This window comes from Homo sapiens, chromosome 8 (genome assembly GCF_000001405.40).
Source record: "Homo sapiens chromosome 8, GRCh38.p14 Primary Assembly".
In the NCBI taxonomy this organism is placed as follows: domain Eukaryota; kingdom Metazoa; phylum Chordata; class Mammalia; order Primates; family Hominidae; genus Homo; species Homo sapiens.
The window spans coordinates 121668185-121740273 of NC_000008.11; the positions used below are offsets into that span (position 1 = coordinate 121668185).

The 72089-nt window shown below is 38.3% G+C and overlaps 1 long non-coding RNA gene across 5 annotated transcripts; it reads right to left on the minus strand.

The window, feature by feature from the left end:
• Positions 1–763: 763 nt before the first annotated feature.
• On the minus strand, positions 764–29373 carry LINC02855 (long intergenic non-protein coding RNA 2855). Of its 5 annotated transcripts, none has more exons than NR_183454.1 (5): positions 29322–29373; positions 27810–27955; positions 16301–16419; positions 12093–12257; positions 764–1047 (listed from the first exon to the last, which is right to left on the minus strand). It is a non-coding gene; the product is annotated as a long intergenic non-protein coding RNA 2855 (long non-coding RNA). The 5 variants fall into 5 exon arrangements; NR_183453.1 differs by lacking the exon at positions 764–1047 and adding an exon at positions 3589–3759; NR_183455.1 differs by lacking the exon at positions 27810–27955 and having other exon boundaries at positions 764–1030; positions 29327–29373.
• Between the last annotated feature and the right edge of the window lie 42716 nt (positions 29374–72089).

The window sequence follows — 72089 nt, forward strand, 5'->3', positions numbered from 1 at the left end:
GACATTAAAAATCAGAAGGAGGTCCATATGCATTTAAAAAAATTAAAATATAATACCAATGTGCATGGAGTTTTGTTTTGCTTTGTTTTGAGACAGAATCTTGCTCTGTCACCTGGGCTGGAGTGCAGTGGTGCAATATCAGCTCACTGCAACCTCTGCCTCCTGAGTTCAAGGGATCCGTGCCTCAGTCTCCTGAGTAGATGGGATTACACCTGCACATCACCACACCCTGCTAATTTTTGTATTTTTCCTAGAGACGGGGTTTCACCATGTTGGCCAGCCTGGTCTTGAACTGCCCGCCTTGGCCTCCCAAAGTGCTGGGATTACAGGCATGAGCCACTTCACCCAGCCCACATAGATATTTTAATTGTGCAAATATTTTTTAGAAATGTAATGGGAGGGCCGGGCGTGGTGGTTCACGCCTATAATCCCAGCACTTTGGGGGCCCGAGGTGGGTGGATCACCAGGTCAGGAGTTTAAGACCACGAACCTAGCCAACATGGTGAAACCCCATCTCTACTACAAATACAAAAATTAGCTGGGCGTGGTGGTGGGTGCCTGTAATCCCAGCTACTCGGGAGGCTGAGGCAGGGGAGTTGCGTGAACCCAGGAGACGGAGGTTGCAGGGAGCCGAGATTGCGCCACTGCACTCCAGCCTGAGTGACAGAGTGAGACTCCGTCTCAGAAAAAGAAAAAAAAAAATGTAATGGGAGGCTCTTTTCTCTAAGATTTTTTTAAATCATTAAACATTTTCTTTTAAGTATTACTTTTACAAAAGATTTATATTAGAAGGTTTTTTTTTAAAAAAGTTCTTTAAAAACTTTTAAGTGCACAAAAACTAAAGCACATGTGAACAACACGGACTTATTTCCATTCTGCTTGCTTTCAAATCCAAACTTAGGGAAAAGGCTAAGCTCTCCCAGAAGATGCTTTCAGAAGTAAAGGCATCTGTAAAATTAGGGCAGTTCATGCATATTCCAGGCAGCTTGTTGATTACACCAAAACTTGTGTTCAGTTCATCAGCTCACTCCTAAAAAAGAATAGAGACTTTACAAAACCGAGAATAAGGTGAGGAGTCTTAGTACTGATTTGCCTGTCTCTACAATACTGCTTTTAAATCCGTTTATAATCACTCTTAAGTCAGCCCCACCCCATTCAATCCTATTTATTGTTTTAACTACAAATTTCTAGAAACGAAACTGACAATACACTTCCAGTAAGATGTAATGAGACTAAATTGTCAAATTAACAAGGCAGTGAGACACAGCAAAGGCAAATGATTTCACAAGCTGCTGTCAATTCCAGCTAAATCAATCCAGTGTATCCAATGGAATGGAACAGAGGCCTGCTGTGTTCTCTACTCTGGGAGATAAACAATGAAGATGACTTGGTTGACAGGAAGTCTCTAATCTAATACAGATAAGCCATAGAAGCCAGCCAAGTAGTTATATTCAGTGCTGCCAGGGAGGTGTGAGCAGGTTGTCACGGAATAGTGGAAGTTGGGGAGACGTATTTAGAAGGGAGAGAAGGGGACTGTGGGAGGCAGGTGGCTGGAGAATCCAGAAGACATGATGATGATCTGTGTATTCAGTTTGAATCTTGAAAGGAGGATAGGATTTCTAAAAGTTGAAAAGGAAGTGGCATTCAAAATGAAATAAAGTGCCTGTACAAAGGCATTGTTATCAAAACAGGAAAGTGTGGTTTGGCTGGGGTGCCCTTTTGTGAAGGGTCAGAGGAGGGAGCTGTCCATCTAAACCTCTTTGTAAAAGCCTTGAGCTAGCTCATCTAATCCTTGATCTAGAGGGTAAATAATATCAAATTACCTGTGCATTTTCTGCCAATTATATGTGATACTTTAAGAGTTATGTAGTTATAATGACTATAAATATGTAAAATTTTTACATATGCAACCTGCTAAGCATTTTACATTTTATCTTATTAAAAAACAAAATTTTGGCTGGGCATGGTGGCTCATGCCTTTAATCCCAGCACTTTGGGAGGCCAAAGTGGGAGGATCACTTGAGCCCAGGAGTTCGAGACCAGCCTGGGCAACACAACGAGACCTATGTCTTCAAAAAATTTAAAAATTAGCCAGGTATGGTGGCATGTGCCTGTAGCCCCAGGTGATTTTGAGGCTGAGGTTGGAGGATTAGTTGAGCCTGGGAGCTAGTGGCTGCAGTGAGCAGTGATCATGCCACTACACTCCAGCCTGGGTGACAGAGCAAGACCCCGTCTCAAAAAAAAAAAAAAAAAAAAGAGAGAGAAAGAAAGAAAGCAAAAAAAAAAAAAAAAAAACTACACACACAAAATTTCAGCAAATTGAATTTAAAGATCTAATTGGCCTTTGTTAGCTATTTATGCACTGGGCAGCGTTTCTTCTAAAGATTTAGATAAGGAACTCCTACGGACATGGCAGAATGGTTGGTTTTTATCAGATAGCTTGAGCAGGAATAAGGAAATGCATAATACAAGAAGCAGATTGGCTGACATCAGGTTATTTCTGGTTATTTTCCTTATTAGTGTTAAAGCAGAGGGGATTTCCTCATTCATGCTGGCTAAAACTGGCCTGTGTGGGAATTTGGCTATGATCTGTCTCCTGATTTCTCAGAAGATCAGATAAACAATGTGGTTTTGGTCTGATGATGTGGAATCTTAGCGTAAGTGGCTCCATTTTGATTTTGTCCGTTCTGTTGGGGCTCAGCCCAAAACAATGACCTCCCATAAATTTCAGTTCACAATCCTCAACACAGCAGGGAGGAAGGTTCCACCGTTAACTCTATTTTCCAGATAAGGAAATCGAGATGAAAAAGGTTAAGTAACCTGTCTGAGGTCCAAAGGTAGCAAGAAGATTTCAGATTCTAAAGTCACATGCCTAACTCTTCATATGTACTGAATGTGTATTACATGTCTGGCTTTTTGCTCAACAGTGGAATTATGTAAATGACTAAGACTGACAGTCTGTCCTCTCTGGGACCTTTTCTTGTGTACCCAATGATGTACCAGTTTAGTTCAGGTAGTGTAATAAAGAGAAATAAAGCCAGTAACAAAAAGCCAGTAATAAAAGGAATCTTAATGTTCGTTAATCGCAACTGATTAAGTAGTTAAAAAGGAGAGGGGGAGAAACCTGCCTGGAAAGAGAGCAGAGAAAAGAGAGGTAAAAATATCTGTGTGTCTATGATAGGATGAGCTAACCAGACTAATGGTAATGTAGTGTTTATGATAGGACATCCTGGAGAATAAAGAATAATTGTATGTATTAAATACCTGATACACTGAAAGCTACATGTTATAACGTGTATTAGTTTTTATAATTCTCATGACAAGCTTATGAAGTGGGTATATAATGGTCCTATTTTATAAATATGAAGAACATGAGGTGGGTATATAATGATTCCATTTTATAAATAAGAAAAATATAAGGTTTGATTGGTAACTTGTGACCATATATAAAACAGTAAAATCTGTCATGATCATGTCTCTTCCCTCCCTTTAACTAGTAACCTTAGTTAAAACTTTCTGCTGCAGATTAGCAATAAGTATTTGAAACCACAGCAACCCCAGAAACATTTAGAACACAATAAATGTATGTGGGATGCAAGTGTATCCAAGAACACAGTGTAATTCGGGACAAGAAGGTTTGAGCAGCACTTCGTTGGAGGATTCAAGAGCTTAAGTGAAGGCTTGAATAAGAGCTCCCAGGTAGACAAGCTAGGCTTTCTTCAAAAACGGAAAAAACAGTTTCTCTGTAAAGTTGGCAATCTGTAGAGAAAGGATTCAGCGAGTTACCCTCTCAACTTCAATTTTGCAATTTGTCTTTCTGGTACTTAACAACAACAGCAACAATAATTACTATTTGTTGAGCACGAACAGGGCAAAATGCTATGTTGACTTCTTTTCATACCTCACCTGGAATCCTTTCAATTCAGGTGAGAATCATCTTCTGTTTTGTAGATGAAAAAGCTGTGGCTCAGAGACTTTATGTGGCTTGCCCAATTTGCTAAGGGTTAATAGAGCCAAGATTAAACTCATATTTTTTTTTTCCATTAGACCATCTTATAGTCATCTGATTCTTATTTCATCTTACCATGAGAAACCAATGGACCACACTGAGCTGATGTGATTCCAGTCAAAAGCAGATAAATTGTGCGTCAGTTGACATGCAGCCTTGTTTATGCTAAAAGTGGCGAGAAATAGCTGGGTTTCCTGAGGTACTGAAATTGGTGTTGGATCTCTATCCTTCTCCATTAGTGATTTGTATTGGGACTAGATTTTAAACATTTCTCTGTGTTTTGATTTAATCATCTGTAACACAAGGATGTTGGATTAGAAATCTAAAATCCATCACAGCTCTGTGATGGTTTGACTCTTAGCTTCTATCTTCTGTTTCCTACAGGACTAAACACCTCAATAGCCTAGGTGTTATGGATTTTAGGTTCTGGGCTGGTGATTTTTGGAGACCTACCAAAAGAAAAGAGCATCTTCTGTTCTTAAGGGCAGCTTGTCTCTTTCCTCCCTCAAGATGTTGTGCTTAAAGTGTTTCTCATGCTGAAGAGATGAATGAGCAACTCCTAGTTATCTTTAGGTTACCTGACTTTGTGAGCTTATCAGTTTGTCCTGTTTGATAGTTCCACTGTCCTAAACAGTAAGTTGGACTTTGTGGCTTTGTAGCTTCCTCACAAATCATCACATTTGAAAACCGGAAATATAATAGAAAAAATTATCTCTTATTCCCAAGAGATAAGAAAAAGCTCCAAGAAGCTCGTTTGTTGAAAAGCACTTAAGAACACGTTTTAGGGATCCTCAGAAATCTACATTCCAGCCTGACTCCACATCTACCAAGCAGAATCTGAAGGAGTTCAGTCTGCTTTCTCTCCTCCACACTCAACTGATAATGCAAAAATGTCGGAGTTGAAGCAGCTGTGGCATGCCTCTATCAAGCTGTCTCGGAATTGGAAAGTGGGAAGAGGCATTTCAGAGAGTCAAGATATAATCTAGGGTTCAAACTGAACCAGGTCTCTAGCCAGATCCAGGCTTGGTCAGTGTCTGAACATGGCAGCCAAGTTTCCATCAGCTTTGCTATAATTAACATCTGTATAGAGAATCATTTCTTAGTCATAGAAAATGAAACAAAATAGGAAGTTAACTAGCTGTTAGAGCTTGGATTTCATTTCTGGATAAATCAGTAGTCATCTCACAAAGATATTCTTTTTGTGCATAATCTCAAACCAGCTAAAAGAAATGGGATGAAATAAGAGAAGGTCTGTTAGCAGCTGCTCTTAAATTTCCCCCTGTTGTCAGGACTTGTCTTAGTTTGGGTTTTGAACTCTTTTAAGTGGTGGTTGCCATTTTCAACTTTAGATAACCCCATAAATCTGGAAATAGTTAATGTGATTCATCTGGGAATCTGTTATTGTAATGACCTGTGTCCAAATGTCGGTTTTATAGTCATACCTATTCCAAGAGCTGTGTTCTGTGAAAGGATGGCAAGTCATGGTTTCTGCAAACCTGAGTCACTATTTCTACCTACATAAAGCCTATGATTTAACCTGAGTTTGAATTTGGCTTTTCTTTAAGGCTCCAGGCTGAGTTAGGACTGCTGGGGTGGAGATTAGGGTTACAGTGCGGGAGGAAGGACTTTAGCTCATTGAGATGAGTAAAAAGTGGATCAGCCATTAGTAAGAAGACATTTTAATTGTTACAAGGTTACAAATGTTTCAAAGAGTTATTTTTGTAAGCTCCCTTTGTGATATGAAACCTGAGGCATTTTTTTTCCCTGAAGATAAAAGACAGTAAGAGTTTTAGCAATGCTGACACACCTTCTCCTCTTCCTCTTCAAAAACTTCATCGCCTTCATCTCAGTTCATCAAAAATAAATTGAGGCTCTGTTTTGTAAAAAGCTCCCCTCTGAGAGGTTATAGATATGAAGAGGACAGAGTGCCTGCTCTCAGGGCTCACGGTCTTGTGGGGAAGACAGACATGTATACTGTAATTCTCAATCAGGGTGAACTAGGACGAGTGCAGAAGTCATTTCCTCTTGGAATCCTTCTCTGGCTTCCCCAATGTGAGTTTTTGACCCCATAATACTGTGCTTGTGGCCAAGGATGCCTGTTGCCAATGGGTATCCATTCTTCCCTTCTTTTTAGAACCAGAACTTCAATTTTATTTGGGGTAACTTTGTACATACTACAATAATATATTTCCCAGTATCCTTTGCAACTACATGTGGCCATGTGACTAATTTTTGGCCAATAAAATGTGAGTGTAAGTACTGTATGGGAGCCACCAAAGGGACCTGACTCAGCGAGGAGGACTTCCCCTTTTGTGTTCCTCCTTGTGATGGCCTATCCTGTGAGATGTGTTGGCTAGGTATCCACGAGCTACTATAGCTTGGTCTATGAGATGACCTTGAGCATGGAAGCCATGTATTGAGGATATCAGAGCAGAAAAACAGGAATGTCATCATCTGTAACACCGAATGTTGGATTAGAAATCTGAAGTCCGTCATAGCTCTGTGATGCTTTGACTCTTAGCTTCTATCTTCCATTTCCTATGGGACTAAACACCTCAACAGCCTGTGTTATAGATTCCTGAGAACTTAGTGGAGATGCCCTATCAGACCAGAACTATTCTACTGGCAATAATTTTTACATGAGAGAGAAATGTATTTATATATTTTATAAGTTATGTTGGGTTTTCTTTTAAGTGCAGCTGTGAACCCCAAATATCTGACAGGTCTCAATCAGTTTAGGAAGTTTATTTTGCCAGGGTTAAGGATGGGCCCATGACAGAGCTTCAGGTGGTCCTGATGACATGTGCCCAACATGGTTGGGGCACAGCTTGGTTTTATACATTTTAGGGAGATATGAGACATCGATCAGTATGGGTAAAATGTACATTGGTTCTGTCTGGAAAGGCAAGACAACTCGAAGCGGGGAGAGGGCTTCCAGGTCACAGGTAAATGAGTGACAAATAGTTGCATTCTTTTGAGTTTCTGATTAGCTTTTCTAAAGGAAGCAATCAGATATGCATTTATCTCAGTGAGCCTAGGGATGACTTTGAGTTCTGTCTGTCCTCTGTCTCCTTGTGGGCAAATTGTGAGACAGGTACGTGGCTATCTTTTTTAGGCACACAATGGGAGGCAGGTTTGCCTTAAGCAAGTCCCAGCTTGACTTTTCCCCTTCATTTAGTGATTTTGAGATCCTGAGATTTATTTTCCATTCACATGGCCAAACCTAATCATAACTCATACGTCTGCCATAAAACTTAACACACTGTATTTGCTTATTTGGTTTTCTAATTCTCCATATAGAGGGACTTTATTTTTACATTTATTTATTTATTTTCAGACAAACTCTCACTCTTTCGCCCAGGCTGCAGGGCAGTGGCATGATCTTGGCTCACTGTAACCTCCACCTCCTGGTTTCAAACAATTCTCATGCCTCAGTCTCCCCAGTAGCTGCACCACCATGCCCAGCTAATTTTTTTGTATTTTTAGTAGACACAGGGTTTTACCATGTTGCCCAGGCTGGTCTCAAACCCCTGAGCTGAGGCAATTCACCTGCCTGGGCCTCCCAAAGTGCTAAGATTACAGGTATGAACCACCACGCCCAGCTGGGACTTCAATCTCATTAAAAGAATAGGCCTTATTTTTTTAGTCCTCTTTGTGAAGATTTATGTATTAAATTAGCATGTACAGGAGTTCACTCTGAACATGTAGTGGGTGAACAGGGCCAGGAAAGATAATCTTCAAAATTGGGAGGACCGTGTTATGTCCAAAACATTATCTGAACGGGGACTTGAAGGGTATACTGGATCGTAGGAATTCACAGGCAGAAGGCTAAGGACTCCTAAAAGGAAGAAACTGCACCAACAGTGGCTCAGAGGCAGGGTCAAGGAATCAGTTGAAATTTGAGGAATAAAGAATGATAAGAACTTGCTTTAAGAGAGTATGCCAATTATTTATTAATTTGCTCTTAGCTTGATTCCCTTTATTCTGTACTCTGCTATGTATTTTAGGGAAGTTTGGATCCTGTAAGCTGTATTTTCAAAGTGCTCTTTCTGGGAAGCACCGGAAAAAGATTGAAAGTCAGAAGGAGGAAATAAGAAACTCTCTTCTTTATTCTGGTTTCTGGCTACAACTCTTACAGTAGTGGCGGTGGCAAAGCAAACAGTGGTGAAAGAATAGGTGCAAGCAACAGAGGTGAAGGTGGCCCTGCAGAGGCAGTGCCACCATGGTGGTGACTCCAGTGGCAGCAGCAGCCAGGGAGAGAAAGATCCTGGGTCCCCACTCGGGAAGCTCAGAAAAAACAAGAGCAGGCTCAGCAGCGCAGAGCCCTTTGCCTCTGGGTTATGCACTTGTTCTGCAGCCAGGGTAGTAGCACTTTCACCAAAAGTCTTTAACTCATGAGTGCCCTAACCTTTTTTGCTTTTCTTTCTTTTTTTGAGAGAGGGTCTTACTCTGTCACCCAGGCTACAGTGCAATCGTGCAAACATGGCTCTCCGCAGCCTCCACCTCCTGGGCTCAAGCAAATCTCCCACCTCGGGCTCTGGAATAGCTGGGACTACAGGTGTGTGCCACCATTCCCAGCTCATTTTTATTTCATTTTATTTTATTTATTTATTTATTTATTTATTTATTTATTTATTTTTAGTAGAACTAGAGTCTCCCTATGTTGCACAGTCTGGTCTCAAATTCCCAGGCTCAAGCCATCCTTCTGCCTTGGCCTCCCAGAGTGCTGGAATTACAGGAGTAAATGAGTAAATGAGTAAACCACTGTACCTAACCATTTCTTCACTTTTAAAAATGGAGTTTATGATGATTGAGACCCTTAATTTTAACTTAATAAACTTTATCATTCTTTTACCCTTCAATAAAAGTCTTTTGATAATTTTTTGTGAAATAATTTTCTACACCAAGATGGTAAAGATAGTCTTCCATATTTCCTTCTAAAAGTTTTACAGGATTGCCTTTTATATTTGGCAATAAGTTATGAACATTGACTAAATTGATTTCAGTTAAATTGAAAATTGATTTTTTGATTGGATGAGATAGGGATTCAATGTCATTTTCAGTCATATGAGTTTAAACTTGCTCCAGCATACTTACTAAAAAGCCTTTTCTTTCCAGTGGTTCCATAATTTCATCTCTGTCATATATTTAGTATCCATACATGTATGAGTTTACTTTTGAACTATCTGTTCTACTTGATATTGTTTATTTACAATTATCTGTGCTAATACCACACAATCTTAAATATCATAGTTTTATAATAAGTCTTGTGTATTAGTTAGAGTTTTCCAGAGAAATAGAAGCAACTGTGTGTGTGTGTGTGTGTGTGTGTGTGTGTGTGTGTGTAAATATCTATCTATCAAGAGATTTTAAGAAATTGTGAGGGCTGGCAAGTTTAAAATATGCAGGGCAGGCTGGCAGGCTAGAGATTCAAGATCCTGGGAAGAGCTGATGTGGTAGTCTCAAGTAGAAAGGCAGTCTGAAGGCAGAATTTCTTCTTCCTTAGGAGTCCTCAGTCCTTTTAACTTAAGGCCTTCAACTGATTAGATGAGGTTTACAAACATTATGGAGAATAATCTGCTTTATTGAAAGTCTACAAATGTAAATGTTAATAATATCTAAGAAAATACCTTCACAACAATATCGAGACTAGTGTTTCTTTGACCGATCATCTGGGCACCGTAGCCAAGCCAAGCTGATATAAAATAAACCATCACAATCAATATGTGGTAGAAAATTCTCCTCACATTTTTCTTTTTCTTTGAGAATCTTGGCTACCCTTAACCTTTTACATTTTCATAAATAATTTAAAATCAACTTGCCAATCCAGGAAGATACCTTAGAAATATTTTGAAAGAGATTGTCCTGAATCTGTAGTTCAATTCAGATTTATTGAAAAGCAGATGTGGGATACGAGAGGACAAGATGAGTCAATTAGGACTTTAAGGTATTTATCCTGAGCAAGAGAAAGGATGGTTAGGACAGGTTTAGGAAAGAAGACCTAGAGTTTGCTTCTGAACATACTGAGTGGGACATATAAATTTGGAAGTTGTTAGCAAAAAATGGCAGTGAAAGTCATGAAATTGGATGGGATCTTCCAGAAATGGATGCAGAAAGAACAGAAGTAGTGATAGGATTAAGCCTTCAGCATTCAGTGTTTAGAGATCTGCAAGATAAGGAGGACCTAAAAAAAGAAAACCAAGTACAGTTACTGAGTTAGGAAAACCAAGAAAGTGTGGTTTCCTAAAAAGCTGTGCTAGAAAAATATTTCAAAGAGGGGAGAGTGACCATTGATCCAAAGCCTACTGATAAATCAAATAGGCTAAATACATCATCATTGATTAGGTTTAAGGCAGTGCAGATCATTGGATATTTTGGTAACGTGGTGGGGGCTGTATCATCTGACTAGAGTGAATTTTAGAAAAAGTGGATTGAAGGGAATTATAGATTACATTTTCTATAAATTTTATACTATAAAATCACAACAAAGTGGTGCTTCAGGAGACTGCAGTATCCTGGAAGATGGTGGTTTTTGTTATTTGTTTAGATGAGAAAAATATTTCTAGACAGAAACAATAACTGATAATTCATGAGAGAGGGAAGAATTGATAAAGCATGTCTCTAGGTAGTCTAGCTTTTAATATTTTCCCTATGTATTTTACTCTCATAAAGGAATTTTTATAGCAATAGCTTTCTATGTAATTTATTCTCTGCAGTTACACTGTAAACTCTTTGTAGGCAGGAATGAGGATTGAACTTTATGCTTGGTGGTCAGTAATAGGAGTTTGTAGTTGATTGATTAATTGATTAGTATCATATAGTGCTAATGATTATGGGATGCCTAATGAATTAATGGCTCCCAAGGGCTTTGTAAAGCTGAAGCTAGGAGTGGGGCTAATTATTCTTAAACACGAATGGATGGCTTTTTTTTTTTTTTTCGAGACAGGGTCTCATTCTGTCACCTAGACTGGAGTGCAATGGCATGATCTCAGCTCACTGCAACCTCCACCTCCCAGGCTCAAGCAGTTCTCCTGCTTCAGCTTCCCAAATAGCTGGGACTACAGGTGAGCATCACTACCACCCGGCTAATCTTTGTATTTTTAATAGAGACAGGGTTTCACCATGTTGGCCAGGCTGGTCTTGAACTCCTGACCTCAAATGCTCCACTCACTTCAGCCTCTCAAAGTGCTTGGAGTACAGGCATGAGCCACGGAGCCTGGCCCAAAGGGATAGCTCTCTAATGATGGGATTTTAGAAACCTGTAGCAAGGGATTAGGAGAATGGGACAGGAATTCATCCTAGTCTTTACCACACGTTCTGACTAAAATAACATGTTTCCTGTCATTAATGCAAATAACTACTAAGCTCTCCTTGTGAATGATTGAATGATAAAACTTAGCATTGCTAGTCATAAGCATAAATAAGCAGACATGCAGTATACCAGAGCTTCAGTGACAGATTTGCCAAGCCTACTTGCACATTAAGAAAGCAATATCCACACCTCTATTCCCTGGGATGATTCACTTCCTAAACAAAGTCCCCCTGATATGCTTTCTTGAAGAACAGAGCTTTGTCACTGACTTGCAATTGGAGAGGTAGGCCCTGGGTAGTCAGAAATTCCTTGAGTTTACCCATGACTAACAAGAGAGGTCATAATAGCAAGGCTCTCTTCCACTCCCTTCTAAAATAAATTTTCTTCTTACAGGGTCTCCAATATTTGAGAACTGACACATTCAATGTAAAAATAATCTGAGTAAAACCATCATCTAGTCCCTTTCCTTTGAGACCCATTTTTTTTTTCCTCATCCACATCCTACCTATAAGGTAACAACCATCTTTAAACAGTCTCCTTTACAACTTGTTAGGGAACAAAGTGAAATATTGCTAAGGCAGGAGGGAAAGTTAAAAACTAAAAAGAAAATCTACGATTTTGTGAAAATGTACACATTTCATTTCTGCTCTAAACGTGAAATAACTTGTCCTATGGCAATATTCTGTGTAGGATAATGAGCCATATACTGTGGAGTGCTTCAGACATTGTTTCTTCCAAGGTTTATTTAATAAGCATGTCTTGATTACCTACTTTTATGAGTTTATGGATGGGTGAATAAATATTTGCCTTCCTTTTCCCACTGCCATTGCCTCAGTGGAAGTGCCGATAACTGCTCCTGTGAATGAGGGTAGTAACCATTCAACTAAACTTCCTTCTTTTAATCCAGTGGCATTCACACGGATTTGCTGGCACGACCTACAAAAGAATTTTGGAAAAACTTTTTTATCCCTTCACAGATTTCTAAACTGACACCTAGACATTTTCATTTTAAGTTTGCATAATTGCAAAACATGTAATATCTCACCTTATAAAATGGGCATTAAAGATTGTTGTATTGCTTTAAAGAATACCTTATGGAGGCCAGGCCAGGCGCAGTAGCTCACACCTGTATTCCTAGCACTTTGGGAGCCTGAGTTGGGCGGATTGCCTGACCTCAGGAGTTCAAGACAAGCCTGGACAACATGGCGAAACCCCATCTCTACCACAAATACGAAGAATTAGCTGGGCGTAGTGGTGCGTGCCTGTAATCCCAGCTACTTGGGAGGCTGAGGCGTGAGAATCGTTTGTACCTGGGAGGCGGAGGTTGCAGTGAGCTGAGATCATGCCACTGCACTCCAGCCTGGGCCACAGAGTGAGATTCTGTCTAAAAATAAAAATAAAAAAAGGAATACCTTATGGAATTTAAGTTCCAGAATGATTTGATATATTAAATTACAAAAATTACACCTTTCTTAAAGTATAATTCACATACCATATAAAGAACCCATTTAAAGTATCCAATTCCCTGGACACTTTCAGTAGTCTTTAGTGTATTCACAGGATGGTGCAGCATCTACCACAATCTAAATTTCGAATATTTTTGTCACCCCTAAAAAAAGCTGTATACCCATTAGCAGTTTCCTCCTCCCTCCCTCCCTCCTTCATAATCTTCCCTCCCTTCAGCCCTAGGAAACTAATTTACTTCACTTTATGTAGATTTTCCCATTCTGGACATTTCATATAAATTGAATTATACAATTATGAGTCATTTGTGACTGATTTCTTTCACTTAGCATGTTTTCAGAATTCATCTATGTTATAACGTGTATCAATTCTTTATTACTTTTTATTGCTAAGTATATTTCATTGTATGCATATGCCACCTTTTTTTTTTTGAGGCAAGGTCTGGCTCTATTGCCCAGGCTGGAGTGCAGTGGCATGATATCAGCTCACTGCAACCTCTGCCTCCTGGGCTCAAGCCATCCCCGCAGCCTCCCAAGTAGCTGGGACTACAGGTGTGCAACACCATGCCAGGCTAATTTTAGTATTTTTTTTAGGGACAGTGTTTCGCCATGTAACCCAGGATGGTCTCAAACTTACGAGCTCAAGTGATCTGTCCACCTTGGCCTCCCAAAGTGCTGGGATTACAGGTGTGAGCCACCGTCCCCTGCCTTGCATATACCACCTTTTATTTATTCATTCATCAGTTGAACATTTGGGTTGTTTTCAGTTTTTGACTATTTGAATAATACTACTATGAACATTCATGTACAGGTTTTTTGGGAAGCAGCTTTTCTTTTGGGTAAGTACATACCAATGAAATTGCAGGGCTATCTGGGAAGTTTATGTTCAATCTTTTGAGAAACCAAAAATAATGCTGTTTTTCAAAGCAGCTGCACCATTTTATATTTCCACCTGCAAAGTACAAGGGTTCTAATTTCTTCATATCTTTTTTTTGTTTGTTTTTGTTTTTTTGGTTTTTTTTGAGGTGGAGTCTCACTCTATTGCCCAGGCTGGAGTGCAGTGGCCGCGATCTCCGCTCACTGCAAGCTCCGCCTCCCAGGTTCATGCCATTCTCCTGCCTCAGCCTCCTGAGTAGCTGGGACTACATGCGCCCGCCACCACGCCCGGCTAATTTTTTTCTATTATTAGGAGAGACGGGGTTTCACCGTGTTAGCCAGGATGGTCTCAATCTCCTGATCTCGTGATCCACCCACTTCGGCCTCCCAAAGTGCTGGGATTACAGGTGTGAGCCACCGCACCTGGCCAATTTCTTCATATCTTTTCTAATATTAATCTGTCTTTTTGATTAGAGGCATCTCAACGAATGTGGAAAAGTAACTCAACTCATTGTGGTTTGGATTATGTAAAGATTAATGATGTTGAGCATTTTTTCATGCATGTGTTGCTTATTTGTATATCTTCTTTAGAGATATGTCTATTCAGATCCTTTGCCAACTTTTAAGAATTGGGCTACTTGTCATTTTATTACTGGGTTACAAGTCACTTATACATTCTGGATACAAGTTCCTCATCAAATATATGCTTTGCCAGTGTTTTCTCCCATTTCGTTTGTTGTCTTTTCACTATCATGATGTTTCAGTGTGCAACACAAAATTTTTTTTAACCAAATATATCTAATTTTTCTTTTGTTGCTAATGTTTTTGGTGTAGCATGCAAAAATATATTGCCAAACCCAAGGTCATAAAGATTTTACTCCTAAGGTGGCTTCTAAAATTTAATAATTTTTGGCTTTTACATTAAATCCATAATCAACATTAATTCTTGTGTACGTGTGGCATAGAGGCTCTCCTCCATTCTTTTGCATGTGGATATACAGGTGTCCCAGCACCATTTGTTGCAAAGACTTTGTTTCCCATTGAATTATCTTATAACCCATTGTTAAAAGTCAACTAACAAAAATGTAACCAAATGTGAGGTGGTGTTGTTGTTTTTCTTTTTTTGTAGACTTTTAATTCATTCTATTTAAATAGCTATTCTTGTGCCATTACCACTATTCTTGATTAGTATAGCTTTGTAGTAAATTTTGAAATTGGGAAGTGTGAGTCCTTCAATTTGACCTTCTTAGTAAGCATGGTTTTGGCTATTCTGGGTTCTTCGGATTTCCAGAAACATTTTAGGGTCAGTTTATCAATTTCTGAAAAAATCCAGCTGGGATTTTGATAGGGATTGTGTTAAATTTGTAAATAAACTTGTTGAGTATTTCTACATTTTCAATATTAAATGTTACAATACCTAAACATAGGATGTCTTTCCATTTATTTAAAAGTTGCTTGCAACACAATGTTTTGTTGCTTTAAGTATACAAGTCTTACACTACTTTGTTAAGGTCTTTTCCTAATCATTTTTTATGCTATTATGAAAGAATTTTTTCTTTAATTTCATTTTGTATTGTTCATTGGTAGCACAGAGAAATACAGGTAATTATTGTATATTGATTTTATATACTACAACCTTTCTGATTATTAGTTCATGAGTTTGAGTAATTTTTTAGTGGATTCTTTAGAATATTCTGTATACAAGATCAAGTCATATTCAAATAGAGATAGTTTTCTTTCTTTCTTTCATTTGGGATGCTGTGTATTGCTTTTACTTACCTAATTTCTACAGCTAGACCCACCACACAATGTTGAATAGAAGTAGCTAGGGCAGATTTCAATGTCTTGTTCCTGATTGTAGGGGAAGAGTTTCAACCTTTTCTCATTAAGTGTAATAGTAACCTACATGTCCTTCATGAGATTTAAAATTTTTTTCTTCTATTTCTAGTTTTCTGAATGTTTTTTAAAATCATAAAAGGATGTTAGATTCTGTTAAATGTCTTTTCTATGTCTATTGACATGATCACGTGGTTTTTGTTCTGTATTGTAATTATAAATGAGGTTTTGCATTGATTGTTTTTCAAATATTAAACAACCTTGAATTCCTGGGATCTGTCCATGGTTTTCAAAATGTCTATGGCTACTCATTGCCTAAACTTTAAATTAACATGACATTACAAGGCTTATCACAAATAGACTCTTGTCTAGCTAACAGTTAGGTTCTCCCTTTTGATTCCTTAGAGCAGTCACAGGACTATTGATTGTTTTATACTATAAAGACAGTTTCAGTCTCCTTTTCTTTCTTTGTGCTACTCCTTCTGTCTGTAAAGCCCTTCCCATACTCCACTCCAATTTTTTTCAGTATTATCTATAATTCCTTCATATTCTCCCTTCTCTGTAAAGAATCTCCCCACCACTTCTTAAATTTCTTTGCTCTTACAGCGTGATGTATACATCTCTAATTTAGTTCTTATTTTATGGCCCATAATGTGATTTGCTAATTGTGTAACTGTCTCCCCTTCCAAACTGTAAACTTGTGAGCTTGGATTATATCTTCTTTCCATTTCTAATATCAGCTAGAGAGATTCAAAAGCCATTACCAAGTTAATTTGCATATTTAGATTTCTCAAGAGTACTCACCATGATCTAGGTGGGTTCTACTATCTCCTAAACTCAGGTCACTCCTCTCAAGTCTTGGAGGGTCATTGATTATCTTCTCAGAAAGGGAAACAGTATCCCCCTTGAAGAAAAACTGGGAACTAATTTTTTATATGAAAATAATATCACAGAAGATCTGGACTATTAAAAAATATTTCTCATCATTCTAATAAAATAGAATAAACTCTATCATTCCTTCAAGCCATTTTCTGCATGTATATACATTTTCACATCAATGAAACCATAGAATACACACAATATGAAAGTCTGCTTTTCTCAATTAATATAAGAAAATGTATGTTGTTTCTTAAATATCATTTACAGCTGTAAAATATTCTGTTGAGGATGCCACCTAATTCAATTAACCATTCTCCTGTCCTCAAATATTTCCTTCCTCCTTCTTTTGGGGTTTTATAAAGAACAATATGGTAAACATCTGTGTGCATGTAAGTTCTTGCTTGCTTTCTTTTTTTTTTTTTTTTTTTGAGACAGAGTCTTGCTCTGTTGCCCAGGCTGGAGTGCAGTGGCGCGATCTCGGCTCACTGCAAGCTCCGCCTCCCGGGTTCATGCCATTCTGCCTCAGCCTCCCGAGTAGCTGGTACTACAGGTCCCCACCACCATGCCCAGCTAATTTTTTGTACTTTTAGTAGAGACGGGATTTCACCATGTTAGCCAGGATGGTCTCGATCTCCTGATCTCGTGATCCACCTGCCTCGGCCTTCCAAAGTGCTGGGATTACAGGCGTGAGCCACCGTGCCCAGCCAAGTTCTTGCTTTCATTTGGATTATTACTTCAGGCTAGATTGATTTCTCAAATTAGTGGAATTAACTAGGGTCAAAGGATATAGTTAAATTACCATTTTTTTAAAAAAAGAGTACTTTTTTTTTTCTAAATTTCAGGGTCATAGATATAGCTAGTAGGACATTTTTAGAAATTCTTCATTTATTAGATGGGGAAATTGAGAATCTCAGAAACAAATTGATTTGCTCAGTGTTGTACATTTAATGATACAATAGATTAGGATCGAGATATATATTATACAATAAAGTGGGACAAAAACCAATTTGAGCATATTAAACAACTTGTTTTGTTTTTGTTTTTTAAAAATCCATTCCAATCTCTTTAAAATATAGACACTGAATTAAATAGGCACTAAAAGCATCTTGACTCTTGGCTGTTATTTTTATAGTAAGCATATTTTGGACAAAGAGGTAAGTTATATTTTGTACACTTTAGCAAATTAGGGCTGGACGACAGAGGAGAAGGGCATACAAATATAAGAAAAGACAGAAATTATATTTCTTTAATTTTCTAAGTGAAAAAGGAAGTAGAATATTTGAGTAATGTAGAAAATGATAGATGATATCCTATTTGGTATTATGTCATATTCTGTTAAAGCTAATTTTGATCAAAATTTAGCAAATCACTTCTCATATACCTTTTATATGTCTAGTGGTAGAGGGGGCCAAGAATCGTTGTTGTTGTTGTTGCTGTTTGTATGTAATGTCAGAGTGTCATGTACTTCTTTTTATTTTTTATTTTTTTGAGACGGAGTCTTGCACTGTTGCCCAGGCTGGAGTGCAGTGGCACAATCTCGGCTCACTGCAAGCTCTGCCTCTCAGGTTCATGCCATTCTCTTGCCTCAGCCTCCCGAGTAGCTGGGACTAAAGGCACCCGCCACTATGCCCGGCTAATTTTTTGTGTTTTTAGTAAAGACGGGGTTTCACCATGTTAGCCAGGATGGTCTCGATCTCCTGACCTCGTGATCCACCCGCCTCGGCCTCCCAAAGTGCTGGGATTACAGGTGTGAGCCGCCGCGCCCAGCCCCAGAGTGCCATGTACTTCTTGATATGCAACAATGAAATCAGAACTATATGCCATGTTTTATCACTTATATGTGTGCATAATCTTTATAAAATGAACGACAGCTAGAGAATGGACAGATATACACATATCAGCTTTATGATAAAGTTGTGACTTTTGACCAGAAAATCTCTGGATAAATATCTGCATCATAAAAAGAAATTAAATCAGAATAGTGGGTCAGGTATTCTCTTGGCACGTTGGATAGTTGTGATTAGGAAAACTTGGTAAAAAAAAAACAAAAGAAAAAAGACCTTGTGAATCATTGAAAACAAAATGAGAGAGAGTATATAACTTTTCAGGAGACAATAAACATCATAAGCATCCATTCATATGTTCACTCATGAAAGTATAAACTAATTAAACATATCGATTTATAGCCTTCTAAGTGCAATGTTGTGTGCTAACTCTGTAGAAGCATGTTAGAAGATATGCTGAATTGATGCTCAGAGACTTGTTCTAGATTACCTAGTTTAAAGTAAGAATTAAAGCAGCTACTGTGATGTAGAAAAAATGCAACAAAATCTATTTGGATATCCTTGTTCTGAAAGACCCTTCCTTACTCATTTTTCAAAACGTATCATTTCTTCAGAGCATTAAATTCTAATTGTTGTGATCGAGTTGCTACTTCTGTTTATTTGTTTTGTTTTGTTTTCACTTCGTTTTAGGATTCGGAACATATTATGGCCACTTTGACGTATCTGTATACCAGGTGTCATTATAAAACATTCACATACTACAACTTAGGGTATTGGCCACTATAATCCTTATTGTCTGAATCTTACTACTTCACACACCTTACTCAAGCTTCTATGAATAGGCAGGTGATAGCATAGAGAAGAGAAACAAACTAGGTGATTATAATTGATAAGTGAGCAATAAGATGCTCAAAGTGATTAATGCACTAATAAGAAGTATGTGTCTGATTTAGAGCAGAGACTGTCTGCCAAATCCTCACTTCCTGCATCGTCCACCAATGCTTTCATACCCTAGACCTGCAGATAGGCAAGAGAAGATGGCATAGTTATGTATTAGCGATGGAAAGTAACTGAGAAAAAATCAGCAAAGTCACAGAACAGGAAAGGGGTTTTGCTACTACAGGAATCCTACAAACTTCAGGGAGAGAGAGAGACACAGAGAGAGGAAAGAGAGAGAGAGAGAGAGAATAAGCTTAGAGATCAAGCAAGGAAAGGTTTTTGTTTTGTTTTGTTTTTATCAGTAGGTCTCTGTATTAGGCAGCCCTCTTCGAGACAGAAAACCCAATTCAAAATTATTTAAGAAAAGAAAAATTTCTTGTTTATGTACTGGCAAATTTCACCTAGGGTTTTCTTCGTGATGGCTAGATTGAGAGACTCGAGTGATGTTATTAGGATTCTGTTTCTCCCTTCCTATCTTGACTTGACTCAGTTGACTTCTTTTGAAGACAGTCTCTCCCTTGTCCTCAGATATGGAGCAAAATGGTGAGAGGCATTTCCCTATCACAATGGAAAACTGGCTGCCTCTATTCCAAAAATTATTTAGAAATTTTCAGAATTTAAACTCATTAGCATGGCTTGGAACTTTCTCATCCCTAACGCAATCCCTGTGACCGATATAATGATGGTAATACTAAGAGTAAAGGGGAGAGACAGATCCTACTGATTATTAAAAAGTTATAGTCTGATAATGAATGAGTGTTGTCAGGAATAGAGGTCAAGATGGCTGACGAGAGGCATTTCAAGCACATCTCATCCACTTAGAACAACCAAAATAGTGTGTAGACAATCACACTTTGAATACATTATCCAAGAGGGACAAAGAAATGCAACAGAAAAGCAACAGGAAACACCAAAAATGAGGAAGGAGAAGGAAAACAGGCAGCCTGCTTGGCCAAAAACAACTAGGAGTTGGGAGTGACTCTCTAATCTGGGGAGAGGGTGAGTGAGAGTCTTTCAGTGGTCCACATTCCCACTGGAGGATTGTGCAGTCCAGGCCGTGGGAGAGCATCTTGGCCCTCCCAAATCCTAAAACTAAGTTAGGGAACTGCTGGGAGACTATGAGAAGGAACCGCCCTAGGGAGGGAACATACCTTAGGTCCCACTCCCTTTATGAAACCTAAGCAGCTGTAGCTGCTTACATTTTCTATTGTACATTTTCTATTGTAAATTTTTAACAGACTGTGCACTGTCCTGTGATCTAATAGTACTGGTCCTAGGCATTAGGGAAACTTGGACTACTGCTTACAGAACTGGGCACAAGGGCAGAGTGAACTTCTGCAGCCAGAACTGTGGTGTGGGCAGCAGCCACCAGATGCTGGGAAGTGGGTCCCACCCCTGAGACTTCAGCAGGATTCCAGATGCCATGGAAGCTTGATCTCTAGCTGGGCAGGGGCTCCTATGGCCAAGGGCTGAGTTGCGATCTAGCGATGGACTGTGGGGTCTGATGGTTAATCCAGGTCTGTTGCAACAGCCAGGACTGAGGAGCAAGCCCCATCAGGACCAGAACATGAGAGAGATTCATATATCCCACATACTGCTCTAGACTGTGGCCACTGGGGATGGCCCCACTTTCCCCTTGCTAGGACTTCAGTGTAGCAACTGTCACCCCTCACCTGAGCTTTCTGCCAAGTACCTGATGATCGTCCTTCCCTTGTCTGTTATCGCTGGTACAGGCAATCACCATTGGGAGGTCTGAGCACAAGCCTACCCAGGCTGGCTCCATCTGGCTTTGCTCCCACTAGGAGACAAAGCACAAAATCCAGGGTCCTGAGCATTCCACAACTGAAACAGAAACGCTGACACTAAATAATGCATTGACGGAAATACAAAATACATTAGAAAGCTTCCACAATAGACTAGATCAAGTGAAAGAAATAATTTTAGAAGTTGAAGACAGGTTTTTTGAAATAACCTAGTTACACAAAAATAAAGAAAAATGAATAAAAAGAATGAACAGAGACTTTGAGGCATCTGAAACAACATAGAATGACTGAATTTATGAAGTATCACTATCCCAACCTGAAGAAAGATAAAAAATTTAGAAAAGCAATTTAATAAATGATAGATAAAACCTTACCAAGTCTAGAAAGAGATTTAGATATCCAGGAACTGTGCAAAAAGGACTTTACCACAGCATTTTAAAATTAGACTGTCTAAAGTTAAAATGAAAGAGTTAACTCTAAAAACAGCAAAAGAAAAGCAGCTAGTATCTACAAAGGAAACTCCATCATTCTCAGCAGAAACCCTATAGGCCAGAAGAGAATGGGATGATATATTAAACATACTGAAAGAAAATACTGGCAGTAAGGAATATGATATCCAGTGAGATTAACCTTCATAAGTGAAGGAGAAATAAAGTCCCAAATAAGCAAATGCTGAGGAAATTAGTCACCACTAGAGCATCTCTAAAGAAATGCTCAAAGTAGTCCTAAGCTTGGAATCAAAAGGACATTTATCAGCATGTAAACACATGAAAGTATAAAATTCACTGGTAAAACAATCACACAAAGAAGGAAAAGAAAGTCATCAAATGGCACCACTACAGAATTTGAAACCACAATTACAAACTGTAAGAGAAAAAGAAATAATTTATAAGACAAATAGAAAATGATTAACAATATGAAAGGAACAAAACCTCTCATAGTAGTAATAGCCTTGCACATAAACGGATTAAGTGCTCCACTTAAAATATATAAATTGGCTGAACAAAATTAAAAAAAAACATAATTCCACTCTATGCTGCTTACAAAACTCATCTTACCAATAGGGACACTTTTAGACTGAAAGTAAAGGGGTGAAAAATATATTTCATGCAAATGGAGACCAAAAGTGAGCAGGACAAGCTTATATCAGATAAAACAGACTTTAAGTTAAAAAAAAAAAAAAAGACAAAGAAGGTCATTATATAATGATAAAAATATCAATTCAGCTAAAGGCTATAACAATTCTAAATATATATGCATCCAACACTGAAGCACTCAGATTCATAAAACAAGTATTACTAGAACTGAAGAGAGAGAGAGACATCAATACAAAATAGTATTTCAACACCCCATTTACAGCATGAGACAGTTCATCTAGACAGAAAATTAGCAAAGAAACATTGGTTTTAAACTGGGCTTTAGACAAAATGGATCTAACAAACATACACCATTCTACCCAAAAAGTGCATAATATACATTATTTTCATCAGCACATGGAACATTTTCTAAGACAGACCGTATCTGAAGCCACAAAATAAGTCTCAACAAATGTAAAAAACCAAAACCATATCAAGTATCTTCTCCGATCACAACATGAAAACACTAAGAATACCCAGAGGAACATTGGAAACTATAGAAATACCTGGAAAGTAAACAACATGCTCCTGAATGACTATTGGACCTACAAAGAGATTTAGATGAATTTTTTTTTTTAATTGGAAACAAACAGAAATGGAAACACAACAAACAAAACTTCTGGGATACAGCAAAAACAGTGCTAAGAAAGAAGTTTATAACATTAAATGCCTACATCAAAAATGTAGAAAGATTAAAAACTAACCATCTATATACCTATATAACAAACCAGCACATTTTGCACATGTATCCCAGAACTTAAAGTAAAATAAAAATAAAAAACTAACCATCTAATGATGCACCTCAAGGAACAAACCAAACCCAAAATTAGCAGAAGTGAAATAATGATCAGAACAGAACTAGATAGAGGCAACAACAACAAAAACAGTACAAGGGATCAACAAAAAGAAAAGTTGGTTCTTCAAAAAATAAACAAAATAGATAAACTGCTAGCTAAACTAACCAAGTAAAGAAGAGAACAGATCAAAGTAAACAAAATCAGAAATGAAAAAAGAGATGTTACAACTCCTACCACAGAAACACAAAAGATCTTATGAACAACTCTATGCTCACAAACCAGAAAACCTAGAGGATAAACTCTTGGAAGCATACTACCTCCCAAGATTGAATCAGGAAGAAATAGAAAACCTGAACAGATCAATAATGAACAGAGAGATTTAATCAGTAATAAAAAATCTCCCAACATAGAAAATCTCAGGATCAGATAGATTTACAGCCAAATTCTACCAAATGTACAAAGAAGAAGTAATACCAGTCCTCCTAAAACTTTTCCAGAATGTCCAGGAGGAGGAAACTTTTCCTAACTTGTGCTATGATGCCAGTATCACCCTGATACCTAAACCAGACAAGAACACAAGAAGAAAAGAAACTATTTTATCTCTGATGACCATAGATGTAAAAATCCTCAACAAAATAGCAATCCTGTCAACAGCACATCAAAAAAAAAACATATACTATGGTCAATGAGGTTTTATACCAGGGAAGCAAGGATGGTTTAACACACATAAGTCAATAAATGTGATACTTCACATAAACAGAATCAAGGACAATAACCATATGATCATGTCAATAGATTCAGAAAAATAATTTGATAAAATTCAACATCTCCTCGTGATAAAAACCCTTAGCAAACTAGGCATAGAAGAAACATATCTCAAAATAATACAGGTAATGTAAAACAACCCCACCACTAACATCATACTGATTGGGGAAAAGTTGAACGCATTTTCTCTATGGACTGAAAAAAGACAAAGATGGTCGCTTTCACCACTCCTATTCAACATAGTGCTAAAAGTCCTAGCCAGAGCAATCACGTAAGAGAAAGAAATAAATGGCATCCAAATTGTAAAAGGGGAAGTCAAATTCTTCTTCTTTGTTGATGATATGATCTTATATCTAGAAAAACCTAAAGTCTTCACCAGATAACTCTTTGGTTTGCAAAATGAATTCAGTAAAGTTGCAGAATACAAAATCAATGTACAAAAATCAGTAGTGTGTATATATACCAGTAACAACCTAGCTAGAAAGAAATCAAGAAGGCAATCACGTTTATAATATCTACAAAAAATACCTAGGAGTAAACAACCATGAAAGATCTCTACAAAAAAAACCTATAAAAATGATTAAAGAGATAATATATGACACAAAAAAATGGAAAAACATCCTTTGCTCATGGATTGGAAATAACGTTAAAATGACCCTACTGGCCAGGCACGGTGGCTCATGCCTATAATCCCAGCACTTTGGAAGGCTGAGGCAGGCAGATCACCTGAAGTCAGGAGTTTAAGACCAGCCTGGCCAACATGGTGAAACCGCGTCGCTACTAAAAATACAAAAATTAGCCGGGCCTGGTGGCATGTGCCTGTAATCCCAGCTACTCGGGAGGCCAAGGCAGTAGAATTGCTTGAACCTGGGAGGCAGAGGTTGCAGTGAGCCAAGATCGCATCACTACACTGCAGCCTGGGTGACAGAGTGAGACTCGTTCTTCAAAAGTAAATAAATAACCATACTGCCCTACAGATTAAATGCAATCCCTATCAAAATACCAATGTCATTTTTCAAAGAATTAGAAAAAAATTCTGAAATTCATATGGAACCAAAAAAGAGCTTGATCAGCCAAAGCAATCCTGAACAAAAAGAACACAGCTGGAGGCCTCACATTACTTGACTTTAAATTATATTACAAGGCTAAAGTAACAAAAAAGCATGGTACTGTTATAAACATAGACATATAGATCAATGGAACACAATAGAAAACTCAGAAATCAAGCCACATATTTACAGCCAACTGATCTTCGACAAAGCTGATAATAACATATACTGGGGAAAGGAAATCTTCTTCAATAAATTATGCTGGGAAATTTGAATAGCTATATGCAGATGAATGAAACTAGACCCCTATCTCTCACCATATGCAAAAATTAACCCAAGATGAATTAAAGACTTAAATGTAAAACCTGAAACTATATGTATGAGAAGAAAACCTAGGGAAAAGCCTTGTAGACTATGGGCTAGGCAAAGCATTTATGACTAAGACTTCAAAAGCATAGGCAACAGAAAAAAAAATAGTCAAATGGGGCTACATTAAACTAAAAGCTGCTGCACCACAAAAGAAATAATAGAGTGAGGAGACAACTTGCTGAATAGGAGAAAGTATTTGCAAACTATTTGTCTAACAGGGAACTAATATCCAGAATATAAAAGAACTTAATTCAACAACAGCAACAACAAATCATAATAATAATCCCATTAAAAATCGGGCAAAGGACACGAATAGACTCTTTCCAAAAGAAGACCTACAAATGGTCAACAGGCATATGAAATATGCTCAGCATCCCTAATCATCAGAGAAATGTAAGTGAAAACCACAATGGAATATCATCTTACCCCAGTCAAAATGTCTGTTATCAAAAGGACAAAAAATAACAGATGATGATGAAAATATAGAGGAAAGAAAACTCTAATACACTGTTGGTGGACATGTAAATTAGTACAGCTCCTCTGAACAACCATATAGAGATTTCTCAAAGAACTAAAAATAGAAGTACCATTCATTCTAGTAATCCCACTACTGGGTATCTACCCAAAGGAAAAGAAATCAATGCATCGAAATAATACCTACACTCATATGTTTATCACAACACCTTCACAATAGCAACGATATGGAATCAACCTAAATGTTCATCAACAGATGAATGGATATAGAAAATGTGGCATATATATCCATGGAATATTATTCGGCCATAAGAAAGAACAAAATCATGTCTTTTTCAACAACATGGATGGAAATTGAGGTTATTAACTTAAATGAAACAAGCCAGACACAGAAAGACAAATATTGCATGTTCTCACCCATAAGTGGGTGCCATAAAATGTGTTCACATTTGTGCAGAGAGTTGAATGACAGATAATGGAGACTTTGAAGGGTGAGGGTGCGGAAGGAGGGAGGATGATGAGAAATTAGTTAGTACTATGTACATTACTTGGTGATGGATTCCCTAAAAGCCTTGACCGCCATGAAAATCTACACATGGCCAGGCGCCAGTGGCTCACGCCTGTAATCCCAGCATTTTGGGAGGCTAAGGCAGGTGATCACAAGGTCAAGAGATTGAGACCATCCTGGCCAACACGGTGAAACCCCGTCTCTACTAAAAATACAAAAATTAGCTGGGTGTGGTAGTACCTGCCTGTAATCTCAGCTGCTCGGGAGGCTGAGGCAGGAGAATCGCTTGAACCGGGAGGCGGAGGTTGCAGTGAGCCGAGATCGCGCCACTGCACTACAGCCTGGTGACAGAGCAAGACTTGTCTCAAAAAAAAAAAAAAAAAAAGAAAAGAAGAAAAAAACCTACGCATTTAACAAAATTGCACATGTACGTCATAAATTTGTATGAATAAAAAATTCTTCCCTAACTCCCTATTGCGCCATACCTTTTTGTTTTGTTTTGAGATAGAGTTTCACTTTGTGGCCCAGGCTGGAGTTCAGTGGTGCAATCTCAACTCATTACAACCTCCACCTCCCAGGTTCAAGCAATTCTCCTGCCTCAGCCTCCCAGATAGCTGGGACTACAGGCACCCACCACCATGCCCAGCTAATTTTTTGTATTTTTAGTAGAAACGGGGTTTCACCATGTTGGTCAGGTTGGTCTTGAACTCCTGATCTCAAGTGATCTGCCTGCCCCAGCCTCCCAAAGTGCTGGGATTACAGGCATGAGCCACCACGCCCAGCCTCCATACTTTTCTATAAGTCTCTATCACACTATATTTGGGATTAAATTGGGTAGGAAAGTAGGGCATGTGTCTCTGCTACTAGACTCTGAGTCCCTTGAGTACCTTAAGTCCCTCACACAAGACATGGCACAGTAAAATTTAATAAATATTTACAGTATATTTTAAGAAAAGAATCGGGGTATGTAGGCCATGAGTATTTCTTTTGAGTTATTAGATATCATTCTCAGAATAATAACATTATTTTATTATTTTTATTTCACATATATATAAGATAACTGTGTCACAGAGTAGTCAGGTCTTCCTCTTTTGCCCAGGCCGGAGTGCAATGACCCAGTCATGGTACACTGCAGCCTGGACCTCAAAGGCTCAGGCAGTCCTCCCACCTCAGCCTGTGAGTAGCTAGGGACTGCAGGTGTGTGCCACCATGCCAAGCTAATTTTTTTGATTTTTACTAGGAATGAAATCTCACTATGTTGCCCAGGCTGGTCTCCAAGTCCTGAGCTCAAGTGATCCTCCCACCTCGGCCTCCCAAAGTGCTGGGATTACAGGCATGAGCCACCGTCTCCTGCTAGAACGATGATATTGGAGAGGATAGAAAGCAGTCAGGATCACCATTTCTCTTGCTACCCTCTCCTCCTACTCTTAGACTTTGGTCATTATGGTTCCTGCCAAATGTACTTTCTATATCGTTAGTCTTTAATATTCCTGAAGTTATTTGTACTGTTCTTGGATAAACATATGCTCTATATTACATACTAGATTTGATTATACTGACAGAGTTCAAAATATTATAAGCTTAGGTGCTCTTGGATTATTGACCAAGGTGATCAAATGGTAAAGGGCAATATTCACTGACTACTTGCTATATACACAACATCATTCTAAGTCTTTTGCATGTATTATTTCATTGAATCCATTCAAAAATTCCAGATATATGATATTATTAGCTTCATTTTATAGATGAACAAATTTAGGCAAAGAGATGTTAAGGAACTTGTCTGAAGTTGCCGTCTTAGTAAGCAGAGGACCAGGATTTGAATGCAGGCAGCTGGCATCAGAACTCACATTGTTACACTATTGCTGCTCAGTAAGTCTTGAAAGCCCACAAAGCAGGACTAGACTGCAAGAAACTGAGGAGGCAGCAGGCCGGTGAAGAGTTTCTAAATGGAGGGAAGGACAAAACAATCTGCCCTTGAGTTGTAGATTGGTCACTGGAGAGAGAAGAAAAAGAGAGATCCTTCGAGACGTAAGATCAAAAACCATCTGGAGAGCCAGAAGGGGAAACACCAGCAGGGAACAAAGTGTTTCCAGTATTGGGAACATATGAGTAAACCATCAGATAAGCATGGGAAGTCAGCCTGCGAAGTCAGGAGGGCTACCTCAAGAGAGAAAGGCAACAGCTTGTTATGGTTTCCTAGAGCCTACATGTATATCTAGTCTCAGTGAGCAGGGAAATTGTATTTAATGTCTGACATGTTTAGGTTCAGTCTGAACAAAATATCTCATTCCAGCATTGAAGATTGCAGACCTAAATGTCATTCAATGTGAAATAACAAACATGTATTTTTCCTTGTTATACTTCTAATTCCAGTAATGTACCTTCTTCCTTTAAGCTCTATGCTTCCTAAATTGCACCTTCTTTGAAACAGCTCATGCTAAGATTTGAAGCTTGCTGCATCAGTTAAAGGTGTCCCTAAGCATCTGATGGATAAAGGAGGACAGTAGAAACCTCAAACAAAACTGCTGCCAATAATCAGAGGATATAAAACAATAAAACATGTATAGCGTTCTTCCAAACATCAAGGAGGCTTCTTTTCTCTTTAAAGCTGTAGTGTACACAAGATACAAAATGTAACCTCCCAAAAGAAGAAAATTTAGGTCTCTGGAAACTATATGGGAGGTCAGTAGAAAAGGGAATCATTTCTCCTCAGGCACTGCAATGACTGGAAACAGTTTATGAGGAAAATACATTTTAATCTTTTCCCTGACATTTAGTAATTGAGTATGTATACAGTAGCTGCACACACACACACACACACACACACACAGGCACAGCTTAATTTACACAGAGCTATTTTACAGTATATAATAGGACCATAGCCCTTCCAAAGGTCAGATTAATTAAAAGGTCTATTCATGGATTTTCAGAGAATTGCCTTACATAATATTATTAGTGTCATCAATATCACTTGAAATGCTGTAGAACATAACGCAGGATATACAATTAACTTTGCATTAAGATTTGAAGTGAGACAAGCACTGCCTGTGAATATCATCCCTCAATTTGTAAATCACCAGAGCGTGGTGACAATTTGGCTTGACTACAACTATGCCTGAATGAAGTACTTTTCCTTTTGAGAAAAAAGGAATCTACGAGCATGAGGACTCCCTTTTCTCCTTTTAGTTTATTTTTTTAAGTCATTTATTAATTTTCCCTTTGGTAAAAATAATTCCAGAGTTTGCCTTTTCTTTTTTCTTTTGAGGGGAAGGGGTAACTTTACAGGCAGTTTCCTTAGTCATTCTAGGCAGCCAGCCAATGAAATATAGACTAAACAACACAGAGGATATTAATTTTACCTCACCATACATGCACACAGCTAGTGATGCATAAAGTCTTCATTCCAAGACTGACATTAAAAGGGTTGTGCAACTGCCTAGATTCCAATGTCACTAACGGTTTTCTGAGGGAGTTGGAAAGAGATAAGAGAGAGACCTTGGGGAACAATTTTAAAGTGGCTCAATAGCGATCGCAGAGCCAAACTCATACCTACATCAATGTGGTGCAGAGAATCTCTAAGAATTTTTAATGCTGAATTGGAGCAAAGAAACTTCAAGTATGAACCTAAAAAGAAATCAAAATGTATTTCACAGTTATATTAAGAGTTTTCTGGCAATAGAGAAGCTGTGTAAAAAGAATTAGAAAATCAAACTTTTTATTGAAGTATGACATATATACAGAAATATTCACACATCAAAAGTCTAGAGCATGATAAATGTTTACAGCATGAATATACTCATGCAAACAATTCTGAGCTCAAGAAACAACATCACCTATACCCCAGAAGACATGCCCACACCCCCATTTAGTCACTGTCTTCTCTCAGGGTAATTCATATCCTGACCTCTAATATCATTAGTTTAGATTAGTTTTGCTCGTAAACATTACATAAATGGACAATTCCGTGTAAATTCTTTTGGGATTGATTTTCTTTATTCTGCATTTTATTTGTTACTTGAGTGTAGTTGTAGTTCATTCACTCTCACACAGAGTATTTTTAATGTGTGAATACACCTCAATTGATTCGTTCTACTATTGAGGGTATTTGGATAAAAATATTACATATTTTACATATCACTGAGTCTGATTTAGGACTTTTATAACTATATTAATGAGAGGGATTAGTCTGAAATTTCAGTTTCTTTAAAGATTATCCTGGGTTTATAAAAATTGCTAGAAAGTATTTCCTCTGTTTTCTTTCTCTGGAAGATTTTGTGTAAAATTGGTATTATTATTAATTTTTTGGAAGAATTAACTAGTACAAATAGTTTCATCTTCATTTGTTTTAGGAAGGTTTTCAATGACAGAATCAAAAAATTTAATATACATTGAAATATATTAATTATTATATTGATTATCTTGTATTTACTATTAATAAATATATAATACAATTAGTAATTGTATATCAATATATACAATATAAATGTGTATTTAATGTAATTTACATTTAAATATATATAGTATCAGTTTCAGAAAGTTGTGTTTTTTAAGGGATTTGTCAATTTAATCCAGATTATCAAATTCATTGGCTAAAATTGTTAATAGTAGTCCTTTGTTACAAATAATGATGTTGCTTTTTTCATTTCTGATGTTGGTATTTTATGTTGTCTTTGTGTCTTATTTATTTTTGCCAAGTATTTATATGTTTTATTAATCATTTTAATCAAAGGCTTTGCTGGGTTTTTTTATTACACATTTGTTTTCATTTCATTAATTCCCATTTTTATTGCTATTATTTAAAAATTATTTTGGTTTAATTTTGTTATGACTTTGTTAAAAGAAAAACTTTAGACAAATTGAATTTAGCAGAGTTTATTTTAGCAAAGAAACATTCATGAATTATGCAGCACCCTGAACTAATAAAGGCTCAGGGAGCACCACCAGCAATGTGGGCAGCCAGTATTTATAGGCAGGAAAAGAGAGTGACGTACAGAAATAGCTCAGTTGGTCACAGCTTGACATTTGCCTTATTTGAACACATATGAGCAATTTGCAGCTGTGATTAGCTGAAAGCTCACCTACTGTGATTCTCAAAGCGTCAGTTACTTGTTACAAGAATATACTCTCAAGTTAGACTGCAGTTTATTTACAAATTATATTAGGATACAGTTCAGTGCAAACAGAGGCAGATTTAGGCCAAATTTAATTTGATTTAACAACCTTTTGAGATAAAAGCATATTTATCATTTAATTTTAGTATTTATTCTTCCACAATATTTTCATTCTGTGATTATATATTACCCTCTGTGTATTACTTTTAAAGCATATCACATTTATTTTATATTATACCTTCTTTATGATTCAGCTATAATATTTTTAAATTTTCATTGTTAATTCTTGTTTGACTCATGGATCATTTAGAAGTACATCATTTCCAGGTAGTTGGAGATATTTTGATGGCTTATAATTTATTTCTAAGTTAATTTTATGGTCAAAGAATATACTCTGAATTATTTTCATTTGTTGATATTTGTTGAGGCTTTATGATCCAACATATAGTGTATCTTGGTCTAAGCTTCTATGCAGAGTCAAAAATTATGTGAATTCTATCCTGTTGGCAGGAATGTCAGCTAAATATGTAAATTATGTAGTTTGTTTATTGTATTATTCAGTGTGTATGTGTGTGAGTGTATTTTTGTGTGTATACATATATATGTGTTAATATATACAAATACATATGTTTATGTATATATACATATGTTTGTGTATATACATGCATATATACATATGTGGGTATATATTATATGTAATATATTATTACATATTACATATATTATTATTATATATTACATATATTACATATGATCTGTATACATTTTATATATACTACATATAGACATGTTTATGTCTGTATATACATATATACATAAGTATAATGTATATTATATGCAATATATATTACATATTTCATGCAATATTATATGTAATATATTACATATAAACTTTATATGTGGTGTGTGTGTGTGTAATATGTATAAATATATATGTAGTAAATGGTTCTCAATTAACAGAGATTTTTAAATATCTGGAGACAGTTTTAGTTGCTATAATTGGGGAATGGGAAGCATTACCAGCATTTAATGAGTAGAAGCCAGGGATGCTACTAAACATCCTAAAATGAATAAAACAGTTCTTCACAACATATATATCTTGCCATCTCAGCTACCTAGAGTGGTGTATTAAAGTCTGTCTCTATGATTAGATTTTCTCTATTTTTCCATTCTGTCTTCATATTCTCAGATATTGCTATTTGTCATATACACTGATATCTATTAGATTAAACCCTTTATCATTACTAAATTTATTTATCTAATAATGCTTCTTGGCTTCATGTCTACTTTGTTTAATATTGATATGCTAAATCAGTTTTCTTTTGGTTAGTGTTTGCATGGTATCTTTATGTCTATACTTTTATTTTCAACTGTATTTTATACTTGAAATTAAAGTTTGTTTTTTGCAAGAAGCCTAGAGTAGGCATTTAACAATTGATTTTGGTAATTTTAGGGCTTTTTAAAAATGTAGATTTAGTCCATTTATATTTAATATAATAAATAATAAACATGGATTTTTAAATTTTTCTCACTATTTTTTCTATTTTAATCATCTTCATTGCTTTCTCCTTTTCCTTTTAAATTAATAAAACATTGTTTTATTATTGTATTTTGTCATCTATCACCCTTTTCTAAAATTTTTACTTCTAGCAGTCTTAGATTTACAGAAAAAAATTGCAAAGACAGTATAGAACATTCTCACTTCCCCTACTTCCATTTCCCCATGTTACTAACACCTTATATGAGTGTGGTGTATTTGCTACAATTAATGATTATTATTAACTAACCTCCAAATAGATTCAGATTTTCTTTGTTTTGCTTTCACCTAATGTATTGTTGTTGTTGTTCCAGGATCCATTCGTGTCACATTGCAGTTAGTATTCGTGACTACTTAGGATTCTCTTGGTTGTGACAGTTTCTCAGACTGTACTTGTATTCAATGAGCATAAAAAGGACTTAGACAGTTTTAAGGAGTACTAGTCAAGTATCTTATACAATGCCCCTCCCTGGGACTTGTCTGATGGTCTTCTCATGATTTTATTGGAGCTAATCTGTTTGAGAAAGACCACAGAGGTAAACTACCATTTTCATTTCACATAAAAGGTATATTCTGTCAATATTACTTATTGTTGTTGATGTTCATTTTCATTATGGGACTGAAGCAGTGTTGGTTTTCTGTAATGTAAAGTTAGTTTTTCCCTATTTTCATACTGTATTTATTGGAAGGAAATCACTATGTGCAGCACACACTTAAGGAATGGGGAGTTATACTCTACCTTTTTGAGGGTGAAGTATCTACATAAATTATTTGGAATTCTTCTTCATGAGATAGTTGGCTCTTTTACTCATTTTCAATCACTTATTTATATTAGTATGGACTCATGGATATTGATTTTTATATTTGGGGTTATATTACCATATTACTCAATTCCTTTCTTTTTTGCTCAAATTGTTCTACCTATAATATATACCTGTTTTTCATAAAATAATTTTATTATTTTTAGAGATTAGCTAGTGATTATAACATGAATTCTTAACTTATTATAATCTAGTACAAAATGTTAGTTTTACTATTTTCTCAATATTGCTAAAACCTTAGACCTTTTAAACTCTGAATTCCTTCTTGCCATTTACAATGTTTTATCATGCATTTCATTTTTACATATATTTTAAATTCAGTGAGGTATTCAAAATATCACTTTATAAGGTCAATATCTGTTTATATTTGCATACATATTCACCTTTTCCATTGCTCTTCCTTCCTTTCTGAACTTCTTTGTTTCTATGAAGTGTAATTTTCCTTTCATCTGATAAACTCTTTTACATTTATTTCAGTGAAAATCTTTTGGCTTTAAATACTTGACATGTTTTGTTAATCAAAAGTGTTTTTAATCTTAGTCACATTTTGGAAATTTTTTCCCCCTATGTGTACAATTCTAAGTTGATGGTTACTTTCTTTTAGCCCTGTAAAAATGTCAATCAATTGTCTGTTGGCTTCTGTTATTTCTGTTTTGAAGTCAGCTGTCAGTGCTTTGGGGTATATTTTGAAATAAATTTGTCTTTTTTTCCTCTGGCTCTTTTAACGTTTTTATTTTTATCTTGGTTTTCAGTAGTTTGGCTGCAATATGACCAAGTGTTTTATGTACTCTTTCAGTGTTTTATATACTCTTCAGTAGGCTTCTGAAATTGGTGAGTTGGGTTTTTTTTTTTTTATCAATTTTGGAAAATTATCAGTGATTAGCTCTTCAAATGGTGCTTCTCTCTCATTCCTATCTCTTCTTTCTTGTAATCTTATTACACATGTGTTATACCATTCAAATGTGTCTGATATATTTTTTACACTTTGTTCTTTTCCTGTCATCCTTTTCTTCCTTTCCTTCTTTACTTAAGTATATATTTTCTATTCACCTGTTTTTGAAATTACTAGTCTTATCTTCTACTTGCTATTTGTCTTACAAGTATGTCTACTTGCTGATGAGCCTACTGCATTCATCCATTTTGCATTGCTATAAAGGAATACCTGAGACTGGGTAATTTATAAAGAAAAGAGATTTATTTGGCTTACGGTTCTGCAGGCTGTACAAGCATGACACCAGCATCTGCTTGGCTTCTGGTAAGGCCTTGGGAAACTTTTACTCGTGGCAGAAGGTGAATGGGGAGAAGTCACCTTGCATGGTGAAAGAGGGAGTGAGGTCAGGGAGGTTCCAGAATTTTTATCAATGAGATCTTGTGTGAACTCATTACCATGGGGAGGGCACCAAGCCATTCAGGGGAGGGATCCACTTCTATGACCCAAACACCTTCTACCAGGCCCCAGTTCCTACACTGGAGATCACATTTAAGCATGATATTTGGAGGGAACAAATATCCAAACTCTATCACCTATCCATAGCCCTTAATTTCTAGAATGTTCATGTGATATTTGTAAATTATAATTATATATACTACTATTTGTTGAAATTTTCTACCTTTTAATTAGTTTGATAATTCATCTACTGTCTTAAACTTTGTTTGTGATAGTTCTTTCAAAATCTGTGCTAATTCTAATGTGTGGATCATCTGTGGATATGCTTGTGTGTATGTGTGTGTGTGTTTGGATGTCAATCATATAGTCCTGTTTATTTTCTTAAAAATGTTTGAATGCTAAAATTTTTAGCATTTTTAGTTGTTTTCTTTCACCACACAAAATTTGCTCTTTCCTCTGCTAGATAAATAGACAATTGTGTATATGCATGTGGGTTGGAATGGGATCCAATTATAAACTGAGGTGGGGAGAGGCTAGTTGCAATTTTAGTAATAAGCAGTCTAATTCTGATTAAAGCCTGGCCTTACAGTGCTTTCTAATTGGGAGCCTAGAAGGTGTTTTTCTTCTTAGCCCTGAGTGGTCATAATAATTTCTACTCTGTCTCTGAGAGGCAATTGGCTTAGCTTTCTGGTATCCTGACCCTATAACCTCCAAACATGGCAGTGTCATAAGAGGGACACAGAGTCTGTGCTTAATGTCCTTTAATTCTCCAATTTTGGCACTTTAGTTCTATGCAACTCCCTGAAGGTCTCCTTGTTTCTCTGTCCCCCAGTAGGATGCTTCCTGGGACAAGTCCAGATTTCTAACCTATAGTGCCTTCTAGGATCAGCAAATGCTTTCAAGGAGAGCTAAAGATCATCAAGTCACTCTTGAATGGTTCTCTCTTTGGATGCTTCTGCAGATTTCTGATTCTTCAAATATGTGAATTTATCAGGTGGTTTTGATGTTTTATGAGCATATGTTGTTCTTCCATGAATTAATCATCTCCTTCAGAAGTTGAAGCTGAAAGGAAGATTTTAAAACACTTCTTTCATATTTGCTTTGTGCTGACTGATTATAGTAAGAAATTCAGGTACTTCTTTGGCAGCTTACAATCTAATGTGGACAACAGAGAATAAACAAACACACAACCAAAGAAATTTTAATTACAAATAGTAGGACAGGCTTAACTCAGTCATCTTCAAAAATGCTAACTCTACTTAATTTACTGCTACAAACTTTTAAGGACGTCTTTGCACAATGATTCTAAAAGATAGTGATCTTTGGAATTATTAATTATCCTCACTTTTTTTTTTTTTTTTGAGATGGAGTCTTACTCTGTCGCCCAGGCTAGAGTGCAGTGGTGCGATCTCCGCTCACTGCAAGCTCCACCTCCCAGGTTCACACCATTCTCCTGCCTCAGCCTCCCGAGTAGCTGGGACTACAGGTGCCCGCCACCACGCCCGACTAATTTTTTGTATTTTTAGTAGAGATGGGGTTTCACCATGTTAGCCAGGATGGTCTCCATCTCCTGACCTCATGATCTGCCCACGTTGGCCTCCCAAAGTGCTGGTATTACAGGCTTGAGCCACTGCACCTGGCCTAATTATCCTCACTTTTTAATTAGAAGTTGTTTTAAAAAAAGATTGTCTACTTGAAGGTATTTAAACATCTAATGCAAAAGAGGATGGAACTTCTGGAAAAAATTACCAAATATTTTGAAAAGATTTGTAACAATTTATTTGGATGTTACTAATGTAGTTTTGAATGCACACATGCTTGCACTTTTATTTATGAAAGTTATTTGTGAATATTAACATCACACATGGCTATCTTATTGCTGTGTATGTAAGTTCTTATTGATACCAAAACCCTGAGAGGGCTATACGTAAGACTGCCATTGTTCTATGAAGAGCCTTGACTAGTGGATTATACACAGTTCAGTGATTTTGTTGGTTGCATAACATTTTCTTATGTATATGTGATTTCTTGAAATTTGGCCATTTATTCTGCATTTATTGATCACTGTGCCAGGCACCATGCTAGTTGCGAGGTATTGAAAGAAAAATGCTTTAAAATGCGTCTTCCCTCAAAAAGTTCACATTTACTGGAGTGCATAGACACTTAAGCATATAATGTAGGTCTTTAATGTTCTCCAAAAGGATAAGTAATTGACTGGATTATAGAGATAAGAACATGGTGCTATTATAACCTTTCAGAAAGCCATCTAAGTCAGACAAGGAGAGAGATCAGAAAAAGATCAGAAAAAGTCTTTGGCGTATACCAGAGATGGTATCTGAAGAATGATGAAATTGGCCAGATTGGGTGAGGATAGGATATGGGTATGATGTCTCAAGTTGGGGAATAACATATGGGAAAGCACATATGTGAAAGCATGCTTTTGCAAAACATAAGAGGTTGAAACATGGCTATGGTAGTAATAAAGTAGTAGAAATCCCAAATACTCCTCTAAGGAGTTATAATTTGGTCGTCAAGAGACTAGAGAACCACAGAAATATTTTAAGCAGAAAGTGACATATGTGTTCCAGAAAGATCAATCTATCAGTCATAATTTAAATAGGGGAGGAGACAAGATTAGACAGTGAGAAGTGTTAAACCATGAACTATGGTGGTGGTGGTATGGTTTGAGAGATGGGGACAGATTGAAGACATTAAAATAAGGTCCATTATTACTATTGCCATTAATAAATATAAATTAAATACTGTCATCATCAAGCAAGATTTAGTCATTGTTGTTTTAACTTCTTTCCAGAAATTCTACAACACAGACACACACACACACACACACACAAATGAATGAATATTGTGAAAATCGAGAATATTATCTCATTGTTTCCTTGCCAAGATCATCTTTTTTTCTTATTTTATAGTTTAAAGCCAAATCCCAGCAAACTCTAATGTCTAGACTTTATAATTTTATAACAGCATGAACATAACCTGTATAGACTTTAGATAGATGCTTCTAGAAGGGCCTTTTTATCTAAAATCAAGACAAGTTATAATATAGCAGACATGAAAAGGAAGTGCCTAATAAAACATTTTATTATCAATCTGATTTTTGCACCATTTTACAATGAACTGGTAACCAATGTGTGATTTTCCTCTTTTAAATATGCTTTGTAAATCTTAATTGGGAATGAAGTACCAAGTGACTCAGCTGTACTAACTGTTGAACAGAGAGGTCTAGAGGACCATCTGGTGATGCATGCAGAGAGCTATGCTGCTCACCATATATGCAGGAAATGCAAGTTAGAGTGTATAGGAAGATTGTGACTGGGTATGGTGGCTCATACCTGTAATCCCAGCACTTTGGGAGGTCAAGGCAGGTGGATCACTTGAGGTCAGAAGTTCAAGACCAGCCTGGCAAACATGGTGAAACCCCATCTCTATTAAAAATACAAAAACTAACTGGGCGTAGTGCTGTGAGCCTGTAATCCCAGCTACTCGGGAGGCTGAGGCTGAAGAAGCGCCTGAACCCTGGAGGCAGAGGTTGCAGTGAGCCGAGATCACACCATTGCACTCCAGCCTGGGTGACAGAGTGAGACTCCATCTCAAAAAAAATAAAAAATTAAATTTTTTTTCTTTAAAAAAGAGAGTATAGGAAGATTGAAGAGAGCTGGTTTTAATTTAATTTATTTATTTTCATTTTCATCTTTATTTTTAGAGACAGAATCTTGCTCTGTTACCCAGGCTGGACTGCAGTGTTGCGGTCGTAGCTCACTGCAGCCTTGAACTCCTGGACACAAACAATCCTCCCACTTCAGCCTCCTGAGTAGCTGGGACTCTAGGGGTCTGCTACCATGCCTGGCTAATTTTTATTTTTTAATTTTTTGTAAAGATGGGGTCTCACTGTGTTGCTCAGGCTGGCCTTGAACTCCTGGCCTCAAGTGCTCCTCCCACTTTGGCTCCCAGAGTGCTGGGATTATAGATGTGAGTTACCATGCCTGGCCAGGGTGTTAATTTTATTATTTTATTTTATTATTTATTATTTATTTATTTATTTATTTATTGAGACGGAGTCTCGCTCTATCGCCCAGGCTGTAGTGCAGTGGTGCGATCTTGGCTCACTGCAAGCTCCGCCTCCCAGGTTCATGCCATTCTCCTGCCTCAGCCTCCTGAGTAGCTGAAATTACAGGTGCGTGCCACCACGCTCGACTAAGTTTTTGTATTTTTAGTAGAGACGGGGTTTCACCGTGTTAGCCAGGATGGTCTCTATCTCCTGACCTCGTGATCTGCCCGCCTCAGCCTCCCAAAGTGCTGGGATTACAGGCGTGAGCCACTGCACCCGGCCAGGGTGTTAATTTTAAAAGAAATAAATGTGTTATGAAAATATCTTTGTTAGTGCTATTGTCCTTAGTTGGCATAAGTTATTTCCATATTTTGGTTTGGATTTGGCATGAGTTAAATAGATTAGTTATATAAACATGTAACTTAACTTCCTCATCTGTGAAGATTTTAAAATGAGATTAATTTTCACTTAGGGAGGAAGCAAAGTGAAGAACACAGATTTCACAGATGGGATGCCTGGCTCAAATTCCAGCTTGACCGCTGGTAGCTGTGTGACCCTCGGCAAGTTACTTGACCTCTCTCTACTCAGTGTCCTCATCTGTCAGGTAAGGATAATAATAGTACATATTTCATAGGGTCATTGTATGATTAAACAAGTTATTATTTATAGAGTGCTTAGAATAGTACCTGGCACATATTAGTGCTATATGTGTTCAGTAAATAAATAAAATTAGAAATGGAGGGGATAAAAAAGAAATAATTTGGTCACAATAAAGGCTTCTTTCCTTTCCAAATGCTTACAAACAACACTTAAAAAAATTTCGTTTGATGAAATGTAGTGTATGATTTAGTCTTTTTTTAGATAAAGAACACTTAAAATAGTTTTTCACATTTTTCCGGTAAAGTCTCTCTCAGATATATGCATACATATAAATGTTTATTTACATGAAAGTGAATATGTATATAGTATAAAAATGTTTATCTACGTAAGTAAATATATATCCAAGGACATTTGAATCTAATCTTCTCTTATTGTATCAGCTCTGTGATAACATCAGTTTCTGACAGGCTGGTCAGCAATACATTCTGGTCTGGGCCTTTTTTCCCCCCCATTGTTCATTGGAAGATTAGAACTGAAGGCAAAAGCAATAATACTCTGATCTAGTTCTGATCCATCCTGCTTTCAAAAAAGGGGCAGTGTTTATGTTAGGGCATTTGGCAACTGAGAAGTAGGTTTTTGAAGGCCTATTTTTAAGGCCAGATTTGCTCAGGGTGGGGCCCTGCTCTTGGCTTAGAAGCCACATTCACCACTGGCCCCTTAGCTGAAGAAACAAATGGCTAATTATGCTGTGACCAGTTGCTAAACTGTTAACAGAATGCAAACAGGGGAGCCCCAAAGTCAGAGAAGATTCTCAGCAAACAGCCTTTAAAGTGCTAGAGGATTGTGGGTGTCAAAGGATCTTCATCCCATGGAAGCCATTTTATCAGAATGCAAATGTTTTCTGGCTTTTAAATTGGAGGCACTATGGTGACTATTTAATTTGGCAGTAGCTTAGGATGATCTTGCATAATGAGAATGAACTATCCTGGAAAGAAAAAAAAAGTCATAGGCATTTTTATTGACTATTTAAGCACCCGAAAACTGGTAGTCTACCATATGACTCCAGAGATTCCCCATAGACATTAGTCTAGGGTTTTCATTGTCCTCAACTGGGGGCTGCAGTGATTTGGCTGTCGACGGTAATCTTTTTATTTTGGTGTTCTTTATAACAGCCAAGGGAGGTGGGAAAAGACTGTATGGGAAGAGCCTGAAAAAGAAGTGTGCAATGTACTTTAACTTTATTTCCTTTACCTTAAGACACTGATCCACATTTTACATTTTCTGCAATAAATATGTGCAACACGATCACCATTACATGAAATGGGGTGTGTGTGTATGTGTATTTGTATTTCCTGCAAAAAGCTATTTGTTTTTCCCTTTTTTTTTTTTCCTCCAATTCCTGTCCTTCAGGTCTAGGTGCTCCTCTTTAACTTGTCACTGGAAACTGTCCAAATCAAAAAGGATGTGATTACAAATGATCACTCACCTACTGAGGGTAAAGGGTTTCACAGCAGGGCTGAGTTTACCCCATCCCCATTTATTTTATTTCTCTTTCCCTCAATCCTTTCCTCCATGGACTGGGAGCTTTGCATGTACCTTTTCTTCCTTAAGATTACACTATGATGATGGTGAGGTTCTGTGTTGTTAAGAGGTCTGTTGGATGCTTTATTAGTACTCTGAGAGGAAATGCACCAACACTCCAGATGTACTTCAGTTATTTTCTTGATGATCTAATTGCAGGCTCACAATCTCTTTCCAAATTTTTAGAGCTCCTATTTTTCAGTAAGCACTGATAATTTTTCTCTACCCATCTTAGTACACAAAAACTGTGGGGAGACAACTAGAGCAATAGCTAACTTTATTATTATTCTACAAGAACATGTTAAGCACTTAACAGATACTTTCTAAGAATTCTACCCCTTAATTCTATTAAGGTAATTGAGGTTAAGGTAAACTGCTCCTCCATTTGAATATTTGAGAAATATCTTGGCAGTTAATTGTATTACTTTTAAAATTTGTTTGCTTTGTTGCAAGAAGTCCAGTGGCAAGGATGGTTTCAATCATATCTCTTTGCAGACATCCCTTACCGTAGTTTCTATAGTTTGAGAAGAAGAATTCTATGAGTGTGCAAAGATTCAGCCATTTTACTTGCTATTATGAAAACCTAGGCATAGGTGATGGTCAGTAAAATATTAAAATGGAATTGATAAAAATAAAGCTCACGAGCCTGCATGTATTCAAGTTTCTTAACTGTGGGGCTTAAGACAGGGGGCCTAAAGCCTGTGGTGAGAACTGTTACTCTAATTACTTTTAAAATTATCTTCCTGGGGCTTAGGCTTTGGGCATAGGTACGACAAGAGGTTTCATGATTTTCTTACTATTTGGAAAGAATAATTTAGGACTGCAATGGTGATGGCCTTTTGAATCAAGGAAAGGAGGCTTAGGAAGGCTAGTATCAAATAAGTCCCTAATAATAAAAACAATGCAAATTAGAAAAAACACGTTCTCGGTGAATATGCAGTGCGTGTTGTTCTTCCAGTGCCTAAGTACAATCAGTGCCTGGCTCTGCTTCCAAGTAGTGACTTTGTGTTCATTAATGATGAATTTCCAGACTGTGATCAAGATTAGAGCACTGAATTGAAAGACTGTTGTATCAAATTTTGGGTTGCTTTATAGTTCACTTATTGTTATTGTTACTGTTGTTGTTTTTATTTGAAGACAACTTAGTATAGTAGATTGGTGAATCAGACAGGCCTTAATTGAAATCCTGGACACTTAATTATTTGACCTTAAATAAAGCTTGTCTTTAGTTGTCTGTCTTGTAAATAGGGATAATAATATTTACTTCATGGAGTTGCTTTGAGTTTTCAATAAATCTGTAAAATAGGCCTAGCACTAAAGAACATGCTCTGCCCTTTCCTTTCCCATTGTCATTTCTTATGACCTTCTTAAAAACTTACTACCCTCCACTTAAAAATTAAAGCACTTTCTAAAGAATTAAAGGAATTTGTCCTTTAATTACTTGTTACATTCTTTAAAATACAGAAGTGTCATTCAATATTTGATGATAATAGATAAGTTATTAATGGCATGACGAATTGTTTTGAATGGGTAAGTAGTAAATTAAACATTAAGAACACCCCAAATATAGCACTATAAACTGCAGAGACTTTTTAAAAAAATTATTCCAACAGGAGTTTGCATGTATCTTTTAGGACTATTAGTGATTTAATGGTGAAAAGATATGTATTGGTTATTTCTTGGTGAGAAAGATGTTATTTCCCCTATTTCTTGAAGAACCAAAGTCTAAGGGAAACTTTCAGGTTTGAGGAGTCAAATTCCACTTCAGTGTTCTGGGCTGATCAGTCTTTGTTTAGCTTAGACCTACTGAAACACTGCCTCCTAGTGGTAGAGAAAAGAGTGTTTTTTGTTTGTTTAAACAAATTAAAAGGTATGGGAGGGATTAGTTTAATTAAATGGCAATAATAAAGGTTCCAAAGGAGATTGAAATTCTGAGAACCAAAATGGGAACAGAATCAAATCAGGTTAATGTGTTTCCTATGTTGGACAAGAAACTGTTAGTTCATTATGGGTTGGATTTTGAACTTTTTATAAAAGATGAGCAATGGCTTTTCCTCTGGCAAATGATAGATTGCGTGAGGAACAGTCATGAATTTGTTGAATGAAGGAGATAGGGATTATTTCATTTTAAGTGTTTTTGGGAGGAACACTGTTTTTCTCTGTAGTCATTATGGTAAACTGGTGAACACCCAGGGACTTCAGTCAATGACTAGTAAAATATCAGAGTTGGAAAAGATATTAGTGCCCTTTAAGTTCAAATCCCTTAATGTATTAAATGACTATCCCAAAATCACACAGGCAATTAGTGTCAGATATTAGGACCTGGAATAGTCATTAAATATGGAACTTTTATTATGTGCCAGGTACTGTGTTACAGAGTAGGGTGCAGTGATGTGCAATTATATATAGTCACTACCCTAGTTGAACCATTGAGCCATTAACACCATACCCATTGTCATCTATTGTGAGAAGACATCTGCAAAAGGAATGACCTTCAAAACTGACATTTGATTGTTTGGAGAGATCATAAGCTTGGATAGTGAAATTTCTGAGAATTTAGATTCCCTAGAATAGGCAGAATTCTGCCCCGCTTAATTTATAATTGCCAAGGCAATGATGTCAAACCCTTGTAGAAGATTTTTTTTTTAACTGAAGGTTAACATTAAAGTAATAATGGATGGATTCCATTTTCACATTACTGGTATATGTCTATAGAAGTTTGGGTGTGTCAAGAATCTCTGGCCCCTGCAGAGGAAAATCTGTACTTATTCATTTTTGCCAAAATGGAAAAAGTTTACCTATCACTGCTTAAAATCATTACCCCATGCAGCACTGTAATCGTCTAAGTATGAAATTCATGAATTAACTCACAACATATTTCATCATAATGATTAATGTGGTTAAATAATAGTAAATGGACTGTGTATTTTTCTAATAGCATAACAAACTCCCAATGCATTTCAATATAGAGGCTTCAATTGCCTCAAAAATCACTGGTGATAGTTTTTACTTTCATGTTTGCCTAAGCAGAAAAAACTCACTTTGTTTTCCCTCCCACGACCTCACATCACTTTGCCAAAGTGAAACAATACGTCCCAAAGGAAGAGCTCTTATAACTTCTTAGTTCTTATCTAATTTTCCTGGATGATTAAGGGGCAAGTCACTACGAAGCATTTATTTAGTTGGCAATTTAAGGATTTATGGTTTTTATACATGCATTATAAGGATTTAAAACACATAGACCTTCATTTTCCATTATATAAAATATTCCTGCCAAGTTATTTTGAACACATATCTCTTTGCTTTTACATATTTGAAGACATATCCTGCTGGCCCGTATTTAAGTGGAATCAGTGGTATCTGTGTCTGACAGATTTTTTTTTTTTTCACAAATCACTCTTTCATTCGCCCATTCCTAATCCAAGGGTAAAAGACATTCAAGATCCAGAGATCCAGATACATGGTCCTTACAGGGATATTTTAAGAAGCAAATACGATAACTCAGGTAAAGTGCTTAGCACAGTACAAGGCACCCATATGCTCAATAAATGGTAGCAATTTCTTTTATTATTTGACAAGATAATTGACCAATGAGCTGATAACTGGTAATCAGCAGAAGTTCAAGTAGGCAGGTGGTTATCAGGGCACACACTGTAAACATCACAGACCCAGTCATAGAAAGATTTGTATCCAAGGTGTTGAGTGGATAAGATATATAGAAATCACATAATTACAGAGAAATTGTGACATGAGATGGACAGCTCAGGGAGTGGAGACTTTGGGGACAAAGTAGACCATTTAGGGCATGATTGATACATAAGTAAGGGAAATCCAACTCTAGAGATAGGGATCTCAAATCAAAGCCAACCAGTTGAAAGTGATCCTCTCATTTATTCATGTTTCCTTAGGGCACAAGAGCCAACACACCTTCCACATCTTCATCGATACTTCACACCTCCCTGCTTTGTCGGGGCTCACTAGCAAGGACAGGGAAGAGAAGAGGGACAGTCAGTTGTTTCATTTCTCTAATGAAAGAATTGAAATTGGTTAGGAAAAGGGCAGAATTGATATAGGATCCAGCAAAATGGTTATCTGTCCACCTAAGAAAACTGACCAGTGAAGACCCTACAAAAATACTAATCTCCACACAAAATCTGTAAGTCCCTGTGTACTAGGAAACAAGAAAAAACAAGGATTTGGAATTTTTATATTTTGTTTGTTTTTCCACTCAACTTGGATAAACCTCTTAGCCCCTCTGAGTCTTAATGTTTTTTCCTGTGTAAAAACAGTACATCTTAAAAAAATGGTGCTGGCATGGAAAATGAAAATATGCATGCAAAAGATTGCTGTAGACTGTAAATCTCATAAGATGCTTGTCATTATTTTTAACCTCTCTTTCTTACTGTGTCTTTCTTGATCCCTCCCCCTCTCTTTCTGACCAAAGAATACACATTCTTCTACATTCAGAAGAGGATAGGTTAGACCAACGCTCTCTCCTCTCCTATAAGTCTTGGCAATTGTAGCATGGGAATGCCTACTGGCTTGGAACAAGAAACTAGTTTACCTGACCAGAACTCTGAATATGTCTTAGACCACTGGTGTCTGACTGCAGTTCTTGGAAAGGGGCACAGAATATTCTTTTGACCAATGCCAATGGGGAGGCAACTGCACAGGCAAATGGACAGAGGTCCTGGCTGAGTGGCAGTAACCTAGAAGCCAGAGAGCTCAGATTCAAACCCACTGACTCTTGACCTCTCATTCATTGCTGTCAGTGGAATGAAGACAACACTGCCACATACTACTTCCCAGAGAGATGGGAGACCCCAGAGAAGCTCTCTCTCTTTTTTAATGGGAAGTTCTCTTCTGCCTAAGTTATTCACCATCTTCTAATTTTATGGTTTGTTTGTAGATTTATTATTGTGATGTACTTTCCATTCAGGGCATCAACTGGCTTCCTTTCTGTAAACTGTGTGGGGCCTCTTCTGCCATCCTGCACCTATACAAATGAGAAGAGGGAGGCTATCTTATTTCATGGGCAGGGAAGGGCCCCTGTGAATTATACAATGATTTTTTATGAGAAGGTAAACACACTTGTGTGATTTTTATGTGTAAAATTCCATCCAAAATTGTAGAATCAAGGGGCGTTACAGAGGAATTTGAGATTATTCTCTGATGAGAAGAGAACCATGACATCACAGAGGAGGGATCTGCATCAGTTTCAGTGAAGTTTCACTGAAGACAGAAACTGTGGTCTAATTTCACTCTTAGGTGGAGTTAAACAGTTCAAAACTTACATCTGTCTGCATGTCTTGCTGCTGACAGTTTGTTGTGAGATAGAACACAAGGTATAACCATCAAGATAAATTTATGGAGGAACCATTATTTGTTATTGGTGTTGTTTTATAGTTGCTTTGGGATTTGTATTTTTCCCTTTTCTAATAGTGACTTTTATGATGCTGAGCTGAAAGCCTTTCACTCTTCTCTGAAACACAACATATTTTTCTTTCTTTCACAAATGATTATCACAGAATTCATGTGGTTTTTCTGCACAAAGGAATTACTATGTTGATGCAGTAACTTTCTAGATGGCTCACATCTTTATCGTCCTGACCCTCTGCAGTTCTGTCCTTTTCATTTCTGGCAGAAGTTTCTTAACATCAAGCTCAAGGCAAAAATGGGCTTTTTTATCTTGCTCATTCCCTTCATTTCTCAAGGGCTGGTTGAACTGTTGGAAACACATTTTTTCTCCAGGAATGTCCTTTTTCTATATTCAGGAAAATGTTTTATTTTTCCTCAATCCAGATTGAGTAGTACTAAAGACCCCTATCAAACAGAAGAAATTTCGGTATTTGCCTAGTCCAAATTATTTACTTTTTGGTGACAAAGTAGAGCTACAGAAAAAAAAATTATTTGAACAATATTATTGTTACTGTGAACTATACAAATACCTAGTCTGATCTCCTTCCACTTGGTTAATTTGCTCCAATCTTTCCCCTCCCAGTAATAGTATTATAATTAATCAAGCCAAGGATTTTATTTACCTGTCTTCCTGTCATCTATCTATTTATTGTTAGCGATTTTATTGTGTTTGACCTTATGGAGAATGCTAGGATGTCAGATAAAATAAATAAAATAATATGTTCATTTCTCCTCCCAGTATGTTATATGCAGTAGTGATTTGTAAATTTGTCGGGGAAACCTTTACTAATTTTTGCAAAGTTTAAAGAATTTGACAATTCTTTATTTATACATAAGAGGGACTTATATATAATATAATATAAATGTATATTTATATTATAAATAGTATAAATGTATGCTATTTATACATAAGAGGGACTAAGAAAATATTTCTCTTCAAAGTGAGGTCTGGTTTGCATTTTTAGCCTTTCCTTCCATTGGTTGGACCCTGGTAGGTTTGTCCTAAAGTAAGATCTCCCCTTCTGTAAAGCTCTTTCTACATATTCTTTAGACTAGAGGTTCTGAAATGAAGGTGGAACTCTCTTCCTCCACCCAAGGGACATTTGGCAATGTTTGGAGAACTTTTTGTTGCCAGACGGGGAGGTGATACTGTCATACTGTCATCTAATGTATAGAGGACGAATATGCTGCTGTTAAATATTCAACAACACACAGATTCCCACAACAAAGCTATGCAGTCCAAAATGTCAGTATGCTAATGTTTAGAAGCTGAGATCTGGAAGATTGTGTTTCCCTTGTGCCTGTAAGAGCTGGGCCTGGTACTTGCAATGCCAGCATAGGTCTGAAATATAGTATGTTTTCTATTATTCCTCCCAATGACCACTTCCATAAGACACCTGAGTGAGTAGCAGATGTTACTGAAAGTTTAGGGTCACAAAGGGAATTGAATCACAGGCTGTCCCTCCTCCCATTGGCAAGAAACCAAACAGTTCACTCAAGATATCTCTCTCCTGTAAGCTCTTTCACCTATGTAATACTTTTATTCACCACCTTTCTCCATAGATATAGCCTCTTTACTGGTGTAAGCTCCTTTTATGCAGGACTCCTCACTTTCTTCTTAGCCAGAGCCCCGTTCCCTGAGCTCCTTCTTGGAAATCTAATTCCTCTCACTTTTTTAAAATGGAGAGTAACTTTGCTTTCCCTAAGTGTCTGGTTGTGTATATTAGTCAGGGTTTTCCAGAAAAAAAGAACCAAGAAGATACATATATCCAAGGCAGGTGGATCTCTTGAGGCCAGGAGCTTGAGACCAGCCTGGCCAACATGGTGAAATCCTGTATCTACCCAAAATTATAAAAATTAGCCAGGCACAGTGGTGCATGCCGATAATCCCAGCTACTCAGGAGGCTGAGGCATGAGAATGACTTGAACCTGGGAGGTAGAGGATGCAGTGAGCCGAGATTGCACCACTACACTCCAGCCTGGGTGATAGAGCGAGACTGTCTCAAAAAAAAAGATACATGTATCTTATATAAAATATAAGATATATGTAACATATCTTATATAAAATATAAGATATATGTAACATATCTTATATAAAATATAAGATATATGTAACATATCTTATATTAAGTTCATTATATAAAACAAGGAATAGGCTCATATAATTATGGAGGCTAAGAAGTCTCAAGATCTGCAGTTGGCAAGCTGGAGACCCAGGAGAGAGTTGATAGTGTAAGTTCCAGTCTGAAGGAAGAAGACTGATTATGTCTTCTTCCTTCAAAAGAAGGAAGCTCTAACATAGACAGAGAGAGAATTCTTTCCTACTTGGTCTTTTATCTTTTCTGGCCTTCAGTGGATTGGATGAGGGCCGCCCACATTGGTGAGGGCAATCTGGTTTACTCAGTCAACAGATTCAAATGTTAATCTCATCTAGAAACACCCTCACAGACACACCCAAAATAGTGTTTAACCAAACATTTGGGCCCCCTGTAGTCCAGTCATGTTGACGTATAAAATTAGCCATCACATTGTTCCATATCCAAAGATTCAATAATGTGCTTAGCTAAACAATGAGCTTACATGTTAGCCTTCAGGAAGAAGGGATCCAGAAGATGACACTATTTTTCTTCTTTTCTTCTGTCACTTCTGTCTTTGTGAGTGAAAGAAAGTGGTATCAGGATTTGTTCCCCTAATGTAGAACTATGCTAAAATCTTCAGGGGGCAGTGAGGGCAAAGTTGAGTTTTTCTTTAAATAAATGGTTTATTTTGCTTATCTCCCAGTTATAATTATAAGTGAGTTTGGTTGGGTCACATCCTTTAATTTTGGGGTCCCAATTAATTATATTTTTTGGCATGGACAGCAGGACCATTAGTTGTAACCTTATTAGCTTTATTATAAATATTTGATGTCAATGCGTTTATTTTTTCTTTGAAAGAGCTCTATACTCTCTCATGTCATTGGGAACTGGACAGTTGATATTTTATTCTATTACTTTATAATTATATAATTCATAGTTAATTACATCATTTAATTCCAGTTACAAATATTTAACTCATACCCATCTCCATATTTGTCTCTGACCCCAGCAACCAGAAGCCAGGCATGAAGAAAGATACAAAAAACTACGAGTTTTTTCATTTTGCCTCATATGCTGGATAAATATGGATTATGTGAATAAATAAATGACCAGGCATCCTGGAGTGTGGCTGGCTCATTTGGAGGTTCTGTGCATTTGAACATAAAAACTGCAGCCTTGCAAACACATTCCCAGAATACCTGAGGGTAGGTTTGTAATTGAGAGTGGGATCCTTCTCTAAAGACCATAGTATTCAGTTCTAGAATCTGAATAAGTGGGTGCCCCTTTTTATGTGTGACTCTGTCCAACCATTTTTTTCCATCACAACTTCAGAGAATATTGAGACTCATTAGCAGCTGTGGTCTGGTAAAGCTTTATCTCTAGCTTGGCATGGCTGTAGAAACCTGGTTGATCCTATCTTTTAGACTGTATGCAATTTTAGAAGTCTTTGGGAATTCCAAGTAAAGCCTCAAGAAGATCTTGGACTCTTTCCTGCCAAGAAGACATACCTGTGTTTCTTTGTTATTCCATAATCAATGAAAAGAATGGAGACTGCATTTGTGGTCTGAGTGTGTGGAGCAGTTCTTACTGATTGAATAAATGAATAAATGAGACCAAGTTGGTAATGAGGTATAAATCCCAAGCCACCTACAGGTAATACCACTTTTTTTCTAGTGCTGTATATTACCACCTTAAATCGCTCCTTTGTTCAAGCAGCAAGGTAACACAGATTACACAGAACCTTTAAAAACAGGCTAAAACAACTGCCAAATTCAATGAGATTAAAAACATGGGGAAGTGGAAAGAAGACTGGATTGCGCTCAGGCCACCTGGCCTCTAGACCTTGCAGGAAGCTTTGCCATGTGGCCATGATGCAATACTGGGCAAGTCACGTCACTCTCAGATTCATTCTCTCCTCTCTTCTCTGAAAACTGATGAGGGCAGACTAAATAATCCTTTCCTTTCAAGGTTTAAGATCTTTTTATCCCCTGAATGGGATGTTTTGTCAAAGAGCTTCTTCCATCTTGTCTTTAAGAGTAACTTTTTATAAGCTATGCCCTGGCAAGTGAGAAACTGAAAGACAGGATTAGCAGTACTAAGACCAAAGTGGTTTATGGGCTTTAAAAAATACTGTTGCTCAGGATGCTTTATTCATAGAGCAAAATCTAATGATGAACTCAGCATTTCCATTGTAAATTGAATATTTCTTGGAGTTTCTAAGTTGACTCGGACATTTTGCTTAGAATTGAATCTTAGCAAGATGTTTTCCAGCAGCTTTTACCAAAAAAGTGATAATCTACTGTTAGGGGATTTTGGGGATGTCACTGTTCTGGCTGGAAATTGTGGTCAGTGGCACCTTTGCTTGACTTTTGCCCGGGCCCACTTAACTAGTTCCACCCACTCAGCCTGGCAGGCTGCGCTCGGCTCACGCTACTGGCCTGGATCCCATGCGTGCCAAGGGCGAGCCAGGTGTGAAGCAACGAGAAGTATGTGAGCGACTGAGTGTGGGGTCGGCCCACTGCACAGTCAGTGCTGGCTCCAGGTGCCAGCCCAGGCACCAAGTCTCTGTGATGCTGCAGCTAGACCACGTATACTGCCAGCAGCTTCCCCGACTGTCACCAGGAAATGGAGTGGCGCCTGGAAACTTGGAGATGCCAGGAACCACAGGCCTCAAAAAGGAGGTCACAGCCGTGGCTCAGGGAGCTCCCAGGTCTGGGGTCCCCAAAGGGCCACAGCTCTTCTCTCCCGCTCTTTGCCTGCAACGTGGTGAGCAAGGGGTGTGTTTCAGCCTTGTTTGTGTTATAGCTCTTTTAGCCTCTCCATTTGGCAGGTCCCAAGTTCTTGTCCTGTGACCAAGAAGAATGAGGCACGCAGACAAGTGAAGAGTAAGCAAAACAAAGAGGAGCTTTACAGAGCAGTAGAACAGTTCAGAGACCCACTGTGGGTAGCTCCTTTCTGCAGCCAAGGTGTCCCAATGAGTGTTCAGCCCTCAGGAGAGAGGAGGAGGCCCTGGAGTGGGTTGCTTCTCTCCACAGGCCTCAGAGGGAGGAAGTCTGTGTTGATTGGTCCATGGGCAGTCATGGGCAGGCCCTGGAAAAAGCACCATGAGTTCCCCCTTTGTTCCACAGGACTGGCAGCCTGGCCCCCAGGCTTCAGGCCTTCCCTGGCCTGAAGATGGGGCTTTGCTGGGGACCTGCTGCCTTACTGCCCAGGAGCCTGACTGCCTGCGGCAGCCATGCATGGCACCTAGGCTGCTCGCACCAAGGGGCACCAGTAGGTCAGCACAGAGCTGCCCTCAGCCCACACTCAGCTTTCCCTTCCACGTTTGTCAGCACCAAAAGCCCAGAGGGGGCTGAGGCAGCAAGGAGCCAGCGTGTCAGTGCTGCCCTGAGTGTGCACAAACCCTGCTTGGCTGTAACAGCTTCCAGCCTCAGTCCAATCACACTCTGAGATTGGAGCGGGTGCTGGGAGTGGGGAGAGGCCAGGCAGTGGGAGCAGACACCCCCGAGCCTCTGGATGGGAGGTGTGGGGGCCCTTCCCAGGCCCCCGAGGGTGCAGATTGGAGAGACACCCAAGCCCTATACCTGGGAGGGCAACTGTAGCGGCACCTGGAGAGAGCAGGGCTCCTACTTGCTCCATGGAGTGGGAGGCTCAGGCCCAGGTGGGCAGGGCTCCTGCCTGCTCCATGGAGTGGGAGGCCTGGGCCCGCCTCCCCGCTGCAGCTGGCATCTTGGCAGTGGCCACTCTAGATGGGCTGCTGCTGTCATCACTACCTTTAGTTGAGAAACCACAGAGGAAAAATATGTAGAAAAACAACAGGGACTTTAAAACCAGATACATATCTTCGGAAGTCATTTAGAGTATCTTTTCCTTCTGGTCTTGTCAAAGGTTAATACTAGAAGCCAAAGGAAGAAAACTGAGGATCAACTGTAAGGAGTCAAGGGTATGCATGATTAGAAAAAATACACAAAGGAGAAAAATATTAACTTGTGTTAATTACGAATTTTGGTTCTGGAGAGAAAATGTCCTTCTGGGTTTGAACTCCAGTTCTGCCAGTTCATAGTTATGTAATTGTCAAAGGAAAAAACTGGGTCAGGGTTCTCTAGACTTAGTGTTGAGGTTTGCATTACCAAAAAGACTATACACAGGAAAAAAAAAAAAAAAAAAGACATGTACTGTTTTTATCTACCTAAATCCCATTTCCTCCAGAAGAGTGTGAGGTTTTATATAGCAAAAATAAAAACACAGTCCAACTTTACAATCAGATTTTGGCCTAATAGGTAGAGAAGGGTGGAGAAGAAACACAGGCCATGGCAGGAATGGGCTCCCAGGACTCTCCAAAATTGGATTCCAGCCTAGGAGAGGACTGGTGTAACTGGATGGAGTTCTTTGGACACTGACAATCATAATGGGAACTTAAGGCTCTGTCAGGGTGGTCCCATTTTGATGAGGGCACAAAATTCCATTTACAGAATTTGGATGTTTATGATATGAACTTCAAAAGCTCACATAGACAATAAATCATTTTAAAAGAAGCACTCTTGACTTCCAGTTACAGAATTATGACAGACAAGGTTACTCAAAAACACTTTAATAAAAAATTCCATAAATAATGGATAAAATATAACAAACATTTCTTTTAAATGCACCACTAAGCTCACAATAATGTAAAGTTATGTCCCCCAGGGGTTAAAAACAAAGCAACACTAAAAAGCCAGGTTGCTGGGCAGACATCAACTACAATTTCTTTGGGGTTTTGGGGATGGGGTAACTGGTTTTTGATATACAACCAGTGATGGGAGAGAAACCTTGAGCCTATGCTTCACTGGGTGTTGGGACTGATATCCTTCATTTGGATTCTGAACCCACCAAGGTCTGCATCCAAAGTAAAAATTGAACTAGTGGAAAAATCTTCTCACCAGCATAGGCTGATAACAAAAAAATCTTTCCCACTGAGCTCTATACAGTATAGAAAAAAAAATCCACTGAGAATTTATACTATAGACCTATTCCTCATGTAAGCCTGGGAATCAAATTCATACGAATTACACTTCAGAAGTCTCCAAACTAATAAATTAAGATTCAAAGTGGCCCTAAGATACTGATGACTCCTGAGGTTTTTGTATTAGAAACATTTGTTTCTACCAGAGAATCAAATGTTAAAAAAAAAAAAAAAAAGCCCTAAAACCAGTTAGATCTAGAAACAGAGTTGAGTGGGATTTCTTTTGTTGCCATAAATATTCGATTAATAATGTGACACAGACTCATAAAACCCTTGCCTTGCCTCCTGCTTTTTTGATGCTCTCCTTCTTCCTAATGAGAATCCTGGGGAATGTGCCCAGCTATAAAAACAAAAGAAAACAAGAAAACAAAGAAACAAAAACATTCCCACCCAGCCTCCTAGGGAGATGTGGCCATGTGACTAAGTTTTAGCCAATGAGATAAAAGCAGAATTTATTGGCTAGCTTTCTAGGAACTGTGACTTTAAGATAATATCCAAATGCTAAAATTCCTGACTTTATAAAATTCCCATATTAGCTCTAGAATGCACACTTCTGGATATCTTTTATGCGAAAGAAACAATAAACATGTTATTAGCCCACCGTTGGGTTTTTTTTTTTTTTTTTTAGTTCTTTTTTATAGGCAACTGACTCTTCATTTGTCTGGGAGTTGGTAAAAGTACAAATTTGAGGTAGACTGTTATAAGAATACATTTCCCAGCCAGGTGCGGTGGCTCCTGCCTGTAATCCCAACACTTTGGGAGGCCAAGGTGGGCAGATCACCTGAGGTTGGGAGTTCGAGACCAGCCTGACCAACATGGAGAAACCCCATCTCTACTAAAAATACAAAATTAGCCGGGTGTGGTGCCGCATGCCTGTAATCCCAGCTACTCAGAAGGCTGAGGCAGGAGATCGCTTGAACCCGGGAGGCGGAGTTTGCAGTGAGCCAAGATCGTACCATTGCTCTCCAGCCTGGGCAACAAGAGCAAAACTTCGTCTCAAAAAAAAAAAAAAAAATTTTTCCTATAGTACACATCAAAATAATAATAATTAATTGATTAATAATTGAATACAGGGAATATGGGTAATCAGAAAAGACTAATAATTCAAGTACTTTTTTAAAAATTCAAGAAAAAGAAAATAATAGGAATGGAGAACAAATGAGACAAATATAAAACCAACAGGAATGAGTTGATTTAAAAGCAAATATGTCATTAATTATATTAAATAAAAATACCCTATTTTATAAATCAAAGTTAATAAAACTGGATTTAAAAATAATGTTCAAAAATTAAACTTGGCATAGCTGTATTAGTATCAACAAAGTCGGCTGTAAAGCAAAGATTACTACTGGAGAAAAACAGAAATATTTCATAATGATAAAGAGGTCACTTGAATCAGAAAATATAACAATACCAAATTTTAGCACCTAAATTTTTATGCATCTAATGACATAGCCTTAAAGCACATGAAAAAACAGATTTAACTAACAAAATAATTAGACAAATACACCATCATGGTTGGCAATTTTAGTCTTTCATTAACTCATAGAAAAAGACACTCTTAAGGATTTGAAAGATCTGAATGCCAAGATTGATAAATGAGCCATTGGCATATATAGATATCAGATGTCAGAGGTGACCTTCCATCACTTTTTTCATATTCTGTTGGTCAGAAGCAAGTTGCAGGTTCCACATACACCCAAGAAGAGGGGATTAGATAATATGACTCACTGGGGCTCACCTTGGGGTGTCTCTCCCACTGCCATTCTTATACATTTGATAGCCATTTATTTAGATTGTCCATTATGTATCAGATACTGTGCTAGAGCTAGGACTACTGAGGTAAGTAAGCTGTAGTTATCTGCTCTCAAGCAGCTTTTAGTCTAGTGGGAGACAAAGACTCATAAACATTTAATAAACAATATGTATAGGCAATGAGAAAGGTATGAACAAGAAATATGAAATAGAGGCACCTAGCCCATCCTCGTGGTTGGTGACAGGAGTCAGGGAGACTGCATGGATGAAGACAGGCCTGAGATGATTTGGGAAGAATAATTTCTAATTATTTAGGTGGTGAGAGTGGGGAAACACATCACAAGTAAAAGGCATGACTTCAGTGAACCCCCTACATGTGTGTGCAGTGTTGCTGAAGGACAAGAATAAAGTGCTTTTTAAAATCAGCAACTTAAGACAAAGGGGAATGGAGGGGCTTATATACCTCTTTTCAAAGGGTTCATCACCTTGTGTTGTCAGTTGTCATCCTTTTCTGAGTTTTTTGTCTTTCCAGTTGGACCGTGAGGTCCCTGAGGATGGAGACCATGGCTTACACATTTTACAGCACCCTTTACCACCGCTCCCACCCTTTATAACATTGATTTCTCTAGGACCTAGCCCTGTGTCCAGCACATGTTTGTGGACTGAATCAACGAACCAGCAAAATCACTCTTTACTGGGAGTGGATGTTTATGGCCTGAGACTCCTGGCCTCTTTCCAACCTAGGGACCACCTGCCACCCCACCCAAACCTCAAGCATGCTGTTGTGTGGCTTCTGCATCCACCCCACCTCAGCTGTGTCTGCGTCACTGGGCAGATGTAGGGATCCCCGTGTACCATGCGCACATGGCCTTGTTTGTGATTAGTGGGGCCCCGAGGGAAAGTAGACTAACCATCCAGCTCTGCTCTTCACATTTCATGTTGTGTTTTGTAGGAGGGCGGAGTGTGCGGCCAAGGGGAAGGGTTCGGGTGGGGGAGTCCTGTTTGCAGAGGGATGACTCGCCTGCATACTGCTGTGCTCCCTGCATTGTTCCCCAGGGGGCAAGGGAGGGGGCCTGGTTGTTCTTTTCAGTTCAGCCAGGTCACTGAGCAATTGGGGGAACACCCCCTCTCTCTGCCAAGTGGCAGTGTTTAGGCTGGGCCTGGCTGAGGAAGCCTGCTGAGTCACTTGGGACTGAAGTAGGCGGCAGGGGGAGGGTGCAAAACCCCCAAGCCCGAAGCAAAACAAACAAATCTCCTGTCTGCAAACCTCGAACCACAAACTGTTCATATGAGCAGAAGTGTTTTCATCCTCACACTCAGATGTGGCTTCATCTGTGAATAACAGGAGGTAATGCCCATGCCACCCTGAGATCCAGGTCAGGAGGGCAGCCAGATTTAGTAGGTCTGGAGCAGATCTGGGGGGAAAAAAGCCAGCTATCTTGTTCCAAGATATTTCTTAGCTCTCTGCACTCCTGCCCATTTTGAATTACACTTGCCTCTTCCCCTCACCCCCCACCTCCCACCAAAAGTCTGTTAGATCTCAGTCCTAGGATATGTCTGTAATTTTTAAAATTCTGTTTTTAAAAAGATATGTTATTGTGCTACAAGAAAAACCAGAGCAGATAGCTTCAGGCTAAAATAATAAAACAAGGCTTCATTAAAAAGTTTTCTCTGCAGGTAAAAAGGATGTAAATCGAGCAATATAAGTTGCCTGGGGTTAAACTTCAAGTTGAAGAAAAAAAGTGTGAAAAGAGCATAGCAGTAGGTGTTGGGAGATAGCAGCACTTCTCTGCCCCCTGTGCCCTACAGTGTCCTTGTCTGAGATAGGAGAGCCTATACCAGGACATCTCTAAGTTTCTTACTTAGCAGTCTACAAGTCTAAGCTGCTCACGATTGCTGAAAGGGTTTGCAGTGCTGTATCTTTAATCGCCTCTCCCAGATTTTTTAGCATGCAGTCAGTGGAGTAAATCTGGCCAGACTTCACTCTAATCCCAAAAGGGAAAGCTCTAAGTTAAAGAGTTGGAGCGCTGAATGAGTTTGGAAAGGCAGAAGAGCCTCAGGGAGTTGGTGTCTGAAGTCTTGGAAGAGGCAGTGAACAGCAAGAGTGAGGCTCAGATATCTGGAATCTGTTTCATGGTTTGTCTCTTTAATTCTGAGGATTTGTCCCTCCCTAGATTTGATTTAATGATGTTGTGAGAGGATCAGTTAACACTGAATGTCCATGTTGCAGATGACTATGCTGAGGCCACAGCCTGTGCCAAATTTTACTCCTAGCAGGGCACACTACTTCCAAAGGACAAATAGACATTGGCTCTGTTACAGTTTGGAGGGGAGAGAGAAGAGATTGAAGCAGGTGCAGGGGAGAATTGGCTGCTTAGCTGCTTACACCCTGGCCCTTAGGGACTGATGATAGAATGGGGTTTGCTGTCTTACCCTTAACACCATCTCAGAGTATCGGACAATTCAGCCACAGGTGCATCCGGAGTTGCTTTGTAGTACAAAGTTACATGCTAGGATTCTGAGACTCACCGGATATGATTCTTGACCTCCAGGCAATTTAAATTGCATTCAAGAAATGAGTCCTTTGCACGTGGAAATCTACCACATCAAAAGGCATGGTTGCTTTGTAGCTAAGATCATAAGCTCTAAATCAACAGACTTGAGTTCAAGTTTCAGCTTTGGTACATTTTACTTCTGTATGCCTGCAGAGCTGGTGGGTGTGGTTGTACTAGACATTCACTGCCCAAGGGTGTCAGAAAGTGTGTGAGTTCTAAAATCCAGCTCTCTCCTATTTAAACTAGTACCCTGGCATAGGAACTGCTCCTACTTGGAAGAAAAAATAGATTTATTTTTCTTATTAGCACAGAACTATCAATCACTTCCTAAACCATATGTTTTTGGGTTGTATCCACCTGGAGAGACCTTATCTTAATCTGTTCAGGCTGCTATAACAATATACTGTAAATTCGAATGATGGAGCCTTGGGGGATGAAAAAAAATACCATAGACTGGTTAGCTTATAAACAACAGAAATTTATTTCTCATAATTTTGGAGGCTGGGAAGTCCAAGATCCCAGGGCCAGTGGGTTCAGTGACTGGTGAGGGCCAGTTTGTGGATCATATACAGCACCTTCTTGCTGTGTCCTCACCTGGGGGGAGGGAATAGCTAGCTCTCTGAGGTCTCTTTTATAAGGTCACTAATCCCATTCATGAGACCTCTGACCTCATGATCTAATCACTTCTCGAAGACCCTGTGTCCTAAAATCATTACATTGATGATTAGGTTTCAACATATAAATGATGGGGGACACAACATTCAGACCATAGCATTTCTCCCCTGGCCCCCCAAATTCATGTCCTTCTTACATGCAAAATGCATTAATTCCATCCCAATAGCTTCAAAAGTTTTAACTCATTCTAGCACCAACTTTAAATTCGAAGTCCCAAATTTTATCTGAAATTTATCTAAATCAGATATGGGTAACACTCAAAGTACAACTCATCCTGAGGCCAATTGTTCTCCAGTTGTAAAACTGAAATCAAAGTTGTGTGCTTCCAACATACAATGGGAGAGGCACAGGATAGACATTCCTATGCCAAAAGGGAGAAATAGGAAAGAATAAAGGAGTGACAGGTCCCAAGTAAATTTGAAGCCCAGTGGGGAAAATATTAAATCTCAAACCTTCAGAATAATATTTGACTTGATGTCCTGCCTTTCAGACACACTGGGCTGTGATCTGGGCCCCAAAGTCTCCAGGTGACCCCACCACTGTGGCTTTGCTGGGCTCAGCCCCTACCGTAGCTCTCACTGATTGGAGTCGAGTGCCTGTGGCTCTCCTAGGTTGGAATTGCACAGTGGTGGCTTTGCTGGTCTGAGGTGGTGGGAGCTCCACCCTCACGACTCCACTAGGCAGGAAGCCCTCTGCCTGGGGTTACATCCCAAGGCCATGGTGGCTCTATCCTTTGAAAACTATGTAGAGGTAGCTATACCCCCATGGCTTGTGCATTCTGTGAACTGGCAGAGATGGCATCATTGAGACACTGCCAAGGTTTACTGTGGTCACTGCAACTCGCGTCACACAAGGACCCGCTGGAACCACACGTAGGGGAACCTGGGTCAGCCAGGGAGCACTGCTCTGGAATGTGGGGAGTGGAGCTTAGAAATCGTTTTGCCCTTGAGGCCCTTGCACCCTCAGTCTGGGTTGGGAAAGGCAGCCTTAATCATCCCTGAAATACCTTTGGGCTCCTTCTTCCACTGTGTTGGAGAATAGAGCCTGGCTTCAGTTTAGATGGCAGATCCAAATTCACCTCCTTACGAAAAGGTCACTTGTCCACACGCTTGTTCTCCACTAAACAGGCTTTGTCATTGATTTTTCTATTATGGATGGGCTAATAATCCACATTTTTAAGTTCTGCTTTTCTTTTGATTAAAAGTTCATCTTTACATTGTTTCTCTCTTCCTGGCTTTTACTATAAGCATTCACAAGAAGACAAGCCACCCACCCTCAACACTTTGCTTAGAAATTTCTTTAACTAAGAATTCTATCTCATCACAAGTTCATCTCGTCACAATTCTATCTCTTCACAAGCTCATGTGCAAGTTCTACTTTTCACAAAACACTAAGACTTGGACACAGGCCAGCCGAGTCTTTTGCCAGTTTATAACAAGGATCACCTTTCCTCTAGTTTTCAGTAACATGTTCTTCTCCCTGAGACCCCATCAGAATGGCCTGTATTGTCCATATTACTACCGGCATTCTGTTCATGACTACTTAGGTATTTTCTAAGATTGAGGCTTTCTCTCCAGCTCTCCCTCTCCCCCTAGCCCTTACCAAAATTGCCCTTAATAGTCTGGTCATGGCATTGTAAGCTTTTTCTAACCTACATCTCAAAGGCCTTCTAGCGGCTGGGTACAGTGGCTCATGCCTGTAATCCTAGCACTTTGGGAGGCCGAGGCAGGTGGATCGTCTGAGGTCAGGAGTTCGAGACCAGCCTGGCCAACATGGTGAAACCCCCCCGTCTCCACTAAAAATACGAAAATTAGCTGGGTAGTAGTGGCACATGCCTGTAATCCCAGGTACTCTGGACAGAGAGAGGCAGGAGAATCGCTTGAGCCTGGGAGGCAGAGGTTGCAGAGTGCCGAGATCGCACCATTGCACCCCAACCAAGACAACAGAGCCAGACTCTGTCTCAAAACAAACAAACAAACAAAAAACAAAAACAACCAAAAAGAAAAAAAAACCTTCTAGCATCTACCTGTAATCAGTTCTAAAGCTGCTTCTGCAGTTTGGGTATTTGTTACAGCAGCACCCCTACTTTAAAGTACAAATTCCTGTGTTAATGAGGGTTCTCTAGAGGAAGAGAAACAACAGGATACACATAGATATATTCAGATGCTCCTCGGGTTACAATGAGGTTACTTTTATTTTTTTTTTGAGAATTTTTCTTTTTTTCTTTTTTTGAGACATAGCCTTGCTCTGTCGCTTAGGCTGGAGTGCGCGATCTTGGCACGCTGCAACCTCCGGGTTCAAGCGATTCTCCTGCTTCAGCCTCCCGAGTAGCTGGGATTACAGGCATGTACCACCATGCCTGGCTAATTTTTATATTTTTAGTAGAGATGGGGTTTCACCACATTGGCCAGGCTGGTCCCGAACTCCTGACTCCTCGGCCTCCCAAAGTGCTGGGATTACAGGCGTGAGCCACCACGCCCAGCCGGGGTTACATTTTTATAAACATACTGTAAATTGAAAACATTGTAAGCCAGAAATTCAGAGCATCATAGCTTAGCCTAGCCTACCTTAAACATGCTTAGGACACTTACATTAGCCTGCATTTGAGCAAAATCATGTAGCGACACAGTACACTGTAAAGTGTTGGTGGTTTACTCTCATAATAGCATGGCTGACTAGGAGCTGTGGCTCCTGGCCACTGCCCAGCGTCGTGAGAGAGTATCATCCCACATATTGCTAGCCTGGGAAAAGATCAAAATTCAAAATTCAAAGTATGGTTCCTACTGAATGTGTATTGTGTTTGCACCATCGTAAAGTCAAAAAAAATCATAAGTTGAACCATCATAAATCGGGGATTATCTGTATATATAAGAGGAGATTTATTATGGGAATTAGCTCATGTAATTGTGAAGGCCAAGAGGCCCCATGATATATCATTTATAAGCTGGAAACCTAGGGAAGCCAGTGGTATAATTCAGCCTGAGTCTGAAGGCTTAAGGACTAGGAGAGCTGATGGTAGCATAACTCCCAGATTGAGGATGAAGGCCTTAAAGGTGGGGTGTGGTTTGAGGAGTGCTAGTGTAAGTCTCAGAGTCTAAAAGCCAAAAGCTTCAATGTACAAGGGCAGGAAAAGATGGATGTCCTATCTCAAGGAGAGAGACAGAGATAATTTGCTCTTCCTCCATCTTTTTGTTCTATCTTGGTCATCAGTGGGTTGGGTAATACCCATGCACATTGGTGAGAGCAGATCTTCTTTCTTTAGTCTGCTGATTCAAATGCTAATCTCTTGTGGAAACACCATCACAGACACACCCAGAAATTATGTTTTACCAGCAACCTGCGCATCTCTTAACCCAGTCAAGTCGATACATAAAATTAATTATCACAGAGCTTTCAATTTTTACAAAGGCATCACGTGAGCCAGTGTATGGGTCAGTGGTCACCTTGTAATCTCAAACACTTGCTTATCTTTTACGATCTGCAGTCTCCTCATCTGAGAAGTAGGGAGAACACAACACACTTTATGAAACTGTGTAGTGATATGTATAAACAAGCAGTCTAGTAAGTGCTTAGAACTGAATGATGGAAGTTTGATAAATAGCGCCTTTATTATCAACCCTGTAATACCAACCTCAATGATTTACTCTGATTAAAGAGTCAGAATAGGCCAGGCGCAGTGGCTCATGCCTGGAATCCCAGCACTTGGGGAGGCCGAGGCAGGCGGATCACGAGTTCAAGAGATCGAGACCATCCTGGCTAACATGGTGAAACGCTGTCTCTATTAAAAATATGAAAAAATTAGCCCGGCATGGTGGCGGGCGCCTCTGTAGTCACAGCTACTCAGGAGGCTGAGGCAGGAGAATGGTGTGAACCCGGGAGGCGGAGTTTGCAGTGAGCCAAGATCATGCCACTGCACTCCAGCCTGGGTGACACAGCGAGACTCCGTCTCAAAAAAAAAAAAAAAGAGTCAAAATAATGTGATTAAATGAGTTTTGTAAAAATCATGCAACAAATGGCCTGTGCTCAATTAATATTAGCAGGATTTTTTTAGTTCTCTTTTTTCCCCCTAGAGTTCAATAATGTTATGATAAGTAGCAGAAAGCATGGGTGAGATTGAGGGTGAAGAGAGGGGTAGATCCTTCAAGTCAGGGATCAAGAAACTTCATAGTAGAGGTAGAATTTGAGTTGAGCATTCTGTGTAAAGATGCTTGGCAACAGGAGATGAAACTTTTTTTTTTCTTTTTTTCACCGTGTCTTAACCCATTAACTAAATATCAGCAAAAACCCTGAAGAGAGAGGATAATATTGGACAATTGGGGAGCTTCTTTTGGACTGGCAGTGGGTTGGACATTCTTTAGCATAGGAGCCCTTATCTAGCTAGCCACAGTGGATTATTAAAGGCTTGGTAACTATTCCTTAAGGAATGTGTTTGACTTCTAGCTGCATTGAATAGAGAATATTACTTCTACAATTATGCTGATGACATTTCAGCTAGTGAAAAGAGCCACGGGCAGTAATAAATGGATCTGTCATTATCCACTGATATCCCATCATACCCATTCTGTGAAGACTGGCTGCTGCTAACTGCAGTGAAGAGAGAGAGGGACCTCTTGTTCCCATCCCATATTCAAAGGCCCACTTAGTCTAAGATGATAGAAAGTGAAAGGATGCTGGGGTTTTTTTGTTTTTTCCATCTGTTTTAAAGGTAGCAAAAGTCTTGCATTTTTCAAATCATTAAATGCAAACATGAAAATTCTTATTTCTCTTTTTCGTTGTTCTGCTTTGTGGACTGGATCTTGAATCTAGGTCTTGTTCTACCTGTAGCTGCCTATGTGACCATGGGCAAGTCACATCATCCCTCTAAATTATTTTCCTTCATTATTTAAATGATAGAACTTTCATCCTTTCTAAAGTAGATCTTTTCACTTTGTAATTCTTATAACACCACCATTTTAATTTTCTAAGATTTATCAAAAGTTATAAGTACTTTATGTATTTATAACGTTTAAAATTAATTTTAATATATTTTGTGGTACAAGTGGTTTTTGGTTACATGGATGAATTATTATATATAGTGGTGAATTCTGAGATTTTAGTGCAACTGTCACCTGAGTAGTGTACATTTTACCCAATGTGTAGTTTTTTATCCCACACCCATTTCCCACCCTCTTCCTTCTGAGTCTCCAAAGTCCATTGTATCACTGTGTATGCCTTTGCCTACTCATAGCTTAGCTCCAACCTACAAGCGAGAACATACAGTATGTGGTTTTCCATTCCTGAGTTACTTCCCTTAGAATAATGGCCTCCAGCTCCAATCAAGTTGCTTCAAAAAACATTTTTTTTTATGGCTAAGTAGTATTTCATTGTGTATATATACCACATTTTCTTTATCCATTCGTTAGTCAATGGGCACTTAGGTTGATTTCATATCTTTGCAATTGTGAATTGTGCTGCAATAAACATAGGTGTGCATGTGTCTTTTTCATATAATGATTTCTTTTCCTTTGGGTAGATACCTAGTAGTGGGATTGCTGGATTGAATGGCAGATCTACCTTTAGTTCTTTAAGGAATCTCCATACTGTTTTCCAAAGAGGTTATACTAATTTACATTCCCACCAGCAGTGTGTAAGCGTTCCCTTTTCACCACATCCACACACACATCTATTGTTTTTTTGACTTTTTAATAATGGTCATTCTTGCAGGAGTAAGGTTGTATCTCACTGTGGTTTTAATATGCATTTCTCTGATGATCAGTGATGCTGAGCTTTTTAAAATGTTTGTTGACCATTTGTATATCTTCTTTTGATAAATATTAATGTCATTTTTTATGGGATTATTTGTTTTTTTTATTGCTAGTTTGTTTGAGTTCCTTGTAGATACTGGATAATAGTCCTTTGTTGGATGCATAGCTTTGCAAATATTTTCTCCATTCTGTGGGTTGTCTCTTTACTCTGATGATTATCTCTTTTGCTCTGCAGAAGATTTTTAGTTTAATTAGGCCCCATTCATTTATTTTTGTTGTTGTTGCATTTGCTTTTGGGTTTTAGTCATGAATCCTTTGCCTAGGCCAATGTCCAGAAGAGTTTTGCCAAGGTTATTTTCTAGAATTTTTATGGATTCAGGCTTTAGATTTGTCTTTGATCCATCTTGAGTTGATTTTTTTTTAATAAGGTGAGAGATAGGGATCCAGTTTCATTCTACATGTGGCTATCCAGTTTTCCCAGCACCATTTATTAAATAGGGTGTCCTTTCCCCAATTTATTAAAAACTCTGCCTTACTGGTCTAGCAAAGACTATGTCTATCTTGTACACTGATATATCCTTAGCATACAAAATCGACCCTTAGTAAGTAGGAGGTGCAATAATAATTGATTAGCAAATGAATAAATTATATTTATTGAGTATGTGGAAGTTTTTTTAAAGAATAAACTATTCGGCTGGGCATGGTGGCTCATGCCTGTAATCCCAGCACTTTCGGAGGCCGAGGCGGGTGGATCATGAGGTGAGGAGTTGGAGACCAGCCTGGCCAGGATGGTGAAACCCCGACTCTACTGAAAAATACAAAAATTAGCCGGGCGCAGTGGTGGGCACCTGTAATCCCAGCTACTTGGGAGGCTGAGGCAAGAGAATTGCTTGAACCCGGGAGGCGGAGTCTGCAGTGAGCCGAGATCACGCCACTGCTCCCCTCTAAGCTGGGCAACAGAGCAAGACTCCATCTGAAAAAAAAAAAAAAAGAATAAATTATTATATAAGTTTGAGACATTATTAAAATTTTTATTTGCCATTGAGTATTTGTTTTCATTCTTGTTTTTTTCTGCTAGTTCACTCTTGGGTTAAAGATAAAATCAGGAGAAGAGTACTCTGAATCATTCATGTCACAGTCACCATAGATTGAGAATCTCTGACCAGTTTTACTAGAAGGCTATTTTGTATGCTTTAAGGGATTTTTACACCTGCCCTCAGGACCCTTTCTGTGCTGGCAGGCACAGAGCCCTAATTCTACTCTGAAACATTAGCTTATTTTGTTAAGGTTTTGTATTTCAAATGTAAATAACATATGAATAGTATAAACTCATTCCTATACTACCAGGCATTAACGGTTTTCATTAGAATAAGAAGCACTGCCATTCAGTAAAGCCAGGAGCAGGGATCTGATGTAATGGAGTCCCACAGACACATATGTACAGACACATTTCTTTATGAAGGGCAATAAATGAAGCCATTGGGCCATGTAATGCCATTTACAAAAAACTATCAAGGCCGGGTGCGGTGGCTCACGCTTGTAATCCCAGCACTTTGGGAGGCCAAGGCGGGCGGATCACGAGGTCAGGAGATCGAGACCACGGTGAAACCCCTTCTGTACTAAAAATACAAAAAATTAGTCAGGCGTGGTGGCGGGCGCCTGTAGTCCCAGCTACTCGGAGAGGCTGAGGCAGGAGAATGGCGTGAACCTGGGAGGCGGAGCTTGCAGTGAGCCGAGATCGCGCCACTGCACCCCAGCCTGGGTGACAGAGCGAGACTCCGTCTCAAAAAACAAAACAAAACAAAACAAAACAAAAAACTATCATTTTAAGGGAAACAGTCTGCAGAGATATAGGTCTGCTATCACTTAACGTGTATCATTGTCACACTACTCAATATGAAGCTATGAGAAATACAGACATACCTCAGAGATATTGCAAGTTCAGTTCCAGGCCAATGCAATAGGGCAAATATCAAAATAAAGCTAATCACATTAAGTTTTTGGTTTCCCAGTGCATATAAAAGTTATGTTTACACGATAGTCTCTTAAGTGCTCGACAGCATTATATCTAAGAAACAAATGTACATACCTTAATTTATTTTTTTTTATTTTATTTTTTTTTTTGAGATGGAGTCTGGCTCTGTTGCCCAGGCTGGAGTGCAGTGGCGCTATCTCCGCTCACTGCAAGCTCCGCCTCTCGGGTTCACGCCATTCTCCTGCCTTAGCCTCTTCCAGTAGCTGAGACTACAGGTGCCGGCCGCCACCATGCCCGGCTAATTTTTTTTGCATTTTTAGTAGAGACAGGGTTTCACCGTGTTAGCCAGGATAGGCTCAATCTCCTGACCTCGTGATCTGCCCGCCTCGGCCTCCCAAAGTGCTGGGATTACAGGCGTGAGCCACCGCGCCCGGCCTATACCTTAATTTAAAAATAGTTTTTTGCTAAAAAATGCTGACAGTCATCTGAGCCTTTGATGAGTTGTAATCCTTTTGTTGGTGGAGGGTCTTGCCTCGATGTTAATGGCTGCCGAGTCATGAGGGTCGGCAATTTATTCAAATGAGAAACAATGAAGTCTGCCTTATCAACGAGCTCTTCCTTTAACAAAAGATTTTTCTGTAGTATTTGATATCGTTTGGTAGCACGTTTTCCACAGTAGAGCTTCTTTTAAAATTGGAGTGAATCCTCTCAAATTCCACCACATTTTTATTAACTAAGTTTATGGAATATTTTAAATCTTTCATTGTCATTTCAACAGTGTTCACAGCATGTTTACCAGGAGTAGATTTCATCTCAAGAAACCAATTTCTTTACTTATCAACAAGAAGCAATTTTCATATGTTAAAGTTTAATAGTGAGATTGCAGCAATTCAGTCACAGCTTCAGGGTCCACTTTTAATTCTAGTTTACTTACTATTACAACCACATCTGTCATTATTTCCTTCACTGAAATCTTGAACTCCTCAACGTCGTCCATGAGGGTTGGTATCAACTTCTTCCAAACTCCTGTTAATGTTGATATTTTTACTTCCTCCCGTGAATCACTAATGTTCTTAATGGCACCTAGAATGGTGAATCATTTCCAGAAGGTATTCAATTTACTTTGCCTAGATCCATTAGAGGAATTACTGTCTATGACAGTTATAACCTTATGAAATGTATTTCTTAAATAATAAAACTTGAAAGTTGAAATTACTCTTTGATTCATGGGTTGCAGAATGGATGTTGTGTTAGCATGCACAAAAACATTAATCTCCCTGTACATGTCCATCTGAATTCTTAGTTGACCAGGTACATCGTCAGTGAGCACTAATATTTTGAAAGGAATATTCTTTTCTGAGCAGTGGATCTCAACAGTGGGCTCCAAATGATCAATAAGCCACGCTGTAAACAGATGTGCTGTGGTTTGTTGTTCCATTTATAGAGCACAGGCAGAGTAGATTTGGTAACATTCTTAAGGGCCCTAGGATTTTCAGAACAGTAAATGAGCATTGGCTTCAACTTAAAGTCACCATCTGCATTAGCCCTTAACAAAAGTCAGGTTGTCTTTTGAAGCTTTGAAACCAAGCACTGACTTCTCTCTAGCTATGAAAGTCCTTGATAGCATCTTTTTCTAACATAAGCTTGTTTTACCTACATTGAAAATTGGTTATTTAGTGCAGCCACTTTCATCAGTAATCTTAGATCTTCTGGATGACTTGCTGAAGCTTCTATATCAGCACTGGTTGCTTAAGTTACACTTGTATATTATGGAGATAGCTTCTCTCCTTAAATCTCATGAACCAACTTCTGCTAGCTTCCAACTTCTCTTCTGCAGCTTCTTCACCTTCATAGAATTAAAGAGAACTAGGGCTTTGCCCTGATTATGTTTTGGCTTAAGGAAATGTTGTGGCTGGTTTGATCTTCTATCAGAGCACTCAACCTTTTTCCATATCATCAATAAGGCTATTTCACTTTCTTATCATTCATGTGTTTGCTGGAGTGGCATTATTAATTTTCTTCAAGAGCTTTTCCTTTGCATTCACAACTTGGTTAATTAACTGTTTGGTGCAAGAGGCCTAGGTTTGGGCCTATCTCGGCTTTTGACATTCTTTCCTCATTAAGCTTAATTATTTCTAGCTTTTGATTTAAAGTGATAGATATGCTATTCTTTCTTTCATTTGAAAACAGAAGTCGTTGTAGTCTTCTTAATTGGGCTAATTTTAACATTGTTGTGCCTCAGGGAATAAAGAGACCCAAGGAGAGAGGGGGACAGGAAAACAGCTGGTCAGTGGAGCAGTCAGAACACATAAAACATTTATCGATTAAACTCACTATCTTCTATGGGCATAGTTTGTGGCATCTCAAAACAATTATAATAGTAGAATCAAAGATCATTGAACACAGATTTTGATAACAGATATAACAATAATGAAAAAGTTTGAATTATTGTGAGAATTACCAAAATGTGACACAAAGACACGAAGTGAGCACATACTGTTAAAAAAAAAATGGTGGCCATAGACTTGCTTGATGCAGGGTTATCACAGACCTTCAGTTTGCAAAACACACAGTATCTGTGAAGCACAATAAAGCTAGGCACAATAAAATACATTTTTTAAAAATAGTTACATAACTAAAAAGCTTTTTCAAGCTTTGATTTCTACCCCCAACTCAAGAAATAGTCTGCTCCCAAATTCATCCTTCTGCTTCTTGAAAAGCAGAAAACTATTTGCAACTGTAAATTCACAGTATTTTCACTTTCAAGATTAACAATAACCACAAAAATCTAGGAATCTCATCGTCAACCACAATATCTCATATCATATAAATCCAATCTATTCACAGTCCATCAAATGTTTCGAATAACAAGAAACTAAAAATAATAGTTTCAGTGTATTACATCTGTATTGTTACTTTAGACATTATGATATGTGTTTGCAGGTATATATATTCCTTAATCCTTCTTCATAAGGTTATGCTTGAAGATTTAACTCAGATAATACCATGTAAACTGCTGTTATGTAAACAACTAGCTGTTTACTAAAATCCATGCTCTCCTTTACTTAAGTAATAGAACTGTAGCTGTGTTCTTCCTCTCCTGCTGAAGAAAAACGTTTTGATTTTGTACTTACTCTGCTTTCTGATGAAGGACATGATGTTGGTGACAGCAAACACAGAGGCTTTGTCCTAAACGTGGTATCAGAGTTGTGATCACTGGTCCTTAAATGACCTCAAGGAGGGTAGTGTTGCATGTGTGAGAAATAACTTATTTTGCTTGAATTAGTGAATTTTAGGGACCCTTTCTTAACAGCAGCTGACATTATCCTAATATAAACATTAAGAAAAATTCCTCGAACATAGAAACAGCTAGCTATTATTACCATTTTTATTGCTAGAAGTCATTATCCTTACAACAGGCCTGTTTTTTGATGAGAATTATGGTAGATGATATAGTGAGTATAGGAAAACTATGTGCTAAACAAATCAGAAGTTAATTTCTAATGAATGAAACAAGGAGGCTCAGCGGAGGAGATGAACATTCTCCTAGTTGTTATTTTGATTACTAATTTGAAATCTGGCTTATTTTTGGTAATTATATTTTTTTCTTGTTCTGAAAATTTATGATAAGGGGAAGCTGAAAATAGCAAATGCCAATACAAGTAGAGGGATTCAGAATAAAACATCTACAAGAAGGGAAGCTGGTCCAGCACATAACTCTCCCCGTAGATGAAGGATTCCATAAGTCTAAATTCTAAGGGAATGGGAGAAAAAACACCAGCTTGCACTTTTCAGTTCTCATGGCAAGGATTGACTCTTTGGAAAGCACACTATTTCTAAGAGGGCCATCCCAGAAAAGGTCATGAACTGTTCTGATTGTGGTGTGTATGCATTGGGGCCAGGATATGGAAGAAGTGTTCTGTGCTCCATGTAAATATGGGCTCTTCTGTCCATATATCAATGAGGCATTTTCTCTTATCCCACCAGCTTTCCTCATTATTCCTTCCTTCCAAAATAGTCTAGGCTAAAACTGCTTAGACTAAGAAAAAGGAGAAAAGTAAGCAATTGGGAAAGCCTCCGAAAGGAAGAATTTGGGCATAGCTTTGGGGAGCAAGACTCCTTTTTTCTGTTTTTTCTCTTCTCTACAGTGACACTACCTTGTGTGGTTCCAACAAGCCCTACATGTTCAGGAAAACCTGCATCTCATTTCTGCTGAAATATGTTTTCAATTTAGGATTTGAGTTTCCAGATTGACTTGTTAACATCTAAAGAACTCAATGTCATTGTGACATAATGTTCCCCCAAGGCCAGGTAGCCATCAGCAGAGAAATGGACAGTGATTAGCTAGCTGTCAGTGGTCAAAGGTGCTGATGTGACTGCGGAAACCAACGTGGGAAAACGGAGAAGAAAGTAGGGAAAAACAGGGGTTTCTTGGGGGAAGGAGCTGAAGGGTTTGTTAGAAGATAAAATATGAGAAGGGACTAGATGGAAAAAGATGCAAATATTACAGATAATTTAGAATGTGTTTGAAAAACAACTTTCAACAGAAAAATATTTTCAGAAATACATTTTCAAAACAAAGGGGTAGGAACCAGAACAAAAGGAAAGAGTAATCTACATGTGAAGAAATTAGATTAACTAAATTTCTAGGGGCTAATTATGATGTAATTATTTCAAAATATCATGCTAATAATAGCAATTACAATAAAAGAACAATTCCAACAATTGCTACCTCTATGTGTGAAGACCTGTTTATATGCCAATCATGTGTCTAGCATTTAATGTAGATCATCTCACTTAAGTATTTATGGGATTATTAATAGCCCTGTTTTACAGGAGAAAACAAAAATCAACAGGAAAAATAGGTTTCCTCTTTCCCTGTATTCTTTCTTCCCTAAAACAGTGGTTTGATTGAGATGTAGTTAACTGTATTTGAAAAGGAAAATGATATCACAGAAGTATATCTCAAGTCATGTGCAGATGGAAGGAGGGAACCATCCCATTATAATTGTTTTGCCAGTGATGAAGATATTGTTAGTGAGATTTGTTTAATTATTATGTATACATATGAATTCTGTCTCCCCCCTTCCATATCACCCCTGGAGCCACTTCATTTCTCTCCACTGCACATTCTGTGACCCCTGGTTGAGCTTTCCTTAAAGCAGCCATGCCTGTTACCTCCAAGGAAATGCTCTGATTGATTCTGCATGACTTGTTGTGTCTTAGGGACAGTTGCTCCCCAAATTTCACCCCTTACTTAATTGAGAACCATGAGAGAAAGATTTCTCTTGGAGTACATTTCTGTTAATGGAAGAAAGGCTTGGAGAGCAGACAGTCCCTTTCCAGTGTTTGGCTTGAGAGCTATCTGGGAGAAAAGGAAATATCATTTGCTCAGCAGAGGTTTCTGTTCACTATTTTGAGTATTCTGGACCATGGAATTTGTCTTACCATATAGATATATTTGCCCTTAAAAACTGTGGAAGAGGCCACTCTGAAAAATTAGGAAGTTACACATTTTATTATCGGTGCCTTCACAATTTTCTTTTAAGTCCCCTTTTCTCCTTTATCCCTTACCCCGATCCTACTCTATTTCATTGTGATTTAAGTTTATTTATGAGTGAGTTTGTGTTTAAATAGAAAATTAGGTCAAGAAGGCAGAAAATTCAAATCGAAGATCAAGTAGATCTGGAATCACATATCCAATACTACTTCTTAGTAGCTTTGTGACTTTGGTCTTATCTCTGAGTTTCTTAAAATGAACTCTAAAATGTGGAAAATAAAGCCTACCTTTTATAGTCATCGTGTAAATTTTATGAGAT